The 72,089-nt window shown below is 40.5% G+C and overlaps 1 protein-coding gene across 2 annotated transcripts; it reads right to left on the bottom strand.

The window, feature by feature from the left end:
* Positions 1 to 16,582: 16,582 nt before the first annotated feature.
* Positions 16,583 to 57,967, bottom strand: lats2.S (large tumor suppressor kinase 2 S homeolog). Of its 2 annotated transcripts, none has more exons than XM_041584520.1 (9): positions 57,580 to 57,967; positions 54,427 to 54,646; positions 51,940 to 52,461; positions 31,189 to 31,321; positions 27,911 to 29,409; positions 24,032 to 24,614; positions 21,804 to 21,986; positions 20,089 to 20,195; positions 16,583 to 18,099 (listed from the first exon to the last, which is right to left on the bottom strand). In XM_041584520.1, exons 3-9 carry the CDS (start codon positions 52,285 to 52,287, stop codon positions 17,614 to 17,616), a joined length of 3,339 nt encoding a protein of 1,112 aa, XP_041440454.1. In that variant the 5' UTR covers positions 52,288 to 52,461; positions 54,427 to 54,646; positions 57,580 to 57,967; the 3' UTR covers positions 16,583 to 17,613. The 2 variants fall into 2 exon arrangements, with proteins under 2 accessions (XP_041440454.1, XP_018105776.1); XM_018250287.2 differs by having other exon boundaries at positions 54,427 to 54,615.
* Positions 57,968 to 72,089: the final 14,122 nt, after the last annotated feature.

Genomic DNA, 72,089 nt, shown 5'->3' with positions numbered 1-72,089 from the left:
TGCAGGTCCTTTGCAGTTATATGAGGCTTTGCTTTTTGGCCACCATGCAAGCAGTTCTGAAAGTTTTCTTGGTCTTCCAGATCTTGCCTATCTTTCCTTTCAGTTTCTTTCGGTTCATTTTTCTATCTATAACATTACAGACAGTATATCTAGTATAGTTAAATCTAAAAACAGTTGAACTGAAGAAGCTGCTCGGATGAGTAGTAAAACGTCTTCAATGATTACTCAGCAAATCCAGTTGTTTTAGATTTACCTATACTAGAAATACCATGACCTGGATGAATGAAAATCTTCATAGTCGTTACAGACAGTAGAACATTTTTGCAATCTTTTTGTAGCCATCTCCTGCTTTGTAGACATTAGTTAGCTTAATTTTTAGATCATCAGTCAGTTGCTTTAAGGAGCCTTTGGTTGCTGAGTGACAGCCCAAAGTTTAGGGTGTCAGAGATTTTATTTATCTCTGCAGTTGTCCTAATAGCTGTTAAGGCCTAATGAGACAAGTAGGTCAGGGACCTTGCGGTCCAGTGTTTATCACTGGACAAGTGGTAGGTCCAAAATTTTGCACATGCCACAACTACTATTTTCTTTGTTCCTATGTTTGATAAATTTGTGAAATCAAATGTAACTGTGCATTGACATTTGCAAATATGTAGTAGTCACATATTTATATATTGCAGTAGATGTTTCCTAAGTTTCACTTAGAATGTTTGCTAAATATGTAATTTGGGCTGCCCAGACTTTTGCTTTTAATATGTTCAGAACTTGTATCATTGTTCACTCATAGCAGAAAAGAAATAAGGCCCGTAATTAAACCTAACCAATGTCCAAACATAGCATTAATGTAGTTGTTGCGAACTGTTATATAGATAAAGATGTAAAAGGTCTTAAGCTGCTAAAATTTTAATTTTAAATAACCTTGGCAATCGTAACTAAAGAATAAAATACTGTTCTAAGTAAGTTTCCAATATACATTAATGACAAATTGCCAATGATCTTAAAGTTTGGTAAAGTTAATTGCTATTGAAAACAGAATCTGTGTTTCCTTTGATATCCCCTGCACTGTTGGTCCTGACTACATCCAGTAGTTGGCTCTCCTTTAACCAAGACTCTATTTCTCATATTGCTTTGAACATGTTCTGTAATTCCCCTTATAGTTATTATTCGCTGAATACCAAGACATTATGGGAATTTGAGGGAAGATGGCAACTGCAGTACAATAGGGTATAGTAAAGGACATACAGATATTTCAGATGTTTATTTAGAATTAAACATGGCCATAGATTGTTACCCTTTGATGACCCCCCCAAATGTTAATTTTTCAGGGTTATCACCCTGCTGAGGCTATGTAAGATTACAATGTAAATGGTCAAAGAACTTTCACACATTATCTATGTAACAGTACAGAACACGTTCTTCTACATTTTATGACAGTACACGTTAAGACTTTATGAGTCCATGAGCCTTCTTGCTGCATATAAAAAGTATGCACATGTATAGCTTTCTGTGAATTTATATACAAGAAGGATCAGCGCACCAATATAGTGCTAATTTATTTGACCGTGCATTCCAAACTTTCGGTCCATGTTGTTACTATGGTTGCCACCTTTTTAAAATAAAATTACCGGCCAGTGGTGGGGGCAGGTACTAAAGGGGCAGACCGTGATGCAAAAAGGGGCGGAGCCGGCAGTGACAACCCTAAACACAGCCCGCAATCCAGAATCGCACCTTCCATGTCACGTAAGCGCCGTGGCAAGTGCTGCATAGCATGTAATTGCAGGTATTTTTTTAATACCGGCACCGGCCTTGAGACCCTTTTTTCCGGCTGGGCGGTTAAATACCGGCTGGGTGGTAAACCTAGTTGTTACCAACCACTGTGCATTCCAAATGTTGAAAATAAATTGGATAAACTAGGGCTACACATATACGTTTCTGTGCTTATCCTTAATGTGAATATCTTCATTATTTGATCAAGCGCCCATATTTTTGGATTGGATTAGAGTGCGTACAGACATCTGAAATATATATATATATATATATATCCTGTATATATATTGTGGTGAGGTCACCACTAGGATACCTGGGAAAGTCCAGGACAGAGCTTATTTATGCGCCAGGTTACTAACAGAGTGGTTCCGGGACTGCTAGTCCAGCCCGATGTTTTGATTGTCCGACCTAAGGCATCTCAGGTAGATTATTAAAAAGGCAGTTTTGTGCTCCAGTCTGAGGAAAGGACACAGAAAAGCTGCCTGTGTGAGCTCAATGGGGGATTGAAATCACCATAGGGTTTGGGATTTTGTATTTTTCTAAATGTTCTATGTTTTGGGAAGACAGGCGGTAGGCCTCCTCCTGATTATTTAGGAAACTGACCTGTGTTAGTTAGAAGCCCATTAAGTGTCAAGGATTTTTATTTTGAACAGTTTTTTTTGTCTCATTTGCTACAAGTGAAAATATACAGCTGAAAAGGGTCTACACTCTCATGAGTTGAGATTGTGCCATGGGATGTTTAACCCCATGATTTAGCTACCTAAACCCTTACAATATATATATATATATATATGCAATTTGAAAAAAACGCACCACCCAGGGCTTTATGAAGTGAAAAAAACAAATTTATTCTCAACGTTTCGGCTCTAGAACTGGAGCCGAAACTGAGGTCTCCTGAGGACGGCTAGAGTTCTAGAGCCGAAACGTTGAGAATAAATTTGTTTTTTTCACTTCATAAAGCCCTGGGTGGTGTGTTTTTTTCAAATTGCCTAATATTATGTTCATCTGAACCTGCACACAGGCATTGATTTGTTTTTTGCTGAGTGCACCAACACGAGGTTGCTGTATATGTGTGTGTGTGTGTGTGTATATATATATATATATATATATATATATATATATATATATATATATATATATATATATATATATATATATATATATATTGTATATACAGATAGGGTATGTAGGTTTGTTCTTATTAAATGCAACAAGACTTAAGATAGTATTTCTTTTTACCTTTCTGTCATCTGCAGTAGACAACACATGCCAGAGGGGATTGGCGGCCGTTGTTGTATTAAAGCTAAATACTAATAAGGACTCCCTGTATGTGTGTGTGTGTATATATATATATATATATATATATATATATATATATATATATATATACCTATACGGTTGCTAAGGGCCAGCATTCTCTTTTATTCAATTTAAAAAAAAACAACTTTATATCAGTATTGTCAAACTTATTACATGTAGTGGGACAATTATTACTCATGCTGGATGTTTGGAGCCTGGTTCACACTCCATTTAATTTATAAATTTGGGGCCCAATGCAGGAAATATCCGTTGCGAGCCCAGTTCTTAAAATGAGCAGAAAAGGTTAAATAGGATCAAGATGAATAAAATGTCTGACCAGAAGCAGTCCAGCCACATGACCTGAGAGAGTTAGATTCCAGATAACACTAGTTGTAATAACAATCAGGATTGGTGGGACTAGTTTAGATAGCAAAGATTACAGAATGATTGCAAGATCACAGCTAAGAATCATGGAACCGTGAATGGTTGTGTGAAATGATTTTGAAGGGCTTTTGAAGGATGCTGTGTTATTTTATTTTAACTTCACCCAACCACAAAATCGAATCTATATTAAAAAATATCACGTGCGGGAAAAGACAATCATTCAGGATACTAGGCCTAGTTATTAGAGAGTGCATAGCAAAAATACTGTCAGTTTTGCATGTTGTCATATTAACGCAAGCTCAGAGGACAACGCGGTGGTAGTCGATTCTGGTCTTTTCTCTGTATCGGACCCAAGTAAATCTGGCTATTATGGCAAAATGTAATCAAAGTATCACTTGTTGCAATGGGAAAGATGGCTTTAAGTAATCCAAATAAATGTCATGTCTGCCAGGAACATTAGAGAAGACTGTACAGGTTGCAGACTAAATTCTGCAGGCACCTAGTAGTCACAGAAGAGCATATGGAAGCAAATTTATGCACACAACTGCTGTCAAATCCAAAAAAATTTTGATAGATAGTTGGTGGGTAAATTGCTACTTTAAGCAACGTGTAAGGAAAGTAATGGGTTGCTTCAATGTAAAGGGGAACGTTCAATAGTAAGGACTTTATTTGGGTTTTATTTATATTATCTGAATGATATCTCTCTTGTTTTAAAAATAAAGAATATTTAAAAATATTCCTGCCTAACTAGTACAAACCCTATATGATATGGATGAACCAAAGATTAAAAGGAAAGACTTTAGCTGTTTCCCTAAAAATTTGGCCTGTAGTAGAACAATACATTTACATCCCTTCAATCTCAAAAGCATATACATTTCTCATTTAAATCTGTTTGGTCTCAAAATAGTACATTCTTATGATACTTTTGCATTGAATTTTGTTGGACTTGGCTTTGGTCTACTTGTACTATTTGTCTGGCCAATTATTACTAGACAGTGACTTTTCCTGCAACCACCTGCCTCTAAACTCCTGGAGTGTGTTGTGCTTAGAAATGCGCTAAAGCCTGCATTTACGGGTTTGGCTGAATCCAGGCTTATGAACCAAATCTGAACCCTTCTGCAGCGGCGGAAATGCAGAGGAACCAGTGGAAAAGCCTGACGATCATGAGAAGTACAAGCCTAAACTTGTATGTGCATGCACCAACAAGTTTAGGCACCAGAATTTGGTGCAAGTATATAATAAATATATCTCATTTTAACAGTGGCCAACAACCTGGTTTATCGAGATTCATTTGTTAATCCCATTTTAATAAGACAGCGTGGTGATCAGATATCAATTCATGGTGTGCATGCTGGTACTGGGGTTGTTCATAGCATGAAATACTCCCAGATCCATGCCCAGGGCTGGATTTACATAGTGGGCGCCCCTAGGCACACTGCCATTCATCGCCCCTGTCCCCTCCCCTTTATTCCTGCAAATTTTCATCATCTGGACCAGAACAATGGGGATTGGTGCATGGGAAATTTAAAAAAATTATTGGATCTCCTGAGCGTCACCAGTGTTTTTGAACCAATGTGGGTGTGGTTGGGCAGCATGCCCAGGCCTAGGTGGCCTTTCCACAAATCCGGGCCTGTCTATGCCCTGCACAAAATTGTTTTGCTGTAAAGGCTTGTTGAGTGCAGTGCTGATTATTCTGGATTTGTGTAGGTCAGCTGCTCTGTATTCCTGTACCTAAATTAAATATGTACAAATGAATAGGGTAGTGACTTACTGTGGCCAGTAGATGTCAACATTTGCATGCAGTTCCTGTGAAATTTATGGCTACCATGCAGTTTATATATTTACATTATACCATATTTTTGGATCTAAGTGTAACCAACTTTCTATTAAAGATTACACTCAAGCACATAGCAATGACAGTAAACTTTATACTGCGATTGACATCTAATATGTAATATGCATTCTAGGCTTTGCTCACTAGAAAAACACACACTAGTTGACTGTTGCAGTGTGTTTTGAACAACAGCAGTACCCTTCCAACCATGAGACAAGGTAAGAAACTTGTTTAATGTGACACTGGTTTCTTTTAGAGACAAATGTGTGTATGTTTATTATACTGTATATCTATATCTATCTATCTATATATTAGGGATGCACCGAATCCACTATTTTGGATTCGGCCGAAACCACGGAATCCTTCATAAAAGATTCGGCCGAATACTGAACGAAATCCTAATTTGCATATGGAAATTAGGGTGGAAAGGGAAAAAAAATTTTTTTACTTCCTTGTTTTGTGACAAAAAGTCCCGCGACATCCCTCCCTGCCCCTAATTTGCATATGCAAATTAGCATTTGGATTTGGTTCACCTGCCAGAAGGATTATATATATATATATATATATATATATATATATATATATATATATATATATATATATATATATATATATATATATATAGCAAAGAAATCCACACTCATAGGTCTTTTGTGAAGAAAAAAATGGGTTTATTCAACGTTTCAGCTCTTAGACTCGACCCGTCATCAGGAAGTTTGGGAGTTTTACTTTGAAAGCAGCTATTAAGTTGCAGGTAAAATGTATAATGAAGCAATAGAATTCTTAAAGGGATACTGTCATGGAAAAAATTTTTTTTTTTCAAAATGAATCAGTTAATAATTCTGCTCCAGCAGAATTCTGCACTGAAATCCATTTCTCAATAGAGCAAACAGATTTTTTTATATTCAATTTTGAAATCTGACACGGGGCTAGACAGATTGGAGTGATATCACCCCCCTCCCTTTTCCCCTCAGCAGCCAAACAAAAGAACAATGGGAAGGTAACCAGATAACAGCTCCCTAACACAAGATAACAGCTGCCTGGTAGATCTAAGAACAACACTCAATAGTAAAAACCCATGTCCCACTGAGACACATTCAGTTACATTGAGAAGGGAAAACAGCAGCCTGCCAGAAAGCATTTCTCTCCTAAAGTGCAGGCACAAGTCACATGACCAGGGGCAGCTGGGAAATTGACAAAATGTCTAGCCCCATGTCAGATTTCAAAATTGAATATAAAAAAATCTGTTTGCTCTTTTGAGAAATGGATTTCAGTGCAGAAGTCTGCTGGAGTAGCACTATTAACTGATGCGTTTTGAAAAAAAAACATGTTTTCTGATGACAGGATCCCTTTAATGAATCAGATGCAATTTGAGTGTAGGACTGGCCAGATATGGGATGACTTTGACGTAGTTGGCAGCTTAAATATATAATAGTCTCTGGGAAGGGAGTGTGGCTGTGGGATAGCAGGTATAGTAGGGAGAGATGGTGCCTATAGTAACAGTGGAGAATAGTCTCTGGGAAGGGAGTGTGACTGCGGGATAGCAGGTATAGTAGGGAGAGATGGTTTCTATAGTAACAGTGGGATAATAGTCTCTGGGAAGGGAGTGTGACTGTGGGATAGCAGGTATAATAGGGAGAGATGGTGCCTATAGTAACAGTGGAGAATAGTCTCTGGGAAGGGAGTGTGACTGCCGGATAGCAGGTATAGTAGGGAGAGATGGTGCCTATAGTAACAGTGGATAATAGTCTCTGGGAAGGGAGTGTGACTGTGGGATAGCAGGTATAGTAGAGAGAGATGGTGCCTATAGTAACAGAGGGATAATAGTCTCTGGGAAGGGAGTGTGACTGTGGGATAGCAGGTATAGTAGGGAGAGATGGTGCCTATAGTAACAGTGGGATAATAGACTCTGGGAAGGGAGTGTGACTGTGGGATAGCAGGTATAGTAAGGAGAGACGGTGCCTATAGTAACAGTGGATAATAGTCTCTGGGAAGGGAGTGTGACTGTGGGATAGCAGGTATAGTAGGGAGAGATGGTGCCTATAGTAACAGTGGATAATAGTCTCTGGGAAGGGAGTGTGACTGTGGGATAGCAGGTATAGTAGGGAGAGATGGTGTCTATAGTAACAGTGGATAATATTCTCTGGGAAGGGAGTGTGACTGTGGGATAGCAGGTATAGTAGGGAGAGATGGTGCCTATAGTAACAATGGGATAATAGTCTCGGGGAAAGGAGTGGGACTGCGGGATAGCAGGTATAGTAGGGAGATACAGAGCATTTGTTTTTTAGATGGGGTCAATGACCCCAATTTGAAAGTTGGAAAGAGTCAGAAGGCGGCAAATAATTCAAAAACTTGATGAATAATGAAGACCAGTTTGTCAGGAGCGCCCGATGGCACTCCGCTCTTCTTCGGCGCAGCATCCAAGATGGTGGTGCCCATAGCCACCACGTGGAGAGTGGTGCCAGCACAGTGACGCCGGCAAGCAGATGCATGACACCATCACGCCGCTTCTGGCGCCAAAATTCTAAATAAAAGGACGCCAAGGTCATGGGTTCAATGTCCGATTATAGGATTTGTTTGCCAAATTCCTGGGTGTTCTATAATTCATGCTGTATTGATTCCTGGACTTTGACCTTGCCTGAACTTTGACTTTGCTACTTATCTGCCTGCCTATTGAACTATTGCCTGAATATAGACTACTCCTGATCCCTAATTGTACTGCGAACTTGGACTTTTGCCTGAAGCTTCCTCCTTGGTCCGCACTCCTCCCACTGGGAGCCGATAGGCCCCCTGACACCATTGAAAAGTTGCTTGGAACTGGCCATTGTGTGACATAATTAAAGTTAACTTAAAAGGTGAACCACCCCTTTAAAAGACCAAACCTGAGCAGTGATCTGTGTCGAATGAGACCAGTGCCGGGCCAAGTCAGCCGGGCGCCCTAGGCAACCCGGCTGACTACATAGTCCTCTTCTCAAGCGCGTGTGCGCACTTGCGCGCATGTGAGGACGCTTGCGCACAATTGTGCGCTTGACGTTAATGCCAGAGCTGCTGCCGGCGATGGGGGACACGAGTCTGAGGTGTGCGTGCATTTGTGCGGAAGAGCGCAGGCACACGCTGCAGAGATGTGAGACACAAGGGTCTGAGCTAGGGGAAGGCGGCAGAAGAGGTACCTGCCTGGCGCCCCTCCACCTTTGCACCCTAGGCACGTGCCTCTTCTGCCTACCCCTAGTTCCGGCCCTGAATGAGACTGAAGCACATATACTAGGGCTAGAATGAAAGGTAACATGGGTGGGTTGGTCCGTGACACATTAGAAGATACAAGTACATGTTCAAAATACTGGGAACAAAACAAGGACATACACCACAGAATGAGGCAAGTAAGAGCCACATGAACTGAGAAAATCCTGTGTGGTCTCCGCGTATACCAGCCATTTTCCTCTTCGGTAAGCCTCCAGATACTCTACAGCGGCCAGGATTTAAGAGCAGGTACTGAGGACAAAAAGCAACAGAAATAATTGGTAACACACCAAACCCGTGGTAATGTTAGGAGCTGGCTAGGCGTTGTCTGCAAGGCAGGTATGGGTTAAATTACCTTCAGCTCAGACATCCAATCCTCTGTGAGGGGAGGCTTTTTATAGCCCTTGGTCACCTGATTTCCCTGCTTGAGCTACAGATTGTGTTAATTGGGAATATGGTTGGTTTGGTTGGTGGTTAAGAGGTTGGGGAAAAATCTGTTAAGTGGGCTAAAACTTATTCGGTGTAATTCCGTGATGGACTTTGCTTTCAGCAGGTGCTGTTATTTTCAGTTAAACTTTGTTGGCAGTCAGTGACTGATTTGAAACATTGTTGCTACGAAGGGGGAAGCAGACAGAATACTTTGTTTCACGTCCGCAGCTGAAGGACTCACTGCTCTGCATTCAGCCCCCGCAGCCACGCTGCTGCTGATAATACAAGCAGCAGGAATTCCCCATAAATCTTTATACGGAGTCCTTAACTCCCTTATCGGCAGTTAGTTAATTAGACCCGCTCCCTGCAACCGGATCCAACAGAGTTCAGGGTCGGAGCCTTCCGGTCCTAACAGGTAAACAAACAAGTAAAGGACAAAACCAGAGCCTCAAGTCAGTACTGCAGAAAGCTGAAAGGCACAGAACAAATAACTGTGAACAAAAGGAAAATATCATATCAATAGGCAAAGCCCGGGACTGTAACTTGGGACAGTCAGGGCAGACTATATAAAGAAGCAAAAATGTTGGAGCAAGGCACTCAAAAGGTCACACAGGGATCAGACGAATGTAGAGTAAAAATAGAAATCTTTATTGGTATAAACTACTCATGCCTGACGCGTTTTGTGTCAAAAAGGCTTAGTCAATGGCTCAGACTATACAAAGTCAGGTACACATGGAAAATATACTGCTGTAGGGGCTCATTTTGGGTCAAAGTTAAATTGGCATCCAATGTCTTTCCATATGTAGACATCCTAAGGGCTGGAGAGAACGCCATAGATAAGTATATGTCATAAAAAGGATTTATCTACACAGCTCCGTAAAACCAGCACAGTTTCGCTAGAAGCGAGGCTCTGCAACAGCACAGTAAGGGCTAGTCCACACGAGGAGATTTTGACGCCTGGCGACTAATCGCCACGTCTTCTGCGCGACTATCTCCCCGAACTGCCTCAGGCAGTTCAGGGAGATAGTCGCGCAAAAGACGATGCGATTAGTCGCCTGGCGACAAAATCTCCCTGAATCTCCTTGTGTGGCCTTACCCTTAAGCTTATATACCAACACAAGCGCTAAATTGGTGGTGGTTTTGTGTGTATATCTAAATGCTTTTAATTGGACTCCTTGTAGAAAATAATTATTATTACAGAGCATCAAAAAAAAAAAAAAAAAAAGGAGGGACAACCTTGGTTTTTATTTAGATTTTTTTTTTTAATAAATTGTGCCAGTAAAAGCTTTCCAAAGGCGATGATATATCAATAAATAACTGTTAAAACGGAGTTCCTGAGAAAGAAACTACCAAAAATAAAGGCTGTCGGATAGGTGAAAATGACAATAAAATGGCATTATCCTTATCATAAGACAAAACAAAAAATAAAAGGATTAATACTGAATCTTACAATGTCACAGCACAAGCAGAGAATAGGGCAAGGCACAGCTTTCATACCAATGTAAACAAGAACACAAGGATTATGGATTCAGCTTTAAATCAAAATAACGTGTATAGCTGCTTCGGTAGGTAGACGGTGACTAATGTATGTTAGACGTATTAAAGCATTTTATACATAAAAATAGAAAAATACCTCTGTTTATAGAATGCAGGTCATTGAAATCAGCCCCCCTAACATGGAATCAGAAGAATTTTCACAGAATAAAAGTAAATCCCCTGCCCTGGTCCTTTAATAAATTAGAATTAGCCATGAAGGAGCTTGGGCCTATCTGCAAACAGTCTCATCCATGGTTACAGGTGCCAAAGAAACTAGGGATGCACCAAATCCAGGATTCGGTTCGGGATTCGGCCAGGATTCGACCATTTTCAGCAGGATTCAGCCGAATCCTTCTGGCCTGCCGAACCAAATCCGGATTTGCATATGCAAATTAGGGACGGGAAGGAAATTGCATGACTTTTTGTCACAAAACAAGGAAGTAAAAAATGTTTTCCCCTTCCCACCCCAAATTTGCATATGCAAATTAGAATTTGGATTGGTATTCGGCCGAATGTTTCGCAAAGGATTCGGGGGTTCGGCCGAATCCAAAATAGCGGATTTGGTGCATCCCTAAAAGAAACACACTGAAAGCCAAACACTTCCTGCACCAGTCAATAAAACATCTCAGCACAATTGGAGGGGTTTAAGTCATTCCTGACTGATGATTTTATTCGATTTTTAATGTAGTACCCTGATCTGACCAGCCCCCCCCCCCAAGACACACACTCACCTACTTACATAAAATCCAACCCACTTTACCCATATCTGTACCCCCAAGGGTATCTGCCCAAAATTGGGACATTATGATGTACAAGTCCAGCGCCAATATGTTGGTGGTTAAACATCTCAGGCACTCAAGGTGTTAAAACACAAGCAACATGCACAGACTTCAGTCTGAAGTTAAAGGAGAGCTCACAAAAATGAAAATTTAATATAAGCTTCATCATGCTAAAATAAGAAAGTTTATAAATAAAATCAATTAAAAATTCTGTACTGTTTCTGAAATAATCAAGTTTATCTTCACTATTCCTCTCTCAGCCTCTGTTTCTCTTCATTCTGTCTTCATGCAGCAGTTGGGTGTCAGATATTCATTGACAGTTAGATCCAATATATCTTATAGGGGGGCTCCTTTTGCCTAGAAGATGTATTAGAGCTCACTATTAAAATCACCAGACACCATGTCTCTCTACATGCAGGATTTGTGCAAAAGGCAGTTATTTTGTTTGTACTGGAATCAGTTATCTGAGTGAGCTCTAATACATCTGCTAGGAAGGGAGCCCCCCTATAAGATATATTGGATCTAACTGTCAATGAATATCTGACACCCAACTGCTGCATGAAGACAGAATGAAGAGAAACAGATGCTGAGAGAGGGAAAGTGAAGATAAACGTGACTATTTTAGAAACAATTAAGAATATATTAAATTATCATTAACACAATAGTTCCCCTTTAATTTCACCTATTTACAGACAGTTTGTCCTGTGACTTCTATTTAACTCCTGCCTGTTCCTAATTATGTTTTATAAGACCGTTACTTTACATCCAGATTACTTTCCACATATTAAATGGCTAATTAGTAATGAAATAACACTGCAGACTAAAGGGCAGATTTACTAAAGTTCGAATGGTAAATTGGAATTTGTTTTTTTTTTTTGAGTCAAAACTTAAAATTTTAAATTTAAAAGCACCAACTCGAATGTGAGATTTATCATACCTCCATCCTGGAAACAGTTTTAATTAGAATATTTTCCACCTAAAACCTGCCGAATTCATGTACATGTTAATGGCAGAGGTCTGTTGACTCATTTGAATAGGTTAACTGCCTTCCTGACATTCAAAATTTTTTTTGGAGGAAAACTCAATATGAATTAGATCAGAATTTTTGGGGTTCTTCGTATTCGATCGAATATTAGATGTTCGAGTTTTTTCATAAATAACCACCCATTCGAGATTTTAAAAAAACTCCCCATTACTTCGAAATTCGACCTTTGATAAATCAGGTTTATCAAGGGTCGAATTTCGAAGTAATGGGGAGTTTTTTTGAACTCCTATAACTTCGAAATTCGAATAAAAAAAGACCAATCGAAATGTATTAAAAAAATCGATGTTTTTAACTTCATGTGAAAAGGGTGTATTCGAATCGTTCGAATTGAAGTTTTAGCACATTCGATTGAATTCGAAACAAAGTATTTGCCCCAAAAAACTTAGATTTTATAAAGTCTTTGCCAAAAAACTTAGATTTTTCAAAGTCTCTTAAATGACTCCAAATAGGTTCACAATAGTACACAAAAATAGCTTGAAATTCGAATTTTTTTACATAGAATTTTCACTTCAACACTTGGGGGCTGATTCACTAAGGGTCGAATATCGAGGGTTAATTAACCCTCGATATTCGACTAGGAATTAAAATCCTTCGACTTCGAATATCAAAGTCGAAGGATGTAGCGCAAATACTGCGATCGTATTTAACCCTCGATATCCAACCCTTAGTAAATGTGCACCTTAGTGTTTGTAACACGAAACGCCTAAGGCAGAGGACACAATAAATCTTTTTTACTTGATTTCAACTATTTGATGGAAGATTGCCTTTATTTGAGTGCTTGCTCCAGATTCATTTACGGTTGTTCACCTTTGAGTTAACTTTAACATGCGTAGAGAGTGATATTCTGAGACAATTTTCAATTTCATTTTTTTTAATCATCTGTGGTTTTTGAGTTATTTAGATTTATATTCAGCAGCTCTCCAGTTTGCAGTTTCGGCAACTTACTTTCTACGGTCCAAATTACCCTAGCAACCATGCATTGATTTAATTAAGAGACTAGAATATGTATAGGAGATTGTCCGAATGGGACCTATTATCCAGAATGCTCGGGACCTGGGGTTTCAGGATAACAGATATTCCGTAAGTTTTATTTTCATACCTTACGTCTACTATAAAATAATGTAAACATGAAATAAACCCAATAGGCTGGTTTTGCTTCCAATAAGGGTTAACTATATCTTAGTTTGGATCAAGTAGAATTATTACAGTGAAAAATGAAATCATTTGTAAAAATTTGAATTATTTAATTATGATGGAGTCTTTGGAAGATGGTCTTTCCGTAATTTCTGGATAACGGGGTTCTGGATAATCTAATCCCACTCCTGTCATAACAATAAATTTGTAGCATTACAGATGCTACAAATTTGTTTTCAGATGGGGTCAGTGATTCCTCATTTGAAAGCTGGAAAGAGTCAAATAATTAAAAAAATAAATAATGAAGACCAATTTAAATATTGTTTAGAAGTAGCCTTTCTATAACATACTAAAAGTGAACTTAAAGGTGAACCCACCCCTTTAAAGTTACCTTTAAGCAGCACAAAACAGAATTTTATGAAGAACATACAGTAATGAAGTATATATTTAATAATGTATATTTAGGGGGAGCGTGTTACACAGAGATACAGCAAAGAACAGAAAGAAAGAAAACAAAAATATCAGTTTATTTAAAGATCGCATTTTTCAATAACATATACTCTATGCAACGCCACCTTCTGCAAACTCGCCAAACGCACAGCACTCTATTAAATATATCTGATCGTCTCCTCTCTAACAGAAATGAGAATGTTCCACAGGGCCGGCCTGTGAATCAGAAAAGAATTACATGTAGACCCTCATGCAGTATTCTACTCACACCAAACACTCGCACTCACTTTCAAGTTCAACTGCCGGGCTGTCTGGCAGTTGTAACTTCACAACAACTGGAGCACTTTTATCATTACCCCTGTTTTATAACATCCCAACATTCTAAGCAGCAAGTCTCCTCTGCAGCGCTAGAGATTAACCCCTTGCGTGCCAGAGAGGACCCCAACGTATAGCTTATCAACAAAAGCACTGTTGCGGATTTCGGTCACTTAGAGGTTCAAAACTGGTCACACTACTGCAAATGCAAAAAATAAAAAAGCAAAGGCAAACTCTTTCAAAGCAATATTGCACAGAATATAATACATATGTATATATATATAATCACATGTTCTGGGGTTAAATGTTTCTGTTTCTGTTGTGGTTTTTATGTGCAATTCAAAGTTGGCAATATATATATATATATATAATATAAAGATTTCTGATATATTTTACAATAAGTTGTTTTTGTTGTAATATTATTCCTACTTAGCCAAGCCCTAAAAAACAGCCAAATATTTTCTCCAGGGACTTTTTCCTTCATCTTCCTTTTTATTTACAGGTTTTGACCCGGACAACCCGGTAATTTGAAGGGCTGCCCAGGATAAAACTTCCCGCTTGGTTTTCCAATTACAGGTTTTGACCCAATCAGCCCGGTAATTTGAAGGGCTGCCCAGGATAAAACTTCCCGCCCCGGTTTTCCAAATTCCGGAACTCCGCTTGTAGAATCTGCGCCGAGGGGTAAGTATGGAGTATGGGGCATTTCCCGGGGGGGGAGTTAGCCTGGGGGGAGTTAGCCTGGGGGGAGGCGGAAGAGAGATCTACCTGGGGTGGGGGGTACTCTGTTTTTTTTTACAAATGGGTTGAATTCTCCTTTAAAAGTTGTATTTTATTAAAGAAAACGGCCATTACAATCCATTAAACTTTTATGTATGTTTTAAAAAAAATCAGTATCACATTATTTCTTACCTTTTATTTCTTACTGCAAATAGGTCACAGCCTGATAATCATGGCTTAACAAGCTTGCCCAGCATGATTGGTTTGCAATAGTGAATTGCGGACCGGGTGGGTTCGGGCCAACCTCACACCCCCCTTTCCGGTTTGTGACCGTACAAATGCTGGCTTCCGACTTCCGGGTTGAACTTTTATCGACACACGTCTGCTTGCCCCGCCCCTTTTGTGACGTCATTGGCGGCGCGGGTCTATAAAAGGAACCCGGAAGTTGGACTGTGGTGGAGTGGGAATGCCAATGTCAGTGTGAGTTAGATGCAATAAAAAACATAAGGGGTTATATAATTAAAGGCACTAAGTTTGCCCAGGAGCAGTAACCCATAGCAACCAATAAGATGTTTGCTTTTAAGCAGGTGACCAGTATATGCTGCGTGCTGATTGGTTGCTATGGGTTACTGCTCCTGGGCAAACTTAGTGTCTTTTATTACATATAGGGGATAGTCTTGCCATATACTGTGAGATCCACTCATTTGCTGAGTGTGCAAAACAAGTAGCTCTCTTCCAGATTTGTCTCATACAGTGGAACTATATAGACTTGTTGGGCTAGGACTGTATCAGTATGCTGATGTAGTCCTCTTTCAAAACTACCTGAAAGATACCCAACCAATTTTTGGCTAGATATCGATCATGCATGCCAACAGGGCCAATAAGATGCTTGTTCTGGAGGGCCTAAATTGGCAGTTTATGTTGGCCTGTTGTATGCCTACATGCAGTTGGATAGAGCTAATAACCATTAATACCTCATAAAAAAATATTTGTCATCTATTAAGTCTTCACTAAAGTTTGTGTGTATTTGTATAACTGGGCCAGTTATAATATAAGCTAACATAAGCTTCATCATACTGAAATATGAAACTTTCTAAATACAATCAATTAAAAATTCGGCACCGTTTCTGAGATAATCAAGTTTATCTTCACCATCCCTCTCTCAGCATCTGTTTCTCTTCATTCTGTCTTCATGCAGCAGTTGGGTGTCAGATATTCACTGACAGTTAGATCCAATATATCTTATAGGGGGGTTCCTTTTACCTAGAAGATGTATTAAAGCTCACTCTATTAAAATCACCAGACATCATGTCTCTCTACATGCAGGATTTGTGCAAAAGGCAGTTATTTTGTTAGATTTGTACTGAATCAGTTATTTGAGTGAGCTCTAATACATCTGCTAGGAAAGGAAGCCCCCCCTATAAGATATATTGGATCATTCATCTGACACCCAACTGCTGCATGAAGACAGAATGAAGAGAAACAGATGCTGAGAGAGGAATAGTGAACATAAACTTGATTATTTCATTACTTCAGTATGAGGAAGCTTATATTACATTTTTATTTTTGCGATAGTTCCCCTTTAATACAAATGACCTGCTTGCTCATTCTACAGTACAACAGGGAAGAGCCATGAATTTTTCAGGAATCCACTTCATACTTCGTGACGTCCTGTTTTATATAATAATGCTTAAACCAAAAAGCCCCAAAGGCCTCGTATTTTCATCTTCTGCTGTATCATTAAGTGCTGCTGTTTATATCGAACATTCAGTTGACAAGGATGTTACATGTTACGTTTCCATATAGATGGTAGAAAAAGGATTATTAGAAAACATAAGTGCTTTCTATTATTATTAGATTATTGCTGAGAAAAAAAAACACTATTAGGGCAACAGTTATCCCAACACCGACATGGAACAAAGTCTTAATTCACCGGCCGCCAGGAAAAGCACCGGTCCAATTCATGTCGAAAGCTTTTCATTCTGCTCCACTCCATAGCCTGTAGGTAATGTAGAAAATCTCTATTGATATTAAACTCCCAGGACAGATAATAAGGATCTGGCTGGAGATGATGGATTCCAAATACAGGATGATCTTTATGGTGGAAGGAGTGAAGTCCATTGAGGCTGAGGAACCTCCTTTCGAAACCTGAAGAAGCGACGTGCAGAAGATACAGCACTGGAAGAGGACAGTATTCCCATGCTCCTGCACCTATCTGTTAAACAGTATTTCAGTGCTTCTGTGCAACCAGCTAAAAATTCCCAGAATTCCACTCCACCCAGTGAGTCCATCTTCATCACCCAAAAGCAGACTGCTTTACTTTGGTTGATCAGTGAGGAATTCAGAAGTCCTATCTTTGTGCATATTTGACAATGAGGTTACATTTCTTTGATAAGGGTGGTGTCTATCTGTATACACACACCAGCAACAATACCCCACTGGAACACTTTATTCTTTAATACTTCTGAAGTAATCGTGATATTGCACCACTAAAACCGCAACATATTTTAACCCCATCTATGAAAGGCCTTCAAAGCCTTGTTATAAAGGTCATCTTCAAATGAGCCCCAGAAAACACACAGGCAAGGCATGAATTTAAGGCATCGGTAACGATCGTGGCTAAAATATAAAATTCCACTGGAAGAGCCAAGCGCCTTCAACAACTTGAGAGTAATATCCATTCTGGGAATTCACACATACACAGGCTGGCAGCCCTCTCTGACGGAATTTTTATCTTCCTCCTCAGCTTCCTCACATGAAGAAGTCTCTAATTTGGAAGGCTTGGGATAACGGAACGGGTGGCCATTATCGTCGAAGAACCGTCGGAAAGTGAACTCATAAAAGGCATGCTCGGTGTGTTTGTTTCCTGGATTTAAAAAAGTGTCCCACGTCATGGTGCTGTCTCCACTGTCAGTGCATGGACTTTCCTCCTCCACCGGATCAAAATTAGAGGTATCCATTGGGTGGCTGATTTTCGGAACATAAGGTGCTGGTTGATGACGAATGTCAGAGGAAAAGTCAATTGAGCTGAAGAAGGAATGGGCCTTAATTTCATCCGCCCCATTTCTCCCAAGTCTGTTTTCAGCCCCACAGCACAACTCTGTGATCAGATTGGTTGCCTCGGGGCTCAGCTTTATTTGGGAAGGAATGTGAAGGGTATTCTCCCAATGTATTACCTGGAAAAGCAAACAGATCGCTATTAGGGATTTCAAGGCACAAACAAAAAAAAAAAAATCAGAAGCATCTAAGACAGTACAAACAAACAAACCTATTTCTGAATCATAAACACTTTTTTAGAGAATGAATTTACAGCTATGGAAAACAAAACTACAGGAAATCAGCTGTTCAACTGGAGGCACATGAACCAACATTTAGAAGTTCACATCATTTTTAGGGTCCCAGCCTGCCAAAACGTAAAAATTAAAAGTAAAATTGTCGTCTGTGAATAACATTGTTATATATGGATCCAGAAATGGTGTTGAAGTGGAAAATGAATACACTTTATGGATGAATTTGGATTCCACTGCACCAAGGCTCTGATAGGAGGTGGCATTTACCAGTAATAATTAGGCACTTAAAAAGAAACTTATCCCATGATGTAAGCCAGGGGTGTCTAAACTTTTTGCAACGAGGGCCAGATTTGGTGAGGTGAAACCGTTTGGGGGCCGACCATTCAGCCTGACATCCATTCGAGATAGCTAGCTTGCGATCAGTATCATTCACTCCTGGAGATGGACGCATACACGGCGTTTAGGAAGTGGAGTCTGTTTGGACTTATTCTCCGTGCCTCATTTAAACAAGGAATTGTGTAACCATAGCAGTAATATTTGGGCACATTAATGAAATGATCTGCCACTTAGTCTATACTGCTGCCTGTGTGCTGAAGGTGTTAGCAAAAGACACATACTGGCACACAGAAGTGCTGGGGGCCACATTATTATTAATTTCATGATGGAGGCTGCGGGTCGGTGTAAATTTGAAAACAGGCCGCAATTGGCCCGCGGGCTGGACTTTGGACATGCCCGATGTAAGCAAAAAGGCCCTGCACACATCCCTCTCCTAGACTACACTCTAAAAAACAGCCTTGCTCCCTGTACCTGTCAAGAAAAGACAGAAATATATATCTGTATTGGCAGCTGCCATGTCTAGCAACATTGTTTCTTGTCCCCAATCTGTTACTGGCTTCTGAAGTGAATGCTCCTGGCCCATGATCACGATCAGGAAGCCATGGACAGAAAGCGACAGCCATTTCTGGTCAAGTACAGGGAAGTTTGCACAATCCTGGCCATTTTTTCTGCTCGGATACATCTGATTGTGATCTGATTTCAGAAAGATCTCATAATGCTTTCTGTTTTAATAATGGCAAAATATTTGCTATTTTCTGCCTTACAGGAATTGTTCAGTATAAAAATAAAAACTGGGTAAATAGATAGGCTGTTTCCAATATAGTTATTTAGCCAAAAATGTTATATATAAAGGCTGGAGTGACTGGATGTGTAACACAATAGCCAAAACACTACTTCCTGCTTTGCAGCTCTCTTGGTTTCCACTGATTGGTTACCAGGCAGTAACCAATCAGTGACTTGAGCATGGGGGGGCACATGGATAATAACGGTTGCTTTTGAATCTGAGTTGAATGCTGAGGGTCAATTGCAAATTCACTGAACAGTTATGTCCCATGAGAACCCTCTTAAAGTCACTGACTAACTCAGAGTTAGAGAGCTGAAAAGCAGGAAGTAGTGTTCTGGCTATTATGTTAGACATCCAGTCACTCCAGTCTTTATACATTACATTTTTGTCTAACTAACTATATTAGTAACATTTTTTATTTTGCACGCCTATTTATTTACCCAGTTTTTATATTCACACTGAACTGTTCATTCAAGAATGGATAATGTTTATTTATTATTATGTTATTTATACATAGCCAACATTTACACTTTTTTAGAGATCATACTAAATTCCCCATCACATTGACACATACTATGATCAATTTTATCCAGAGCCAATTAACCTATCTGTATATTTTCAGACTGTGGGAGAAACCCACACAGTTACAGGGAGAACATACAAATAAGCAGATTCAAGAAGTCCCTTTTCAATTATGTAACTATAAAGCTATGCTCAAGAGCTTGAACGAGTCACATGATTGAATTAGTACTTACTTTTAGCTGGGTTTCAGTTGGATTTGATGCAAGGAAGGGTGGCTGCCCAACGAGCATCTCAAACAGGATAACACCTACACTCCACCAATCACAGAGCTGAGTGTAACCTAAACAAGGACAACAGAGACCAATTAAAGTCAGTCACAGATAGAGGAGTGAAATTTTCCTGTTCCTTCTAATTAATAATCATAAAAACTTTAAACCTTAATGTGCCATTGATCCTAAACTCTATAGCACTAGTGCTTACAGAATGAAACTACAAACTGCCCCCAAACTGATTTTACTTTGACCCCTTTCTTGTGGTATTCCTTCTGTGAATTCACAGCGAGTCTCTTCTGGGATCTGTTATTCTGTTATGGCCTTACCAGTTACACTACTACAAACAAAGAATGCCTGGCGTTAAAGGAAAAATCTACTCTATTTAAGCTGTGTTTACCTTATTCTTCCTAATGGGGATCTTTTGTTGCCTACTGAAAGCAAATGTAATTCTAATCAATATTCTCGCGCAGTCGTTAAATATTTTCAGTGATTTTTAAGTTGTTTGTAAATGTAATTGTTATTGAAAGCAGCATGGGCTGTTTATAGTGATGTGTGGGTCTGGTTTTTTACTGGTTTCCAGGTTCCTTTTATAGACCCGCCCCACCGACGATGTCACAAAAGGGGTGAGCAGGCGCGCGGCTATAAAACCTGAAGTCGGCAGTGTAAGGTGGTGCAAATGGGGGTGCGAGGTTGGCCCGATCCCAACCCACCCGCGGGTATCAGGCCGGCCTGCACATCGCTAGCTGTTTATATGCTGTGCGTTCCTGTTTCTGATTCACGAAACAATGAAACAACAGCCAGCTGATAAAAAGACGGAACTTTTGCAAAACTGTTTCAAGAGTCAGCCAGAGAACAGAAAGGATAAACTAACACTGCTATCTGGTCAACAAGATGAGGTTTTTAGAAGTCTTGGACTTGTGCAAGGGATCTCATACTAACGTGACTAAAGGCGGCCATAGACGTAACAATTACAATCTTTCTTGGAAAAGATGTTTCCAAGAAAGAGCGTTAGTTTCAATACACACGTGTAGAGCTGAATTGTCAGATATAAAGGTAGAAACAATATAATTCTATCTGTATCTGATTCAGCACTAACAATGGCTGATGTTTGGCTGCCTTCAAAGATACCCAATAAAAATTTTCCTTCCAGCCTGATAGACGAGCCGACCGATATCCAAGTCTTCTGCCGACATTGGTTGGCTCTTTTCCTACCATACATGCACCGAATATCGTACGAAAATTAATTTCCTACATTATCTGTGCGTCTCCGACCACCTTAAGTTGTGCAGTAGACCAGTGTGAAAAGGTAGTGATTTCATGCACTAGAACAGTGATCCCCAACCAGTGGCTTGTGAATAACATGTTGCTCACCATCCCTTTGGATGTTGCTCTCAGTGGCCTCAAAGCAGGTGCTTATTGTTGAGGCAAGTTTTTGTTGCATAAAAACCAGTTGTACTGCCAAACAGAGCATCCTGTAGGCTGCCAGTCCACATAGGGGCTACCAAATGGCCAATCAAAGCCCTTATTTGGTACAGTCAGGAATGTTTTGGATGCTTATGTTGCTTCTCAACTCTTTTTCATTTGAATATGGCTCACAGGTAAAAAAAAAAAAGGTTGGCACTAGAGGGTTTACAAGTGTTTAGGCTTTACTTGTACTTTAACCAAGATCATCATACCTTTGCTCAACAGAACCTCTGGGGCTATATAATTAGGCGTGCCCACTAAAGAATGAGCCAGACATCTCTGATGCTGCCTTTTAGCTCGCTGTTCCAAAGTCTTTAGCCGGTCTCCACATCTGCAGTTGGATACATCATCCCACAGCTCACTAGGCTCCATACTGTCTTGTCGGGCGTGGTTCCCTAGAGAGGAAGCAACAAGAATTGTTCTTTATTATATGGAAACGGAAACTGCAATTTAAAAGCCTGGAAAGGAATCCACACAAAGTCTAAAGGTTGCCTTCAGGGTTTATAATACAACGCTGCATGAAGTCTACTACAGTATATGAATAAAATGAATAATAGCAATTAACAGCCCACTCGTTCTTTTAACAGATCCGCTCAATTTACCCAAAAAGATAATGATTTGCACGGCAGACTGGTATCTTGTAAGGTAAAGCAGACACTTCCTTATTTAGGCATATTTTTGACATCTAAAAGCAATATTGAAACATTCTTATAAAAATCATAGGAACGTGTCAATATCAAGGAGGTGCTGCAGGCTGAATATTTTCCAGTAAAAGCCCACCTCAAAGCCGCCTCCAGCCAGCGAACCTTTGTGGAACCCACCCTCTGACACTGTTACGGATCGTCTGCTTTGTTTCAGTGACACTGGGCTGGGGGCGGATCGATCCTCCCATAGGCTGAAGTCCTGTTTTCATTTGTAATTAGCCTATGGAAGGGTCCAGCCGTCCCAGCCCAGCATCACTGAAACAACGCAGACGATCCGTTAGCAGTGTCAGAGGGTGGTCTTCACAATGGTTCAAGGCTGGGGCGGCTTTAGAGGAAAATATTTGGAGTGCAGCACCATATTCATCTGAGCCAATGCTATACAACTTATTCCATGCAGTGGGGCAATAATCTGGCCTATCATATTACTATAAAGCACGATATTACAATGATAATGTGAAAATGGAAACAAACTCTACTCGGTCCTCATGTAGGCTAAGGGTGGTGGCACATGGGGAGATTAGTCGGCAATTGATAAATCTTCTCTACTGCGGGTGACTAATCTCCCCAAAATGCCTTCCCGCCAGCAAGAATGCAAATGAGTTGGAAAACGTATCGCTTCAGTTTTCCGTTGTCACCAGAAGTTGCCTCATGGGGAAACTTCGGAAAACGAAGTGACACATATGCCATCCCCGAAATGCCTTCCTGCAAGAATGCGAATCACGGGTGGGATGGCATACGTGTCAGTTCATTTTCCGAAGTTTCCCCATGAGGTAACTTCTGGCGACTTCGGAAAACTAAAGCGACATGTATTGCATCCCATTCTTGCCGGTGGGAAGGCATTTCGGGGAGATTAGTCGCCGGCAGTAGAGAAGATTTGACGCTTGGCGACAAATCTCCCCATGTGCCACCGCCCTAAGGCCAGAAAAGTAAAAACTGAAGGCTAAATCCAGGACCCAAGATACCATTTGACAGTACTAACTACGCCATCTTTGTATTTGGGCAAAAAGAAACCACTGTATTAAAGGGATCCTGTCATCGGAAAACATGTTTTTTTCAAAACGCATCAGTTAATAGTGCTACTCCAGCAGAATTCTGCACTGAAATCCATTTCTCAAAAGAGCAAACAGATTTTTTTATATTCAATTTTAAAATCTGACATGGGGCTAGACATATTGTCAATTTCCCAGCTGCCCCTGGTCATGTGACTTGTGCCTGCACTTAAGAAGAGAAATGCTTTCTGGCAGGCTGCTGTTTTTCCTTCTCAATGTAACTGAATGTGTCTCAGTGGGACATGGGTTTTTACTATTGAGTGTTGTTCTTAGATCTACCAGGCAGCTGTTATCTTGTGTTAGGGAGCTGTTATCTGGTTACCTTCCCATTGTTCTTTTGTTTGGCTGCTGGGGGGGGGGGGGAAAGGGAGGGGGGTGATATCACTCCAACTTGCAGTACAGCAGTAAAGAGTGATTGAGGTTTATCAGAGCACAGGTCACATGACTTGGGGCTGCTGGGAAATTGACAATATGTCTAGCCCCATGTCAGATTTCAAAATTGAATATAAAAAAAATCAGTTTGCTCTTTTGAGAAATGGATTTTAGTGAAGAATTCTGCTGGAGCAGCACTATTAACTGATTCATTTTGAAAAATATTTTTTCCCATGACAGTATCCCTTTAAGGCAGAAATAGCTGGGTTTGGCCACAGCTTGTTCTACAAAGTAGCAATATACTTCACTACTTACCTTTCTGGTAATATTTTGAATTATGAGTCCACCTGAACCCAGTGCACAGTCCAAAGTCAGTCAGCTTAATATGCCCATCTAGGTCTATAAGGATGTTGTCAGGTTTGATATCCCTATGGATAAATCCCATTTTGTGGACGCTCTCAATGGCCAGGGTTAGCTCCGCAATGTAGAACTTGGCGAGGTGCTCTGGAAACACCTCCATGCGTATGAGAAGGCTCATCATGTCCCCCCCTGGAATGTAGTCCATCACAAAATACAAGTTATCTTTGTCTTGGAAAGAGTAGTAAAGTTTCACAACCCACTCATTATCAGCCTCGGCCAGAATGTCCCGCTCTGCCTTTACATGGGCTACTTGGTTCCGGTTCAGCACATCCTTTTTCCGTAGGGTTTTCATAGCATATAGCGCTTTGGTGTCCACTTTGCTTGCCAGACACACTTCCCCGAAAGCTCCTATCCCCAGTGTCTTAATCTTTACAAATAAAGACTGGTCCATTTTGGCCCTTTTCAGTCTGTTATAATTGGATTCCTTTTGATAAAGGATTTTCCTCATTTGCTCTTGAACGGCTTCACAGAGGCCAGCCTGACAAACCAAAATGATAATAATCACTACAATTGAACATGAAACAACATAGTTTTACATTTCATAGGTGGGCTTCATCAGGTAACCACTATATGGGGGCATAAACTGCCAACTCTGTAGGGGACAAATCAAGAAGCTTTTAATGGCCAGTGTATAACCACCATAACTGCTCAATGATTGTTGCCGATTGTTTGCTCTAGGTTACTGTCCCAAGGCAAAAATAAAGAGAACAAGGTGCTCCAGAACATAACATAAATAGCTCACCGAGTAGTGATGTGGTCCAGGTGCACCAGCCCCAGACCCCATAGCTTTAGTGAGCGGAAAACCAGGATACAAGAAGAAAAGGGCTGTCCTGCACTCCACAAGGCCATGAAATATCAGTTACAAAAAGTCTTTATTGAACAAAATTAAAAGTATACTTGCATCTCCATGGACCCTATGTGTTTCGTACCCACAGGTGTACTTAATCATGGGCCACAGATTTAATTAGGAGGCCAGTTTTGCTATATTTAGGTGCTATTTATGGCATCATTTATATTTGGATTGTCTTCACCAAAAGACAGGACAGTTGTAGAGAAGGAATAAACCATTAAGAATGTAAGATCTTCCTGTTTGTGGCTATGACATCAGACCACAAAATTATACATTCCATGTCCCATACCTTTAGCACCAAAGATAAGCTCAGTATTTATAGCCACATGATTGAGTGTGGGCACTTTAGGAACTTTCTCCATTACCGTTTCAGCTAATGAATCTCATTATAGACAAACCTAGGCTTATGTAAAAACCTGGTGCAAATTTGCCTTGGATACATGAAGAACAGGGCTGGAGGAATCCACAATGCCAAGAAATTAGTTATAAAAATGACTTTATTGAACAAAATTAAAAGTATACTTGCATCTCCATGGGGCCTATGCATTTCGTACCCACAGGGGTAATTAATCATGAGCTATGATCTCACCCAACACGAAATGAGCATTTATACAAAAAGCAACCAATCAAAAAGGACTAAGAAAAAATAAAGAACTGTTTTTTCTTTTTTTTTTTTTCTTCGTCCTTTTTGATTGGTTGCTTTTTGTATAAATGCTCATTTCCTGTTGGGTGAGATCATAGCTCATGATTAATTACCCCTATGGGTACGAAACGCACACGGCCCATGGAGATGCAAGTATACTTTTAAATTTGTTCAATAAAGTCATTTTTTAACTACTATTTCTTGGCCTTGTGGATTCCTCTGAGTGCAGGACAGCCCTGTTCTTCTTGAATACAAGGCACATTTGCACCAGGTTTTTACATAAGCCTAGGTTTTTCTATAATGAGATTTATTAGCTGAAACAGTAATGGAGAAAGTTCCTAAAGTGCCCACACTCAATCATGTGGCTATAAATACTGAGCTTATCTTTGGTGCTAAAGGTATGGGACATGGAATGTAGTAGTTTGTGATCTAATGTCAGCCACAAACAGGAAGATCTTACATTCTTAATGGGTTATTCCTTCTCTACAACTGTAATGTCTTTTGGTGAAGACAATCCAAATATAAATTATGCCATAAATAGCACCTAAATATAGAAAAACTGGCCTCCTAATTAAATCTGTGGCTATTTCTGTCAAACGCCCACAGCATTGCTAAACTCAACAATGACACCAAACGCTGGCTGCTGCCTAGCTAATCTGCCAATAAGGGGAATTTTATGTGTTTCTGTGTCATCTTATATGAAATCTCACATGTTTAGGGCAGACAAATAGGAGAGATTTTTACATTTCGATCACAAATGTGATATATATCCTGTAAATTATAAATGGGTTTCAGTGATGTTTTCAGCTACAATTGGCACTTAGTCATGAAACTTGCATATTACAGGTATGGGATCCATTATCCGGAAACCTGTTATCCAAAAGGCCCCGAATTACAGAATGGTTGTCTCCCATAGACTCAGTTTTATCCAAATAATCCACCTTTTCAAAAATGATTTAATTTTTCTCTGTAATAATAGAACAGTAGCTTTTGTACTTGATCCCAACTAAGATATAATTAATCCAAATAGAGTGACAATATAAAACTAGATATCTGCAGTTCCCAGTATATCTCTTCCAAAATTGCAATTAGCTTTAAAAAATATATACAGGTATGGGATCCGTTATCTGGAAACCCATTATCCAGAATCAGTTCAGAATTATGGAAAGGCTGTCTCGGATAAACACCATTATAATCAAATAATCTAAATTTTTTTAAAAATTTTTTCTTTTTCTCTCTGTAATAATAAAACAGACCTTGTACTTGATCCCAAGTAAGATATACCGGTAATTAATCCTTATTGGAAGCAGAACCAGCCTATTGGGTTTATTTAATGTTTACATGATTTTCTAATAGACTGAAGGTATGAAGATCCAAATTATGGAAAGATCCGTTATCTGGTAAACCCTAGGTCCCAAGCTTTCTGGATAACAGGTCTCATACCTGTATATAATGTGCTCCTTATATTGCTTGCTCTTAACAGAGGGCTTCTCTGTAGACTAAACATTATTATTTATTAGCTTGTCCTCCGCTCGCCAGAACCTGGAAGTGCTAAAGTGAAACTTAAAGGTATGGTTCACCTTAAAGTTAATATTTAGTATAATAGAATGCCTAATTCTAAGCAACTTTTCAATTGGCCTTCATTTTTTCTTTTAGTTTTTGAATTATTTGCCTACTTCTAATTATTCATTCAAGCTTTCAAATGGGAATCACGGACCCCCTCTAAAAAAAAAGTTCTGTAAAGCTACAGATTAATTGTTATTGCTACTTTTTATTTCTCATCTTTCTATTCGGGTTCTCTTATTTAAATCAATGCATGATTGCTAGGGTAATTTGGACCCTAGCAACAAAATTGTTGAAATTGCAAACTGGAGAGCTGCTGAATAAAAAGCTAAATAACTCAAAAACCACAAATAATAAAAACGTAAAACCAATTGCATATGTCTTCATCGGTGATCCCCAAGTAGTGGCTTGTGAGCAACATGTTGCTCTCCAACCCCTTGGATGTTCATCCCAGTGGCCTCAAAGCAGGTGCTTATTTTTGAATTCCAGGCTTGGAGGCAAGTTTTGTTGCATAATAGGCTGCCAATCCACTTAGGGACTACAAAATAGCCAGTCACAGCCATTTAGCACCCCCAGGAACTTTTTCGTGCTTGTGTTGCTCCCCAACTCTTTCTACAGTTTAATGTAAAAACGGTCTATATTATACAAAAAGTTAATTCAAAGGTCAACAACAAAGAAGCAAAACCTGATATCATAAAAATAAAAAAAAGACACCTACTTCAGCCATTTCTTGTTCCAGTTGTAGTCTCCTGTTGATTTTCTGCTGGTAGGTCTTTAGAACATTCTCCACATGTTGTTCCATGTAGAACTTATAGGCAAAAGGTGAATAGCTTTTTATTCTGGACTCTCTCTTTTCTTCATCTCTGCTGTTTTTACGCACGGGAACAGGTGATGTTTGAATCTGTTTTTTATCCTTTCCTGATTTTGCAGCTTTAGGGGTCTTGCTCACTTTGCTACGTTTTGGCTCCCCATTGGCTTCATCAACTGGAGCGCATGGTACTTTCTCAGTAACACGAAGGTTCTGGTCCACTCCCTTGCATAATGCATTCAGTTCAAGCTGTTCTGAGTTGTTTTGAAACCAGAGATGTGTTGGATAAGGGGGTGGTGGAAATCTCATATCTTGATTGCCATAATCCACATCAATACCATAAGCGTTAGCTGATCCAATTGATGAAGTGTGTGGCTCGACCATCTCTACCTTCGGCGTTTCTAACTTCTGTGCCTGTGCAGCTAACCAGCCCGGATGTGAGGGGCCTACAGCAGTTTGTGGCTCAGGTCTAGTCACCCTCATGCTCTTTACCGGCTGCAGTATATGGGTGGATGTAACAGCGGTGACAGTATTGGGTGAAGGCATGGAAGCATCGGGTTTGTTAGGCGGGGTCTGTCGCATCACCACTTGTTTTTGTTGTTGTTGATTATTAAAAGAATTAGTACGACTTGGCACTTGAGATTCCGGTCTGAAGGACACATGCTGCCTTGGAGAAGGGTCTAAACCTGGGCCCTGCATAGAATCCCGGCAAGGTTGTGAGTTTTGCCACACATTGCCAATATCATAGAGATCCATGTTCAAACTGTTTCTTGATGGCGACAACAGGTTTGGTGGACTGTCTGAAAACTCATTAGCGTATGGTGAACCTCTGGATATCACATGCATCTGATGAGAGGGAGGACTTGTTTGCTTGTGGTGTGTATGTGGCATGTACAGTCCAGAAGTTGCCTGTGTATAGGCATGTCCTGGACTGGTCTGGGGTATATTTACATAACCTCCATCTTGCTGCATTTTATTTTGAAATGATGGTGTTCTCTGCACGCTATAGGCCATAGGATCCCCTTGCAGTATCATGTGCTGCCGGCTATAGTGTGGACTACTTGAAGCATGAGAAGTTTGTATTGGAAGACCTGGGCTGTTATGACTCCCAATAACGTAATTCATTACAGCAGACTCTGCATTTGTAACATATCCCTTCTGCTGATGGCTGACAGGAGAGTTGTGAGCACCTACTCCAGGAAGAGGTCTTTGAGACGGGCCATTCAGCGTGGCAGGCTGAGGCGAAGAAAGCAAGTAGTCCATGTACTGCCGTGGTACCTCACTGAGGACATTGGCCCCTTCTGCTGAAAAGCCAGACCCTTCATAAGTCGCATTGCTCATTGGATGATAAGGAGAAGATCCTTCAAAGTTCGACCGATGAGATACACTATTAGGAGTGGTGACTTTTCCTAAAAGTAAAAGAAAAAACAGTCAGTATAAACCTTAAAGGAGAAGGAAAGGCAAGTTAAACTTGGAGGTGCCAAAAGTTAGGCACCCACAAGTGATTGTATTTACCTGAAACCCCGGGCTGGTGCTCCTGTCGGCAGAAAACTGCACCAGCCAGGGATTATTCCAGTGAGCACCACAACGCGATTGTCTTCCTGCTTCTTCTTTCTTCTCGCGGCTGCGCATGGGCAGTAGAGCAAAATGCAGAACTTTAACAAAAAAGACGGCTATTGCGTTCTACTGCGCATGTGTCTGCCCCGGGAAATTTAAAGAAAGAAGCTGGAAGACGATCGCTCCCTGTTGCTCGCTGTAATAGCCCAGGGCCGGTGCAGTTTTCTGCCGATAGGAGCAATGGCCCGGGGTGTCAGATAAGTATATATAATCACTTGGGGTGCCTAACTTTTGTCACCCCCAAGTAAAAATTACTTTCCTTCTCTTTTAAGTTCAGACATCAGTGCTGTAGTTTTTCACAGCAGTTCTGTTTTTACAACTTACGTCCCTTTTAGATGGACTTATTGTCCCAACTAGGGCGATTCAACTGTGTACACCTGTCATTCCAGGAGAGAAATATTTTGTTGTCGATGTTAAGGCAAATGCCCTGTTGAGAGCTTCAGAAGCCCAGGTGGCCAACTGATTTTCAGATGACAGCTCTATGTCTTTATTCATATTACACTATACAGTGTTTTAGAATGAGTTAGAACTTACAATAACATAATCTAATCTCTTAATGTTTTCTGCCCTCAGGCCTTACAAACAGTACGAGTTTGCTGGATATGCTCATGGAAGCAGCAGTAAATAAAGGGGAGATTGTGACAGATCTACCTGGGCTACTGATTGATCTACCTGGTTTACTGTGTGAGTTTCAGAAAACATGCACTGTTGGTCAGGGCAAGAGATAGGTTGGGACTTATCAAAAAAATGAAAAAGCGATCCGTATTCTGTCAGGGTTCAAAGATGATATGACCTAAAAATTTTATTTTTTATCATAGTCTCTAAACTTGTATAGTGTAATAGAATACAACTCCGGAATATGAGGCATATACATAAATGAAGTCAGGCAATGTCATTCTAGCAAAAATTAAATCATAGTGAATTTTGTTTGAATTTCAGCTACATGAGCATATTCCAGCAGCAAAATGTATTTTTATGCTACTTTATACAATATAACATTATTTGCAGGTAACTGTAAAAACTTTTTTTATTATAATTAATGAAGTATGACGTAACAAGTAACATCCATCAAGCTTGACTGCGCCATGTAGTATTACATTTCCTCCAAAGATAACATGGCCCATGTCAGCCAAAAGCTTAAAGAACTCTTGAAGATTATCCAAGTGCACAACGAAAGAGCTTAAAGATAGCTAGAGTTATATTAGGCAGGTCTAAAGGAAAGCAGAATAACCCAAGGTGGGACATTGTAAAACACATGCACACCAGTGTATCCCAACAGCAATCATGTTAAAAGAGCTAAGTAAGACCACATTGTTGTTGGTTGGCGAAAAATTGAAACTCTAGTTGGCAATGATCCCTGTGGGTGTATGTACAGTTTTAGTGGTGGAAGTAGAGGCAAATATGGTTGCACTTTGGTAGTGTTGTGACGAGTGTTCTGTTGATCAAGTTAAGTAAAGCAGTACATGGGACAACCAAATGGATGGACTGGGTGGCCTCTTACATTTTGGAGATTCTTGCAAAACACAAAAGGTCAAGGTGTTTTCTGACCCACATGTCCTCTGTATACATACCTGGTGACGTCTGCTTGATCACCCGAACGATCTGCTCATTCCTCGGGTCCAGATAACCCATCTTACTAATATACTCCAAAGCAGCTTCAATGCCCCTGCTCCCAGTCTGCTTCAGAGCACGTACGGCCATCTCCTAAAGACAAAGGAAAGCTCGCATTTTAACCGTGCAACACCAATGTTCTCCGAGGATTTTGCCTCAAGAAATGTGCAATCAAATCATATTAAAAACTTTAAGCTAAAGAACTTTTTTTTATTGATCAGCATAAGCTCAATAATAAGAGTAAAACAGTGTTTCCCTAAAACCTCAATCACAATGAAAAAGCCTATTTGCCCCCCTCTTGACTGAATTGGTAGTGATGCCTATGACTACGCGTGCGATCACACAAAACGCATCAGGATAAGATACGAGTCTGTGAAATAAAGCTGGTTGAACTTTACCGCTATCTAGAATTCCATGAAGTGCATGCTGTGTTCATTGAACTGGTAATTGACCAAATCCATCACCTTCTGGTTGGAGTTTGTTTCACCATATTGGGCCATGGATGAAGTCTGGAGCTGACAACTCTATGCAGGCCCCTAAATATGACCCAACTGTTGGCCAAGGACAGAGATCCTCTTATTTGGTGATTAGGTCTTCATTTGTATGGACAGGTTTTTGGAATCTGACCCTTGCTCAAAGGCTGAAGGCCTCGACCAATCCAGATACAGAACTGCTGGACCTCTTGGCTGGCAGTAAACTGATGAAAAATGCCTTAGCCTTTAAACAAAACAGGGATTGTTTGTCCATATATTGCAATATATATTGCAGTATATATTGATACTTTATTTAATCTGAATGGTAAGTGGCAGGTTAGAAGATTGGGAGGTTGGAAGATGGGAAGTCGAAAGATTGCCGAACTTTAACAAAGAAGTCGGTTATTTCATTCTATTTTGCATGTATCTGCCCCGGGAAATTTGAAGAAAGAAGAAGAAGGAAGCTGATCGCTCCATGGTGCTCGCTGGAAGAATTCCGGGACCTGTACAGTTCTCTGCTGATAGGAGCACCGGCCCAGGGTCTCAGGTAAGTAAATACAATCACTTGGGGTGCCTAATTTTGGCACCCCCAAGTAAATATGCCTTTCCTTCTCTTTAAAGAACAATTAGGGGCACATTTACAAAGCTCGAGTGAAGGATTCGAATAAAAAAAACTTTGAATTTCGAAGTGTTTTTTTGGCTACTTCGACCATCGAATGGGCTAGTTCGACCTTCGACTTCGACTTCAAATCGAACGATTCGAACTAAAAATCGTTCGACTATTCGATCGTTCGATAATCGAAGTACTGTCTCTTTAAGAAAAACTTCGACCCCCTAGTTCGGCAGCTAAAAGCTACCGAACTCAATGTTAGCCTATGGGGAAGGTCCCCATAGGCTTGCCTATGTTTTTTGGATCGAAGGATATTCGTTCGATCGATGAATTAAAATCCTTCGAATCGTTCGATTCAAAGGATTTAATCGTTCGATTGAACGAATAATCGTTCGATCGAAGTATTAGCGCTAAATCGTTCGACTTCGATATTCGAAGTCGAACGATTTTAGTTCCTGGTCGAATATTGAGGGTTAATTAACCCTCGATATTCGACCCTTAGTAAATGTGCCCCTTAAAGTGACAATCATGGCTTATTTGGGAGGAGGAGCTGCAACATTTTGTTTATGGTACTGTACCACTGAAATAACTGAATATTATATATGATCTGAATTATGGAGAGCAGGAAGCAAAAAGAAGTAAAAGCTTTTAGCATTTTACTGATTTAAGGGGTTCTTCTCGCATGTTGTGGTATTCTAAGAATTTACGGTTGGTGTGCGTGTGTACTTTGTTATTCTGCTGTCTGAAATGACTTCTCGTCACTCTCATACACCCCAGTAACCAGGCAGATGGTTGAATGGCCAACATGAAGATCTTTAGACTGTGCTATAATGGACACGGATCTTGCACTTATTTAAATCAACCATTAAAGGTACTTTCTTCTTAATAGGCTCCTTGCACTTTCATATAGATGTGCTAAGTGCCATTGTGTCTGTCCAATCTGCTCTGATAAATCATGCGCAACAGTTCAAAGCTTCAAAAAAGGGTCGCGGTGCACCAAGGAGGGAGGAACACAAACTTAAACACTCATTAAAAATCCATATTTATTTGTTCAATTAAAACAGGCACTCCTTATCACAAAGGAACCATTGCTTAATGCGTTTCGTGGCTATCCAGCCACTTTAACAACAGAATTTAAAGCTGCACAGTCCTATAATGAAGTGTTTAATAAATATATATTCATCGGATGAGTGACAAAACCTCTCTCACCCTGTAACAAACTTGACCTGGGTGTAAAAACCCCAGGTCCGACACTTGAACGTAGAATACAAATTGAAGTCACTGGTGGAAAATGGAAAAAACACTCACCCGACGTCTCGAGTGGTCCGGGTGCGTCGCCCCGAACCCGTAGCAAGGGGTGTGTGTACTTTCAAGTATAAAGAGATCGGCAAGCACTCCAGACGCCACTTTAGATAGGTAAAATTCAACTTTTATTTCAAAGCATTAAAACCATAATATCCTGACGCGTTTCGTATCTAGGCGATACGTAATCATAGGCATGTCCAGCCACTTTCTCAAAAGCAAACTTCTCAAGAGTTTCGGGAGTGTATCCCTTAATCATAGGCTCACGTCAGCCTATGATTAAGGGATACACTCCCGAAATGCGTTAGGCATTTCACAGCCACCTGCTAATAAAGCCTTGCCCAGAAGTGCTGTCCGTTCGTCTAGTTTGTTATATGCTACAGTAAGGGGCCGGAGGACTGAGCACCTGGCTTGGGGGAGTAGTGGAGTGGTCTCTTTTTGTTTCTCATTGATCGTACGAAAATTAGTTTTGTATGATATTATCTGTGCGTCTATGGCCACCTTTAGCCTAATAGAAAATCATGTAAACATTAAATAAACCCAATAAGCTGGATTTGCTTCCAATAAGGATTCATTATATCTTAGGGATCGAGTACAAGGTACTGTTTTATTATTACAGAGAAAAAGGAAATCATTTTTAAAAAATTTGGATTACTTTAATAATATGGAATCTACGGGCATTCCGTAATTTGAAACTTTCTGGATAATGGGTTATCAGATAATGGATCCCATACCTGTACTATTAAAGCCAAGGCATGAAATGGTGGGCTTCAAGGAATGGAGGGACAACAGCTTTCTCCAATCTGCTACAAGCAAAACAGGATTACTATATTTGCAATGAACATTTATGACTGCTGTAATACAGTCACTCAGCTCGGAGTATCATGTATTTAAAACATGGCAGAGCCTGTTTTGGGGTAGAAAAATTTAATACTAGTACTGCATTAACCAATATAGGGCTTATTTGTGACCAGAAAGAATAGGGCACACACCTCACTCTCACAGCAAACACCAGAAATGGCTCCATATGGAATTAGAAAAGCACAATTGCACATGGGAAAGCAAGCACAAGTGCATTTTTGGAACCTCAATTCTTTAGCCGAATAAGTTGTAAATGTTGCAAGTTAGACACATACTGCACATTGCTGGGAGTGCGACTTGGCTAAAATTGCAAAGCCTGACATTGGGAGACAGATGCCTGCCACAATGGGTGGGATTTCTAAAAACAGAGCTAGCAGCCTGGGGGTTGTCACTTTAGCCAAGAGAACCTGTCCTGATCCATGTTTATACACTGGAAAGCCATTCTCTGAATTTATCAGTAAAACAAAGTGGTCCTTATTTACCACTGCACCCTGCTTTTTGTACTTTGCAACCCTCAGGTTGCATACTTTTTGTGCTCTGGCCCCTTCCATGGGATTGGCAAATGATCCCTATTGCCCTCCTGTTTTATTCTTTTCTTTCAAATATTTATTATGTTAAGGTTACAGAAGAAATAGTGGTTTGTTAAATATAACAATATACATTTTCTCATAAATCAATATTTAAGTAGTATTTTCCATGGAACAGAATTGCAACAATGCTTTTATGGTTGAGATCATAATAACAACACTAAAAGCAGACCCCACATTAGTAAAGTATGGGCACTTCTGTATTAATTAAGGATGCACTGAATCCTTTTGGATTCGGCCGAAACCCCCTAATCCTTTGCGAAAGATTCGGCTATATACCAAATCCTAATTTGCATATGCAAATTAGGGGTGGGAAGGGGCAAACATTTTTTACTTCCTTGTCACGCAATTTCCCTTCCTGTCCCTAATTTGCATATGCAAATTAGGATTTGGTTCAGCAGGGCAGAAGGATTCGGCTGACTCCTGCTGAAAAAGGCCGAATCCTGGATTTGGTGCATCCCTAGTATTAATGTTCAAAATGCAGTGTATTGTAATTGTTACTTAAACCATTGGCCAATATTTAACTTTTTTAACCCGATTCTGTCTTCGAAATTGTGCCTATAACAGGGTTCCATTGATTAATCATGCACCTAAATCATATAGGTGGATAGACTTGGTGGCAAAGGGGTGTGCTTAAAGGGATACTGTCATGGGAAAAAACTTTTTTTTCAAAATTAATCAGTTAATAGTGCTGCTCCAGCAGAATTCTGCACTGAAATCCATTTCTCAAAAGAGCAAACAGATTTTTTTATATTCAATTTTGAAATCTGACATGGGGCTAGACATTTTGTCAATTACCCAGCTGCCCCATGTCATGTGACTTGTGCCTGCACTTCAGGAGAGAAATGCTTTCTGGCAGGCTGTTGTTTTTCCTTCTCAATGTAACTGAATGTGTCTCAGTGGGACATGGGTTTTTACTATTGAGTGTTGTTCTTAGATCTACCAGGCAGCTGTTATCTTGTGTTAGGGAGCTGCTATCTGGTTACCTTCCCATTGTTCTTTTGTTTGGCTGCTGGGGGGGGGAAGGGAGGGGGTGATATCACTCCAACTTGCAGTACAGCAGTAAAGAGTGATTGAAGTTTATCAGAGCACAAGTCACATGACTTGGGGCAGCTGGGAAATTGACAATATGTCTAGCCCCATGTCAGATTTCAAAATTGAATATAAAAAAATCGTTTTGCTCTTTTGAGAAATGGATTTCAGTGCAGAATTCTGCTGGAGCAGCACTATTAACTGATTCATTTTGAAAAGAAATTTTTTTCCCATGACAGTATCCCTTTAAAGGGATAGTTTACTTAACATTAGCAAAACTATGAATTAAATGTACAATAACAACTTTTGTGAGTTTCCAGGTTTCTGATTGCTAAAATGCAAATTGATAAGTCTCGAAAAAAAATTTCAGCAACAAAAAAAAAAAGAAAACTGTTTTACTCGCCACAATATTTTGAAAGAAAAAGCTTGAACGTTGTATTTTACAGAGATTTTCTTGAATCACAGCATAAAAACCAACCTGGATTTTGAAAAAAAATAAGCCCCTAAAAGGTAGAAGAAATTATCACGTGTGTGCGCAAGTATATAATGTTGTCCACTCTGAATTATTTGAGAACACTAGATTAATGGAGAAAAAAATATTGCAAGGCCAAGGTATTTGCACACAGAGCTGCAGCTGAAAAATGACTGAAATTCTTTATACATAGCTGACCAGATGAAGATTCCACAGGGAGGCCAAACACGATCCTTTAGGGAACAGCTGTAAGCTCCTGAAGACACCAAAGTTGGAACAAAATAAACTTTTATGAAAAGCAACTGCTACTGAGGAGGCTTAAAGGTAAAAGTTTGGAGTGTTAGCAAGGTCCTTTAGGTGCACCAGGTAGCAGTTACCCAAGATACCATTTTTCTCTTAGCTTTCCTGTTAGATCTAAAAGCTTGTGTATTTTTATTGACTTGTTTGTGGAGGAATATAATTTGTGTAAATTGTTAAAGGGAAAACTTGCGAAAGTTTTGTAGCCAGTCAATCTCCAGTGGTAAAAATGTTACAAAAATTACAATTTGCACCGGAGAACAGTGTACTAAAGCTCCTTACCCAAAATGTTAATTTTACCCACAGAAAAACAAGCCACTTTCAAGCATGTCTTAAAAAAAAAGTTTAATACATGCAATTCAAACACACCGCGCTAAACCCATCTAACTGAGAAATGCTGATTTGTTTTTCTGTTTACTACTTTCAAATCAAGTAGAAAGCTTAAATTCAAGCATGAGTTGGGGAGGAATGATTATGAGCTTCAGAAACACTCTGCAGGTACCATTTATCAATTTGATTTTTGAAAGCCAACGTTTGATTGGTTGCCTTAAAATTCTGTAGAGCATTGTGATGTTTTGCTATTGTCTAGAGTTGCATGGCAGCAAAGAGAGTTTCCACCTTTTCTGGAAAATTGTAACGGACAGTGTCCCAAACCCAGAACTAACACCAAGGTCATGGTCTTGGCTCACTCTTCTGCCTATAGCAGCCGCCTTTGGCTTCGGGAGGAGCCCTCCACTACTCAGATGCCGCCAGAACTTAACATGAGAAAACCAGAAAGAGAGTTCTGGACAAGCAAGGAAACCGAAAGGAAGGAACGGGGAAGTAGGAGCATGGTCAAGGAATGGCAGAGCCGATACCAATAAGGGTGAGCAGTACTATTTAGGAGACGAGAGAGTAATCAAGGTCACAGGCCCGGGTCAATAAGACCAATATTTCAGTACAGAAACGGGATCAAAGAGAGTAGTCCGTAAACGGCAAAGGTCAGCACAGACAGCAAACTAACCAAGGTCAGGGACAGGCAAGTCAAGAACAGATAATCAGACTTGAAAGCATACCCAGCAACTACTGAAAATAGACCTAAGTTGGGCAGTGTGTTACAGACCGAGGGTCCTTTTAATATTTGAATTTCTCACCAATGCAAAATGACATCAGAGGCAGCGCTGCGTCAAATCCGGGAAGCGGCGAAGCGCGTGCACCATTACGATTCAGCGCACAGAGGAAAAAGACGCTTTGGGCGTCCCCGCCGGAACACCACTAGACCACCAAGTATTCTCGCAAATATTATACCAGCCATCCGACATTTTGTAGCTTTCTTCTCTATTAAGAACACCGGCTTAAATTTAAGCCCCATTTATATCATAAAACTTGCCTGATGGCAACCATAGCAGCCAATGAAGTTCACCCCTTGAAATTACTGAGTATATAAGAAATATTCTGCAAATAGATATGATCCCTTCAGTGAAATGGTGGACTCCACAAGTATTATTATTCTAATAAAAACCAGAAAACAAAAATGAACCAAGTTCTACTGGAACAGGAACTGATGTGAATGAGGAATATGACACAAAATCATTTTTATGTAATTTCAAATAAAAGTCTTTATTTCTGGTGATCTATCTGAAACCAACTGAACTGAAAAAAAGTGTTAGATGGTGAACAATCCCTTTAAAGCAACTGGTGGTTAGCGTTGTGGACAAAGGTGTCCACGAAAAAGAAAAATCACAGGACTCAACCTCACGGTTTGTGTTGATCTAACTCTTGGGAAGGACTCGGGAGAAGGAATTTCCTTAGTCTGAGATCTTAATAATAATTTCTTACCTTTTCATTCTATATCATTGTCATTGTCCTGATCTACATTGGTCGATTTCCTGTGATGTCACTACATTATTGTAAATGTTTTCCCATCACCGTGCCCAAGATCTAACAGGTGCCAATCACGAGTATCTGGCTTATCATTTTTACATTCAACATTCTGTATCTTTTTAGGTTTTTTTTCCCCCTGAAGTTGACAGACATTAGAAGCCATTGCTGTTAAGCTGAGGACTTCCAGCCAAATGTCACAACCTGTAAAAAACACATGCTCATAAATTAGTGCTTAATGAGGCCATCAGTTAAAAAAGGTGATTTTCTTGCAGATAGGGTTTCCACCTTTTCTGGGGGACAAATACCAGCTTTCCTAAATCTTTATCTTACTTCCCTATTAATAAGACTGGCATTAAACATCGTTTTTATCAGCCAGACAGTAAAATACTGGCCAGGTGGCAACCCTACTTCAAGGGTAATCATCATCATGCATTTATATAGTGCCAACAAGTTACAAGCAGTGTTTCCATTATCGCAACAAACAAGAATGTAATACACAAGGTAGCATAAACATGGGATCAGTAATAATATAGCGTTAATACCAACACTTAGAAACGCTTTCTTCAAACATTATTAGGAAATCCAACAAAGCAATTTTACTCAACATCATTATAATTTGCGACTGTGGAACGATTCTATCCACAATAATTCAGATTTAATTCCCACGATAACCAAAATTTACACTTTTTTAATGAAATACAGAAACATTCCTAGATAAACTAGGGGGATTATCAGAATCTGGATTTATCTCATTATTTTCTAAAATATACTCTATACACTAATCCGCACGGTTTATACTATACACTCTATGGGCAAATCCGCAGAGTTATTTCCCCTTATTTATTAATCCATCTTCCTGAAAAAATGCAGTTTGGGGAAAAAAAACAAAAAAAAAATCATCCAAAAATTCTAATCGTACGAATTTTTAAAATTTTTCCACCCGAAAATTTTTCTGAAATTTTGCCAGAAAAACCATAAAATCAGGATATCTTCGGGACTTCTCTCATTGAGTTATATACTACCTCGGCAGGTATGAGAATTTTTGGATTCTAACTTTTTCCATTCTCGAATCCCGAATAATGAGGTTTTTTTTTTTTACCCAAAAAATACAGATTTTAATAAATGACCCCCTAGGAGTTCAGCTGCGGTGCCAACAATCATATCACATAGGGGCCCTTGCAGATTGGTAGGCTATGGATTGCATATCTGGTTCTCAGCCAAATGGACTTGTGGTCAAACTTGATCAGAAAATTTTGGGTATAGGGAATGTTTTTGTACCTTACATGGGCTGAGAGGTTTCTGGTTTGTTCAGATGAGGTTGATTCAGCAACGGACACCTGCTTGTGAATGTCTCTGTTGTATAAAACAACGGTGTTTTTATATGGTCACATAATTCCTCATTGACGAATAAATATCCTTATCATTTATAGCACAGGTTCCATAGTTTATTAACCTTTATTCATGTAACGTCAATATTCCACAGCGCATTACAGAGGAAATACAGGATTGCCATCAGTCCCTGTCCCAGTGAAGCTTACAATCTAAGGTCCCTATCACATGCACAAACACTATAGGCAATTTTATCAGGGACCACTTAGCCTGCCTGTGTGTTATGGGGTCCCGAAGGAAAGCCACCCAAAAACGGCCCCATATACAGTATTTTACCAGAATAAGAGAGGTGACTATCAGGAGGCCTCCCACTATGCTTTGCAGCCTGAGAGGTTAATAACAAGTATTTTGCATTCCAACTATGAAGATTCCAGGACACGTAGAACAGTGTGGTCCTGAATGTGTGCGCTTGAGGGAGGGGGACACGATTTCCTTATAGCTACACCAGCATACCGTACTGTCAGGGGAAATGCGTCAGGATAATTACCAGCATTCCTGTGTTTTTATACAAGGAGGCGTTGTCTGTTCCTTAAGACTGAATTAGTTAATCAGAACAAAGTCCTTTATAGCAGACCCTAAAAGTGCCAACTCCTGTTTAAGATCCCTCAGGGAGATAAATATGAAGTCCACACGCCTAACTGGCAGCCAAGCCCTGCCCTCATCTAATCAGGATTTATAATGTCTCCAGTTATGTTTTTATTAGGGAACGATGGTCGATTTGCTGCTAGAGGTATCAAAATATATCATTAGGGCCCAGACAGCACATGGAAACAATAGGGTATATTTATCAAAAAGTGACAACACAACTTAACACACGGTTCATCTTGGGGACATGACAAAGATCTCCATTCACTTTTATAGGTTTTGACACTGATATTCATCAAAGGGTGAAAACGGAGTTTGTTCTAACATCACCCTTTGATAAATATCCCCTAAAAAATCCAATATAAGAGAGCTGTGGATTTTCCAAATGTTGGTCACATGATTTGGTCATTATATATATATATATATATATATATATATATATATATATATATATAATCCAGTAAATGGACCCGCACTTGTTCATATTAGTGAAATAAATGTGTTTTTATTCACAGGTTCATTTCCAAAATTTCCAGGAAATGAACCTGTGAATAAAAACACATTTATTTCACTAATATGAACGAGTGCGGGTCCATTTACTGGATTGTAACATTAAGCTTTGACCGACGCACCACCATTGACAGAATTGTACCCGGGAGGAGTGCGTTCACTGTACCGACACACACACACACACATTATATATATATATATATATATATATATATATATATATATATATATATATATATATATATATATATATATATATATATATATATATATATATATTATTTCATGTTTGGCTATCTGAAATGTTGATATTGTATTGCTGTGGATTTTTGACCCGAAATCCTCCATGTTTAATACTGGCATGCTCACGAGACACGAGAGCTAAATCAAATGCATTTTCGCAGTTACACTCTGCCATAGTCGATGTGCAAATATATACGCCATTCACTGAAGGTATTTACATGTAAAGGTGCTCCTTGCACTTCCACATAGTCCAACCTGCCCCTCCTATGAATCAAGAACAGTCTGTCTATTGACGCAGGGATACACTCCACCATCTTGAAGTTGGAGTTAGCTGCAGGGTTTCCACAGTGACCAGCTTCATTGTGAAAGTGAATTTTCAAATAAAACATCAGATGCCATTTTGATGGCAAGCATTGGAAATGACGACAACGGAAAGATTTTCAGTGTAACATTCCCAAGTCTCATTAAAGCACATACACAACTAACAAGTGTTGCCAAATCAGATGCAATTGCATGAGAAACAATGTCTCATCGTGAAGACGATTACATGCTGCATTGTGGGTAAGAAAACCTGGCAATTTGCTCCGAAATGGCACTTTGCACAGTGCACCACTTGGAGACAGAGATACAGAAAATGAGAACCTCAAGATACTAATGAGTTACACATTTCATCGGAGAGCACGGATTTGAGGCCTTCCTTGTCTAAGTGCAATAAAGCCAAACCTAAATCGTGAAGATGATTACATGCTGCATTGTGGGTAAGAAAACCTGGCAATTTGCTCCAAAATGGCACTTTGCACAGTGCACCACTGGGAGCCAGAGAGACAGAAAACATTTCATCGGAGAGCGCGGATTTGAGGCCTTCCTTGTCTAAGTGCAATAAAGCCCAAATCTTTAAACATGGGAACTGAATAAATTTCGATATCTAAAGTGAGTCATAGGTGAATATGGCTCTGCTGAGAGAAAACGGTTAGGGTATGTCATTACGTGACAATATTCAAACAGGAACAAATGTAGCCAAACTGTCAAGAGACGGGGAGGTTAAGATGCATAAAGGAACTGTTCCACCCTGCTGCCATTGTGCAGGAGTTTCCTGCGACACTTCAAGCATTTCAGAAATTCTCATCGCATGCACTTTGTTTTACTCTTGGATCATACAACACATCACAGTCTCTCATTTCCAAATCCAAAAGTCCCTGTTATGACAGAGTCACTTTTCTTCCTGAATATTCTGCTGATCTTGACTCACCCAGTTGGGTCAAATATTGGTTCATGACTACACCAATTACAGACACATGGTGAAAGTTTAATTAAAAAGTAGGGATGCACTGTTTCCAGGATTCGGTTTAGGATTCGGCCAGGATTTGGACTTTTTAAGGATTTGGCCAAATCCTTCTGCCTGGCCGAACCGAATCCGAATTTGCATATGCAAATGAAGGCAAATGTCATGGCTTTTTGTCACAAAACAAGGAAGTAAAAACGGTTTCCCCTTCCCATCCCTATCGGATCGGATTCGGTTCAGTATTTAGCTGAATCTTTTGCGAAGGATTCAGATACACCGAGGGATCACACATTGTTTGGTTGTCCCATCATAGTAGTCTTCCATGTGTTCCAATAGTTCAGGTGTAGATAAGCACAGGAGGCTACACACATCTCTGTTATCCAAAGAAGAAAAGATATAATTTGCAAGACTGAACAATGTCAGACTCACAACATGAAGAGACACGTGCCACTTATTTTTTGGATTATTAGTATGAGAAGTAAGTACAGTTATGGGACCCGTTACCAGAATGCTCAGGAACTGGGGTTTTCCAGATAATGGATCTTTCCATAATTTGGATCGTCATACCTTAAGTCTACTGAAAAACATTGAAACATGAAATAAACCCAATAGGCTGGTTTTGTTTCCAATAAGGATTAATTATATCTTAGTTTGGATTAAAGGGGTTGTTCACCTGAGATAACTTTTAGTATGATGTAGAGAATGATATTCTGAGACAATTTGTCATTGGTTTTCATTTATTATTAAAGGTTTCTGAGTTACTTAGCTTTTTATTCAGTAGCTCTTCAATTTGCATTTTAAGCAATCTGGTTGCTAGAGGCCAAATTACCCTAGCAACCATGAAGTGATGTGAATAAGAGACTGGAATATGAATAGGAGAGGCCTGAATAGAAACATGAGGAATATAAAGTAGCAATAACAATAAATTTGTATCCTTACTGAGCATTTGTTTTTTAGATGGGGTCAGCGATGTCCATTTGGAACAGGGTAGCACATGTGAGGCACAAGCATTTGGAAGTATTATAACCAAGCCTTGTCATAGGATTCCTTATCCAGAAACCCACTATCGAGAAAGCTTTCTCTGAAATACAGGAAGGCATCTCCAATAAAGCCCATTTAACAAGTAATGCTAATTTTTAAAAATGATATTCTTTTTGATGTAATAATAAAATTATAATTAGGTTCGGGATTCGCCCTTTTTCAGCAGGATTCGGATTTGGCTGAATCCTTCTGCCCAGCCAAACCGAATCCAAAGCCTAATTTGAATATGCAAATAAGGGGCGGGGAGGGAAATCGCTTGACTTTTTGCCACAAAACAAGGAAGTAAAAAATGTTTTCCCCTTCCCACCTCTAATTTGCATATGCAAATTAGGGTTTGGTTCGGTATTCGGAATCCATATTTGTGGCAAAACAATCCTATTCAGTTTATTTAATGTTTAAATGATTTTTAGCACACTTAAGGTACGGCAAAGCATTCCAACCAAATCCTGTAATTGTACAAAGAAATAAGGGTAAGATCCCAGAAAGAGAGACCCAGTGATGCATCTTCCCATCTTTTAATCCACCGAACTGGATAATAACAACTCTGCATAATACACATTTATTTTGTATAGGTAAAGAAACCAAAAAGAAAAAATGTTAAAGAGTTAAAGAAGCATTCACAGTAACAAAGTAGGATACAGTTGGTTACCAAGTAGACGAAATTGGTAACAATATCAGTATTTGCCTAATCAAGGCAAATACTGAGCAGAACAAGCTTCTAATACCATCGCGAGTCAAGAAGTGGTCATGCCTCAATAAAGATGTTGCTAAGGGTGCCAACGTAATATTAAGTGGTCATCTGTGGGGTTTTATAGGACCATCTGTGGTTTAAGTGCAAAAAAACTAGAGCAATTGGGTGCTGAAAAAAAAGTGATATCAGGAACTTGCTCATTTTACATCAAACGGTTCCTGATAATAGAGTCCTGCAGCGGGTCGCCTCAAAAACCTGCGGTAGCCTGCGGGTTGAAGTTCCGGGTGCGGGTATAGACGCGGGTCGGCGGTTCGGGCTGCGGGTCTTCTCAATAGTGATTTTTACTCCTTTTTTTTCTGACCATGCCTACTTCCGATGATGTGACTTCCGGTTTACAATGACAGCACTTCCTGATTCTTGATGGTCGGTGGGTTGCGGATAAGGTACTTGCGGGTCGGGGGTAAGATTGCGGGTTGCGGATTGCAGGTCCGGGTTCCAAAAAATGGACCAGCGCAGGACTCTACCTGATAACAGTTGGTCGAAGCAGTGGCGTTACTAGGGTGTGCCGGCCCCCCTGCAAACAAATCTTCAGAGGGGCCGGCACACCCAGAACCCCATCCGCCTGCCCACGCCCGCGTAAATGTTTACGCTCGCATCAATTTTGACGGCGGCGTTAAAGTCAATGGGTATCTGAATAGAGTGACTTATCCGACGCGCGCCCAAATTTTTTTTCAGGAGTTTTGTGAATTTATTCGGTGGTGGCGAAACACGGAAATTCGCTGTGAATTCGCATCTGGCGAATTTATTTGCCCATCACTATTCATAACCCCAATTACAGAAAACCACATTGCCTTACTAATAGGCCATCCACCCCCAATGTGGTGATCATAATAGTGGTAATGTCCTTATCATCCTGGCCAAAATGTATCAACACATGTTTTTTGCTGTAAGATTCACTTTCCTGGCTGCATTTAGCTGGTCATACACAAGCCAATTTGTTAAGCATTAACCGCGCTGCAATAACAAAGCCAAAGCATCGATACTTGAGGAGCAAATATCCAGGAAAAAGCACTTCATTGTGAATGAGAGACCTGTTGATTACTATGATCATATAAATGTACAAGGCCACTGTTTATGAAGAAGATTAAATATACAGTTGTGGTCAGAATAATAGCAGTTTGTTTAAAAAAGTGAATAAAGCTCAATATCCTTAGAACAGCTTTTATTTCCATACACGCAAATGCATTCGGAACACTGCACATTCTATTCCAAATCAAAACATGAAGAAACATTTGTAAAATTTGTGTTATTCCTTTACAGAAAGTGAAGAGAAATAAAAATAACAGTGTCTGCATTCTTCTTTACAAACAAACATTCACGGTATAAATTGAAAAATATTTCAAGATTTTACTTTCCTTTGAATGACTGAACTAATATTGAGTTGTATAATCAGTGTTTTTGAGAACTGCTGCACATCTGTGTTACATGGAGTCCACCAACTTCCAACAACCTGTTACATTCCACAATTCTTCTGTATTTCTTGCTTTTGCCTCAGAAACTGCATTTTTGACGTTACCCACAAGTTTTCTATTGGATTAAGGTGCGGGGATTGGGCTGGTCACTCCATAATGTCAATCTTGTTGGTCTGGAGCCAAGATGTTGCTCATTTATTGGTGTGTTTGGGGTCGTTGTCTTGTTGAAACTCCCATTTCCTCTTGGGTATAAGGCAACATGACCTCTTCAAGTATTTTGATGTATTGAAACTGATCCATGATCCCTGGTATGTGATAAATAGGCCCAACACCATAGTATGAGAAACATCCCCATATCATGATGCTTGTGCCCCCGGCTTCACTCTGTACTGTGACTTGAATTCAGTGTTTGGGGGTCGTCTGACAAACTGTCTGTGGCCCCTACACCCAAAAAGAACAATCTTGCTTTCACCAGTCCACAAAATGTTGCACTATTTCTCTTTAGGCCAGACAAACAGCTACCTAAACTCAGAACTGGAGTCAAGTTCCCGGACTCGGCTCACTCTTCTGCCTATAGCAGCCGCCTTTGGCTTTGGGAGGAGCCCTCAGCTACTCAGATGTGCCAGGACTTAGTGTGAGAGGCAGTGGTGTAATTAGATATTATTGGGCCCCACAGAAAATTATTTTTCAGGCCCCCAAAAAGTTTATTAGTTGACTTGTTTTAAAAATATTTATTGAAACTATATATGAATTAGGGCCTCATGGGCCTATACCTCCTGGGCCCCCCTACAGCCTCAGGGTCTGCTTGCTCTGTATTTACACCCCTGGTGAGAGGAACAGGACAAGAATTCTGGGCAAGGAGAGGGGCCTATTCATAGTAAATTCAGTGTAAACACAGAGGAAGCACAGTCAGTATACAGGCAAAGGTCAGTTTAGGCAGAATTCAAGGTCAAGGTCAGGATAACAGGCAAAGGTTGGTAACAAAAGACACATCCGAAGCGCACCCAGGAACTATGGAACATACATCTAAAACGGGCACTGACAGAAATTTTCGATCCACTTAGTGTGCTACGAGATGATGTCACATGCGTACAATGAATAGAAGAAACAAACGTTCGTGTGCGCGTCTGGCTTGAATGAACCGACTGAGGGCATCCCCGCGATGGGAGTCCCCACCGCAGCCCCATTAAACCACCAAGTAACCTTACAGTCCTTTGGCAAATTGTAAGCTCTTCAGCACGCCTTTTTTTTACAACAATGGGACTTTGCGGGGGCTTCTTGCCGATAGTTTGGCTTCACATAGGTGTCTTCTAATTGTAACAGTATCACAGGAAACTTTATTCCTTCTTTCATCTTCCTGGAGTTGATCATTGGCTGAGTCTTTGCCATTTTGGCTATTCTTCTATCCATTCCAATATTCGTTTTCCGTTTTTTCCTAGTCTTTCAGGTTTTTGTTGTCATTTTAAAGCATTTGAGATAATTTTAGCTGAGCAGACTATCATTTTCTAACTTCTTTAAGTTTCCCCTCTCCAATCAACTTTTTAATCAAAGTACTCTGTTCTTCTGAACAATGTCTGGAACGAGCCATTTTCAGAGAGATATACACTATAACCAGCAGCACAACTCTTTCCTTCCATAAATAAGGGACGTAATTGACTCCTGTTTTTTCACAGAATGAAGAGCTCACTAATTGTACTCCACACTGCTATTATCTGGAACAAGCTATTATTTTGAACAATTAATGATTCAATTACACAGAATCAGCAGCATGTCATGACTGTTGGTTTCTATTACTCTATATATGAAAAAGTTTGGGAACCCCTCTGAGCCTGCATAATAATTTACTCCACTTTCAACAAAAAAGATAACAGTGGTATGTCTTACTGGGGGTGTTTTCTGAACAAAGATTTTTAGTGAAGTAGTATTCAGTTGTATGAAATTAAATCAAACGTGAAAAACTGGCTGTGCAAACATTTGGGTAATTTTGCTAATTTGAATGCATGTTACTGCTCAATACTGATTACTGGTAGGGATGCACCGAATCCAGCATTCGGTTCAGGATTCTGCCTTTTTCAGCAGGATTCGGCGAATCCTTCTGCCCGGCCGAACCCATATGCAAATTAGGGGTGGGGAGGCGTGACTTTGTCCTAAAACAAGGAAGTAAAATCTTTTTCCCCTTCCCATCCCTAATTTGCATATGGTTCGGTATTCGGCTGAATCTTTCACAAAGGATTCGGGGGTTCGGCTGAATCCAAAATAGTGGATTCGGTGCATCCCTAATTACTGGCAACACCAAATTGGTTGGATTAGCTTGGTAAGCCTTGAAGTCATAGTGATGAGAAAGAAGCCCTTTCTGCACTCACGCCACAAACAGAGTCGCTTGTTGTATGGAAAAGCTCATTTAGACAAGCCACAGTCATTTTGGAACAAAGTGCTTTGGACTGATAAGACAAATATTTCGTTATTTGGTCATAACACAAAGCGCTTTGCATGGTGGAAGAAGAACACCGCATTCCAAGAAAAACACCTGTTACCTACTGTCAAATTTGCTGGAGGTTCCATCATGCTGTGGGGCTGTGTGACTAGTTCAGGGACTGGGGCCCTTGTTGAAGTCGAGGGTCGGATGAATTCAACCCAATATCAACAAATTCTTCAGGATAATGTTCAAGCATCAGTCACAAAGTTGAAGTTACACAGGGGTTTGATATTCCAACAAGACAATGACCCAAAACACACTTGGAAATCTACAAAGACATTTATGCAGAGGGAGAAGTACAATGTTCTGGAATGGCCGTCACAGTCCCGCGACTTGAATATCATGATGGGATGATTTGAAGCAGACTGTCCATGCTCGGCAGCCATCAAATTTAACTGAACTGGAGAGATTTTGTATGGACGAATGGTCAAAAATACCGCCATCCAGACACTCATCAAAGGCTATAGAAGGCTCAACTAAGAATTGACGTAATATCTCTGTTGGGGTGCCCAAATTTATGCACCTGTCTAATTTTATTATGATGCATATTTTCCGTTACTCCAATAAACTTTATGTCACTGCTGAAATACTACTGTTTCCATAAGGCAAGTAATATATTAAAAGGAAGTTGCTTTGAATTATAAACAAAACTCCAAAGAATTTAGAGGGTTCCCAAACTTTTTCGTATGACTATAAATAGAGCTATGGTGCATAAAGATGATCTTTCCAGGAAAATATGTTTAAAAGAAAGATTGTTTGTTTCAATACACACGTGTAGAGCTGACGATTCAGCACTAACAATGGGTCAGAGGCGCCTTTTCAGGCCAGCCTCATCACGAGCAGAACGATATCCAAGTCTTCTGCAGATATCGGTCTGCTCATCTCCCACCATATACGCACTGAATAACATACGAAAATTCATTTTGTAAGATATTATCAGTGCATCTATGGCCACCTATAGTATCATAAGACAAGACCAACTTTAACATGCCCATCAATTTAGCCCTCAGTGGCTGGAACCATTTAATATGCCTGGGTGCTATGTCATGTGACCACACCACTATTTTCAGAGGAGTTTGGCATTTCCAAACTTAGAATTGCCAGTGAGACAAAGCAAAGGATGCTAGATAGCCATCTATAAAAATAGCTAAGCCTTGAATTCCGAGACCAAAATTAATGGAGATGACAAGATAAAATAGGCTCTGGCTAGCTTAGCGTGAAAGCCTCCGTCTATTATGTGGCCCCCTGAAACAGTGCAGAGAACTGGAGCTTATATAGCCTACTGTGCACAGGAATGCAGATGGATTAGCAGAGTTAGGCTGCAGACTTTCCCCTCTGCCCCCCGAGGAAGGAACTGATACACTGTATATACGTATACTGTACATTATACATGCGTGTGTGTGTGCCAATGACAATTTTTATTTTAAATGATGCAAGAGACAATCAAAGAGGGAAGAAGAAACAAAACTGTAATTTACATTATGAGCATAATTCCACACTCAGAGCACCAAGGTTACAGATCTTGGCTCTTAACATAAGGAATGTTCTCTAGTGCCCATATAGCATTATTCTTTTATTTCTGATATCTACAGTATCTGGTCTGATTCATTTACCCCAACATACACATACCAGAAACGGTATGACATTTTATTGGTAACGGCCAGCTTTACGACAAAGGCTTTTACAACCTGAGCTGCCCTAGCACTCGTGATTTACAACAAGCCTCCGGGGAAAGTGGACAAGAACATCTCCAGGCCTGCAACATGCCAGTGACCTGCTCTAGTGAAACAAGGGAGTCAGATTTTCTATCACAATCCAAATACTTAACAGGTAGCAAATTCCCATTTTTCACTGCCAGCAATAAATTTGCGAAACTGCAGAGAAAATTCACTGGGGAAAAAAAAATTAGGCGCATCATGCGCATAAAAATTGTAGCTCGTCAAAATTATTCGGACGCCCATTGTCTAATACATTTGGACAAAATAGGCGCGTGTATAAAACTTGTCGCAGGCACCAACATTTTGACGCCCATTGAGTTCAATGCGTTTCACAAATTTTTCGGACAGATTCGCCCATCACTAGTAACAGGTTAGAGGTGGCCCCCACACAAGTGGCTTTTCATCACTAAACACAAAACGTCTGCCAACCTCTGGGGTAGGGACTGGTACTGGATAAATTCCTCTTTACTGTTCCTATCATCCTACTGTTGATTTAGGGAGTATCCAAGACAATAAAGATTCAATGCAAATGGCCATAGACAATTACGATCTTTCTTGGAAAAGATCTTTCCAAGAAAGATCGTTTGTTCCAATACACACGTGTAGAGCTGAATGGTCAGATATACAGATAGAAACAATAAAATTCTACCTCTATCTAACAATGGCTGATGTTTGGGTGCCTTCAAAGGCACCCAATCAAAATTTTCCATCCAGCCCGATCGACAAGCCGACCGATATCCAAGTCTTCTGCCGATATATGTCGGCTCTTTTCCCACCATACACGCACCGAATATCGGACGAAATTTTTTTTGTATGACATTATCTGTGCGTCTATGGCCACCTTTAGGCTGAGCTCCATCAAGGCCCCACAGTTTGGGAACGGTCACTGGTCAATGAAACAAACCAGCTTTATTCCTGTTTCTACGTTTTCACATTTCCGACCAAGTTTTTAGAATGTTTAGCATTTAAAGGGTCAGTATACCTCCTTGTTCAACATGAGTGCAATGTATAGGATTGTGCTGAAGATAATTTTTGCCTATTGTTTTCATTTGGAATAATTTATGGTTTATGATATTTCTTGAGCTAAACCAGGCAAACGATGAAACTGAAACTGCTACATTTTTGGTCAATGAAAGGTAGTAAGAGTAGAGCACTTAAAGGGGTTGTTCACCTTCCAAACACTTTTTTCAGTCCAATTGTTTTCAGATTGTTCTCCAGAAATAAAGACTTTTTTCAATTAATTTGCATTTTTATTTTTTTACAGTTTAAAGTTGAATGTTCCTGTATCTAGTCTGGCAGCTCAGTAATTCAGGTGCAGACTCCAAACTTTAACAATTTTGCAAAATTTAGTTGATACATTTCTCAGCAGCATCTCTGGAGTATTAGCAACTATTGTATCAATTCTAACAGCTGCCTGTAATGAAACACAGAGATTCTGCTCAACAGGGACAAAGATAGGAAATGTATCAACTAAATGTATCAATTTAGAACAGTTAAAGAGTCGGCGACCCCCCCACTTCCCAGAGCTGTTTTAGAAGATGAAAAATTAAACTTTAGACTTCAGTATTAGAAAAACGGTCACTCATAGAAAATAGAAAGTAATTGGTCTAAAAAGTCTTTATTTCTGGTAAACTATCTGAAAAACAACTAGGAGTTCGACCGTGAACAAGCCCTTTAATAAAGTGCAACACTTTCAAAAATATTCTTTAGTTTTTTACCCCACCAGTAGTGTGGGCTCTGTTGGCCTTTAATGTAATACTATTCAAGTCAAGGACTTACAGATTCATTTTAAAGATGAACAGCCTACCTGATCACATCCCACATTCACCAGCTCTTGTAGCATTTGCCGGTTCACTTCCACGGTCACAGGGTTCCCCGATTCGTTGGCGAAGGGCAGCAGAGAATACCGGATTTCTCGTAGAGCCTTTTGATAGGGTGCAAACTTTGCCGGCTGGCGGAGCTGCTGTTGCTGCTGCTGTCTGGCACCATCTTTGCTCTGCAGAACTTTAGGATCCAGCAGGGTTTCGCTGGCAGGTCCAACAGGCAATCCCTGGGTCGGATGTTTGGAGGGTTGTTTTAACCCCTCACGGATTTCCTGCAGTCTCTGCCTGCTGTTGCCAGAATATGTAGTAGCAGGAAAAGTCTTTGGCCTCATGGCTAATCCAGTTTAGTCTCTACATACAATTTATTGCTGCTCTATGGTAAATGACCCACGTTAATACATCCACAGTAATCAGGCATGATGCCTACAGCATAGTCGCTCTTCTTACTGCTGAATTACTAAATTCCCAGCCATGGTTCCTTTATGTCACAGATCAGCTTTTTCAGCCTGGAATAAAATAAAATACAGTGTGATAAGTGTGATCAGTTATAAGAGAATGAGCTTTCTACAGCCTCTCAACAAGTCTCCTCCCTAGGACAGTGAGCCAAACATAGTCATATAGGGCCTAGAAGCATAATGTGCATCGCCGAGTCCCATGTCAGTTACATTTTTGAACCCCAGACGCTTCCCAGACTCGGAACCCACATTTTTTATGGTGTAGTTTTTATTTCTAAATTACACTGTTTACACTGCACATCATTCACTCAACAATATAAAAATTCATTCCTGAACCAGCAAGTGTATCTTTTTTAGTTGTAATATTGGTGTATAGGCGCCATCTCAGGTCATTTTGCCTGGTAATCTGCTTTCAGAAAGAGCCAGCACTTTAGGATGGAACTGCTTTCAAGCAGGCTGTTGTTTCTCCGATTCAATGAAACTACCTGGATTTTACTATTGAGTGCTGTGCTTAGATCAACCAGGCAGCTGTTATCTTGTATCAGTTGTTATCTGGTTACCTTCCCATTGTTCTGTTGTCAGGCTGCTGGGGGAGAAAGGAAGGGGGGTGTTATCACTCCAACTTGCAGTACAGCAGTAAAGAGTGACTGAAGTTTATCAGAGCACAAGTCACATGACCGAGGGCAGCTGGGAAACTGACAATATGTCTAGCCCCATGGCAGATTTCAAAATTAAATATAAAAAAAAATCTGTTTGCTCTTTTGAGAAAAGGATTTCAATGCAGCACTATTAACTGATGCATTTTCAATGACAGTATCCCTTTAATCACAGCCCGCTGACCACCATTAAAAAACAATTGTGCTATTGCTTTAAACTGGAAGTAACAATCAGAAGTGGGCAGAGTGGAAAAAAAACTCATTGGGTCCTCTTTGTGCCAGCTTACAACTGAGCATTTATAGCTTCTCAGCACTAATTTTGTTTTATGCCATAAACCACAGCAGTGAGTTCCACTATTTTTAATGTTATCAGTTCAAACTTGCCTTATTGTAAAAAAAGATACCATCTGGCAGCCAGGCAGTGCTACCATACTGACAGTCAGAACTATCAGCTGCCAGTCAGAGAGTTACCACTTCATAGAGGTTGTAGCAACGGACATAATACAGTGCAGTGGAAGGCTGCTTTACAACAGTAAAGGAGCATGGTGGATCCTAGGCACTGCTAATGCCCCCGGCACAAGTTAAGGTGGCCATACATGGGCCGATAAAAGCTGCCGACAGACCAAGTCGACAGCTTATTGGCCCGTGTATGGGGCCCTCTGATGGGCTTCCCCGATCGATATCTGGCCGAAAGTCGGCCAGATGCCGATCGGAGGGGACTAAAAATCCCGTCGGATCAAGGCCGCATCTGTTCGTTAATTAAAACAATAGGTAAAATATATGTTGAGCAAACGATTACCCCCCCCCATGAATCACACAAAGTTAGATGAAAGCAGTATCTGTCTGGCTGTTTATATGTTCTGCATTCCTGGTTCTGACTCCTGAAACAATGTAGCAGAAGCCAGCTCATTAACTGGATTTGAAAAACTGACTTCTGCTACAGCATTTCAAGAGTCAGAGAACAGAAATGAACAGGCAAACAATGTAAATAAATCTATATTGGACTGTTGCTTACAATGACATTGCTTTTCATTTTGATTAAAAAAAAAACTAGTGTTTGGGCTCCAACTCCTGCAGATGCCCAATAGGGGAAAGGGGCACTGCTGGTAGTTACAGTTCAGCTAAAGTGAAACGATTTACTTGCCTATCCAGGGTTCCATATTGTTTCTTCTATATAAATCCAGAGTGTGGCTCTGCTGTGGGTTTTCTCCTTGCTTATTCCTCATGTACATTTACCCAGGGCCCCAGCTACACCTGGGTGCTAAGAAGGCCTGAGCAGTAAGAGGATGTGTACAGAGTGTCGGCATTAATCACCAGGCCAAACAAAAGTCCATGAAGAGTCAGAAGCTTTGAACATTACCTTGGCTCATCTCCCGAGCTCCTCATGCTGCCGCCTTCTTGTTCCCCTCCAGATTGTAGGGAACACAGAAATAGGATGGCTCCCTTTTTCTTTGGGATAGTGCTGGAAGTTCTGCTTTTCCTCCTCCTCCTCCGCCGCCTCCTTTTTCCTCTTGGCGTCAACTCCTCAGTCACAGAGGCACATTCCAGGCTGGGGAGAATTTACAGTCTGATCAGAGATCCTAAGCACAGGCAAAAACTCTCCTTACATTCATAGGAAATAATCTGGGACTGAACAGCCAAGCACAGGGCTTTATTTATATTGTTGTTTCCTACTGAAGGAGGGCAGCCACCCTCTCACATGGAGCAAACACATCCCACATGGAAAACACATGGATATAAATGCAAAGACAAATCCCTCAAGATTAGCACTAGGAGCAGGGACCCTCCAGATGCTTTGAGATAGAAACCACAGAAGTACCACAACTGCAACTGTGGGATAGTGGGTATAGTAGGGACAAATGGTGCCTATAGTAACAGTGGGATAATAGTCTCTGGGAAGGGAGTGTGACTGTGGGATAGCAGGTATAGTAGGGAGAGATGGTGTCTATAGTAACAGTGGCATAATAGTCTCTGGGAAGGGAGTGTGACTGTGGGATAGCAGGTATAGTAGGGAGAGATGGTGCCTATAGTAACAGTGGGATAATAGTCTCTAGGAAGGGACTGTGGCTGTGGGATAGCAGGTATAGTAGGGAGAGATGGTGCCTATAGTAACAGTGGATAATAGTCTCTGGGAAGGGAGTTTGACTGTGGGATAGCAGGTATAGTAACGAGAGATGGTGCCTATAGTAACAGTGGGATAATAGTCTCTGGGAAGGGAATGTGACTATGGGATAGCAGGTATAGTAGGGAGAGATGGTGCCTATAGTAACAGTGGATAATAGTCTCTGGGAAGGGAGTGTGACTGTGGGATAGCAGGTATAGTAGGGAGAGATGGTGTCTATAGTAACAGTGGGATAATAGTCTCTGGGAAGGGAGTGTGACTGTGGGATAGCAGGTATAGTAGGGAGAGATGGTGCCTATAGTAACAGTGGGATAATAGTCTCTGGGAAGGGAGTGTGACAGTGGGATAGAAGGTATAGTAGGGAGAGATGGTGCCTATAGTAACAGTGGGATAATAGTCTCTGGGAAGGGAATGGGACTGTGGGATAGCAGGTATAGTACGGAGAGATGGTGCCTATAGTAACAGTGGGATAATAGTCTCTGGGAAGGGAGTGTGACTGTGGGATAGCAGGTATAGTAGGGAGAGATGGTGCCTATAGTAACAGTGGGATAATAGTCTCTGGGAAGGGACTGTGGCTGTGGGATAGCAGGTATAGTAGGGAGAGATGGTGCCTATAGTAACAGTGGGATAATAGTCTCTGGGAAGGGAGTGTAAATGTGAGATAGCAGGTATATTAGGGGGAGATGGTGCCTATAGTAACAGTGGGATAATAGTCTCTGGGAAGGGAGTGTGACTGTGGGATAGCAGGTATAGTAACGAGAGATGGTGCCTATAGTAACAGTGCGATAATAGTCTCTGGGAAGGGAGTGTGAAAGTGGGATAGAAGGTATAGTAGGGAGAGATGGTGCCTATAGTAACAGTGGGATAATAGTCTCTGGGAAGGGAGTGTAAATGTGAGATAGGAGGTATATTAGGGGGAGATGGTGCCTATAGTAACAGTGGGATAATAGTCTCTGGGAAGGGAGTGTGACTGTGGGATAGCAGGTATAGTAGGGAGAGATGGTGCCTATAGTAACAGTGCGATAATAGTCTCTGGGAAGGGAGTGTGAAAGTGGGATAGAAGGTATAGTAGGGAGAGATGGTGCCTATAGTAACAGTGGGATAATAGTCTCTGGGAAGGGAGTGTGACTGTGGGATAGCAGGTATAGTAGGGAGAGATGGTGTCTATAGTAGCAGTGGGATAATAGTCTCTGGGAAGGGAGTGTGACTGTGGGATAGCAGGTATAGTAGGGAGAGATGGTGTCTATAGTAACAGTGGATAATAGTCTCTGGGAAGGGAGTGTGACTGTGGGATAGCAGGTATAGTAGGGAGAGATGGTGCCTATAGTAACAGTGGGATAATAGTCTCTGGGAAGGGAGTGTGACTGTGGGATAACAGGTATAGTAGGGAGAGATGGTGCCTACAGTAACAGTGGGATAATAGTCTCTGGGAAGGGACTGTGGGATAGCAGGTATAGTATTGTATTTTTTAATAAGGTCCTATGCTCTACCATACTTTAAAATGGTATAACTAAAGCTCTTCTGTATCCACTGCTAAGGTCTGTAGTCCAATCATAGTTGTGAGTAACTCTGCTCCATATAAAGCAAATACTTCCCCCATTACATATTGGAGAAACTCTTACAAACAAGCTGTTCCATTGTGCAAAACATTTGCCAAGCACCAAAGAATGGGGGGGTATATACTTTAGAATGAAAAGGCTGTAGGAATGTATTTCCTGATACTCATGGGATGGTCTCTTTCCCTTTTCCTGGAAGAAAAACAGCAGCCCCGCCATGTGGATATCCTTCTCAATATATGATGGACCTTGGCCTTTAATTAAGATTGCGCAAATAATTAAAAAACTTTATAAATATCTGTACAGCTTGTGTGTCCCAATACTGAGCTGCACCAGATATACTATAATGTATATAGATGGCAGTATGGAATTGCACGTTGGATTTTTGGTCCTATTTACAGGGGACAGTTCACCTTTAAATAACTGTTTGTGAGATGATAAGTTGAGACAATTTGCAATTGGCCCTTTTTTCTATTTTTATGGAGGGTTTAGGGAGTATTTCGTTTCTTGTTTAGCAGCTACTTGGTTTCTAGGGTCCAACCTGCCCTAGCCATGAAGCAGTGGTGTGAAAGATGGAGTAGAACAGCAGAGGGCCTGAAGGGAAAGATTAGTACGACTATTAACTGCCAGGGTCGGTGACCCCCCCCAACGGAAGTATAAGAAATCAGACCAGTGGAGGATATTGCGCAGTAAAAGTCAAGGGAAAGGAGAGCAGAGTCGCTAGCGCTAAGGCCATGTTGTCAGTGTCCCGCTGGGAACATTACGTGTCATTAGCGAGTTCCCCGGGTCACGCACCCCTGTGTCACCCCAACACGGGACTCTCTAGTCAGTTTACCGGAGATCGGCTCGCTGAAGCACAACAGGCGGTTCCCCCCGCGGGTCCGGTTCTCTCGAGGTGGCCTCACTGCTCGTCACTGCCGATACAACCAAACGGGATGGACTTGGGCGCCCGCCGCATTGTTTGCATTCCATTGCGGTCACGTGGAAGGTCCCGCCTGCGTCATCGCTGTGGCGAACTGGGGATTGGAAGGCGTGAAAGGGGGCGTGGACTGTGGGAATCCTTCTGTTTTCCCTCTCTTCGGCCTGTGGCGCGGTTAACTTGTTCAGTGCTGAATTCTCAGAGTTTCCAGAAGCCGCTTGATGGCTTCTCTCATTCACCGCAACACCCTTCTACCTCCTGCTGTGACCCTTCCAGCCCCAGTGGCCCTAATTAGTCATGTTAATTAGCCTTTTAGTTAATCAACCTCAGCCCTCCCTCCAGACTGAATGCCATCGTAATAGGTCCCAGTGGCTAAACTTGCTGTGGTAATGAACCCATACCTCCCAACATTTTGGAAGTAAAAAGAGGGACAAATTTTTTTTTCCGCACGTAGCGCAGCAATTTTTTTGGCCACACCCTTTCTGTGGCCACACCCCCTAATTACCATGTTTGTTTTACAAAATTTGGCAGGTTATGAAAGTTTCTCCTTATCTAAACTGTGTTTTTGTGTCTCAAAATTGTTACAAAGTATCTTACTTGAATCAAGTTAGTTGTTCTGTGCTCTCTGCTAAAAGCCAATTTAGTGAGAAACTTTGTTTCTTTTTCTGGCTGTTCCGTGCAGAGAAAATCGGGACTTTCCAGTACAAATGAGGGACTGCGGGTTGAGCTGTCAAAAGAGGGACTGTCCCTCCGAAAAAGGGACAGTTGGGAGGTATGAATCTTGGTGACATTTTAACAAGCGGTTGCTACATGCCTGTGCTTAGTAACCCCTCAGCAGCTATAACACCACTTTTTATAGTGTCTGGGGCTCATTACAACTAGGCTTCAGTCCTGCAGGTACGACTGCTCTCCCCTGCTGCTGCACCACGTGACCTTGCCAAGCTGTGAAGTTGCCAGGGGAACCACAGGCGGCCAGGGCTGAGGGAGGTGACACGTGACAGACTCAGATGAAATAAGAGCTTTGTTGTGTCTACTACAGCCCTCTTGTATCATAAACATTCACAGCAGAGGCAGAAATGAGAAAAATCTCGGTTTCAATGACAGAAAAATGATGTACACATCAGTTATATCTTTATACCCCACTACCCCTCCCCCATCTTTCACTACCGATCCCCCCATCTCTCTTCCCCACTACCCCTCCCCCCACCATCTTTCTACCCCACTACCCATCTCTCTTCCTTATTACCCCTTCCCCATCTTTCTACTCCACCACCCCTTCCCCATCTCTCTTTCTTACTACTCCTCCCCCATCTTTCTACCCCACTACCACTCCCCCAACTTTCTACCCCACTGCCCCTCCCCATCTCTCTTCCCCACTACCCCTCCCCCATCTTTCTACCCCACTACCCCTCCCCCAACTTTCTACCCCACTGCCCCTCCCCATCTCTCTTCCCCACTACCCCTCCCCCATCTTTCTACCCCACTACCCCTCCCCCATCTTTCTACCCCACTGCCCCTCCCCCATCTCTCTTCCCCACTACCCCTCCCCCATCTTTCTACCCCACTACCCTTCCCCATCTCTCTTCCTTACTACCTCTCCCCCAACTTTCTACCATACTGCCCTGAAAGTGCTCCCAGATATTCACATTCAGGGCCTTTCCTCTAAGTCTTGTAGTCAATTTCAATGGCAAAAAAACAATATGTTTCATCTGCCTTTGAAAATGCTAGAAGACATTGCTTCCCAAGCCGATTACTTGGTACTCAGTGTCGACAGACTGGGCCGACAGGACACCGGGAAAAAGCCAGTGGACCCAGCCTTCATGGGCCCCTTCTACCCTGAAGGGACTGATTGGTCAGGGACTTTGATATAAGTGGGGTCATTGGTCATTTATGACTAAGCGCCCTGAATGGGTGTGAAACGCGTAGGGTGGTGGAGATGCAGATTTATATACCTTTAACTTTGTATAAATAAAATATTCTTCAATCTAAATCGATTCGAGTTTACAGGTTGATCCCATTCACCCGAATTGAAAAATTCGAATTTCTTTTTTACTTAGATACTAACTAACTAGATACTGTAATTCATTGCACAGTAACACTGTTTGTGACACCCTTAGCATGTACAATGATACCAGAAAACTCTGAGTATAACTTGTAACGTATTTGTGCCAACTCTTGCACTGGCATTTTAGGGTAAAAAAAAATATTGTGGAAGAAGAAAAATGTTTTTTGTGCTTAGCACATGCTGCACTTGCACTTGTAATGAGTCCCGATCCCCATGTATATATAAATACTGCGATGTAGTGATGTCTGAAAGTTTGTGACCCCTTTTGATTATTCAAAATGTGTGCATAAATATAACTTAAAATGTGATCTGTTTTTCATATGTACAAACAATATCATGCTTGTACTGAGCATTCTGAGTTGTGTTTTACTCCATTTGCGCTTGAGTGCGTTTGTTAGGGTAGCACTAGGCAAAAACATGCTTACATTAAAAAAAGCAGTTAAATGCAATATATGGGTTTTTGCATTCAGCATGCGCTTGAAAAACGCAGAAACAAATGTCGGTGTGTAAGAGTGCTTAGGGCAAGGCCAGACGTGGCGTTTTTGCAGCGTTTTTACGTTGCGTTTTTAAAAAAGAACAGCCAGGCGTAAATACGCATAATCTGCACTACCACTGAAACTAATGGAATACGCACACAAGTCACTGAAAGCAAAGGTTTACATGTTTTTCCCCAAACAAATACAGTTTGTAACTTTAAAAGAGAATTATGTTTATTACTCATTCGTTCAATGGAATTCTTATATCTAGTTTTAGGGCTTATTTATGCAGAAATATGTCACAATGGTTCACACAATTTCAAGCACCACTGTATGTTTCATTATAGTTCTTACACTGTCCTTGTACAATTAAAGGAGAAGTAAAGCTTAACCAAAGAAGTACCCAGAAATGTTTGACATTATGTTTTAGGCTTCTGTACCAGTCCAAGGCACTTAAAGCCCTTTAGCAGTAAAGATCTGTGTCTCCAAAGATGCCCCAGTAGCTACTCATCTTCTTTTCTGCTGATTCACTGCACATGCTCTGTGCTGCTGTCACTGAGCTTAGGGACCCACTCACAATATACAGTACACATAGAATATAAATGTGACAATATAAGGCTGATTAGTAATTAATACAGATAATTACTACATCGCAACACCGAAACTAGTGCAACTAACACGAGAATTTAATAATCAGCCCTGTAGCATCAGCTTATATTACAGACAAACTTCATTTTCTGCTGGATAATTAGTGACGAGCCCTAAGCTTAGCTTCTCAACAGCTGCTCAGAGCCCACTGAGCATGTGAGTGTCACAGACACTTTCCAAGATGGTGACCCCCTGTGACAAGTTTGAAGTCCTGGATCATTGCTGCTATTGACAAGCTGAAACTTTAGGCTGGTACAAGAAGTTTAGTATATAAAATACAGGAAAACAGGAAAAAATTATGTAAAATCCGGGAAAATGTAAAATCAGGGAATTAAAAAAAAGTTAAAGTAACTTTTTATTTATGTACTGAAAGGATATAAGAACAGGAATCAGTTTTACTACGAGATACAATATTTACTGTGTTAATAATAAGGGTTGAGTGTTAATGTTACACTATGGGGGACATATGCAAGTCTCTCTGTCAGTCACATACACAACCTAAAGCAATAAGTGATTGGTGCCAGACTGTATAAGGGGCAGACTCATTGGAATTGATCATTTACAGGCAGAACCATGGCAAAATTTACATCTGGTTAGTATTTTAAACTAACTTATTTCACAAATAATAACATTCATAGAGGTAAAAAAGCAGTTTTTGGAAACATCTGGACAAAATTTTGATGTAAAATCTGGGAAAACATTACTTAAAATCAGGGAAATGCACCCATTGAAATGCTTTATAAATTGGTGGGACCGCAAATTAAAAATGTAAAATGCGGGGAAACTTAAAATCAGGGCACTTAAAATCGACGTTTCACTCTATGGCTTTTTTTCACTTTTAGGTTTTAGTTCTCCTTTAACCAGGTTAGTCAGACAAGCTGCTATTGTATTCCTGTTTGCTTCATGACAGGCACAGTCCTCAGCATTTATTCCAGCCCTGCTAGAAGTGAATTGTTAACCTTGAGACTGTGTGTGTACACTGCCTCTGAAATGCCTGTAATAAGACATTGTTGGCTTTTCATTTTACTGCTTTTTGTAGACAGAAGGCTAACCCATTTGGGCCAGTCGTTCACTTTTGGGCCAGCATGGTATTTGTCTAGAAGTATCCAGGGCTGGATGTAGGGTATAGGCACACAGGCTGTTGTAAGATTGGGTATTTTTGCAGGCTGAGAAAAGCACATCTGCTCAGTGCCCCTGCTCCATTGGTTTGAATCTGATCAGCCCTTATGCGGTCACACACAGGCTGAGGTCAGCCCAATTACGCAGGCTGAAAACAGCCGCTGACAACAGCCTTAAGGGTAAGTCCACACTGGGCGTTTTGGGGAGATTCGGTCGCCTTTGGAAAACGAATCACCACGTGTGATTAGCGCCGGCATTTTTCATTTTAGCCCGCGCAGAGTGAGGGAACGCGTTTGGGGAGATTGGAGGAAAACGAGGCGATTAGTCGCCAGGCGACCAAATCTCCCCAAAACGCCCAGTGTGGCCTTACCCTAAAGATGCTGTGCCCCTAGGCATCCCCACTACTCGCACCCAGTACAATTATTCCCCAGCAGCCATACTGGCTGACCAAAGTGCACTGTGTCTGGTTAGCCTAGAGGAGATGCATCACTATTAAAAAAAAATATTAAACTGTTTTGGATATTAAATAAATCTACAAAAAGCTTGTATGTGTGAATCCCTCAGCCTAACATTGTTCTGTAGTTGGCGAGTTGCAGATCAGGTTGTGGATAAAGTATATGCAGGTCAATCAGCACGTCCAAGTGGGTTAAAATGTGGGTTGTGGGTCCAGGTTAAAATAATTGGTATCTCCCAGTGCAAAGTACAAAAACATACCTCCCAACTGTTCCGTTTTTAGAGGGACAGTCCCTCTTTTGACAGCTCAACCTGCAGTCCCTCGTTTGTACTGGAAAGTCCAGTTTTTCTATGCACTGAACAGCCTGCAAAAGAAACAATGTTTCTAACTTAATTGGCTTTTGGCAGAGAGCCCAGAACAGTCACCAGGTGCACTTGGAACCTTTTGTAACAATTTCAGATAAGCAAATAAGTAATTGCAACAATATAAGATAACAGGAAAAGTTAGACTCACAGCTTAAAGGGCAATTCACCTTCATTAGCAAAACTGTAATAACTGGAAGGAAAAAAACACAGAAATGTGTTTAAACTTTCATAACCTGCCAAATTTTGTAAAATGAACATGGTAATTAGGGGTTGTGGCCACAAAAATGGGCGTAGTCAAAAAAAATTGGACGTGCTACGCACGCCAACTTTTTTGTCCCTCTTTTTATTTCCAAAATGTTGGGAGGTATGCAAAAAGGATACTACTGGCCATTTTCACAAAACCTCCTCCTGCATTTTGTAAGTAGCCACAGGCCCCTGAACTCTGTTTTGGAGTGCAGAGACCTGTGTGTAACCTTAATACACAAGGTATGGAAGACTTTCTCTTAAACAGTTGTAGTTTATTGCTGTGACTCCTTCATAACAGGTAAACAGTGGCACAACCTTTTCTCCTAACCTCTCCCTAACAAACACTGCTGTCCCTTCCTCTATCACTGCCATAATGGCCACTGTATTTCCTGTTCCTGTTTGCTTTATTCACTCTTCAGTACCAACAAATTTCACAGTTCAACTTATGACTCACTGCCATCTAGTGGACAAACTAATTATACATTAACCATTACTTAACAATTCAAATTTCACCCCTTTACATGTGGCTTGCCTCATAGATGGATCACTCACTGTGTGCATTAGGCCGCACTCAATCTAAGCAGGGTGGGAAGGCACATAGGGACCCTTTTGTGCATTGCACCTACACACACAAATGACATGCACCTAATTAATCACTTGGTAATGCTGTTTTAGACGCCATGCACAGGCATCCTCTGATGCAAACAAAATGTGAACTGACGACTGAGGACATAAGTTGTGTGAAAGTTGAGGGGTCTGAAACGGGGAGGCCAATTTATCAAAGTCTGAATTTATCTAATTTTCTGAAAAATACTCCGCACGGGTTTTTTCATTCTTCCGAAAATTTTCCGGTGCGGGAAAAAACCCGAAAAAAACAAATCGTACAAAGTTTTTCGGTTTTTCCACTCGAAAACTCAGATTTTTTTCTGATTTTTGCCCAAAAACCACAAAATGTTGAATCTTAAATGATTGCATGAAACCCTGCGCATATCAAGATATCTTAAATTATATGCAACCTCTGCAGTTCTGAGATGCCGGATTTTCAGATTCTGACTTTTTCCATCCTCAGGGTATAATAAATCCTGAAAAAATAAAATTTCCCACTAAAATTTAGGATTTTATAGTAAAAAACACAAATTTTTCTGTTTTTTGGCATTCAGACTTTAATAAATAACCCCCTTAGTGGCCATCTGCAGGTATGCTGCAATCCTGAGGAATATAAAGGTTTGGGTATCCAGGTAACAGATCCCATACCTTTATATCAAGGCATATCTATAATGTTGGGGCCACTGGTGCATTTAAAATGTATAACTATAAAACATTTCTAAGTTTTAATCATAATCACAATTAGAATGTGGAAAAAGTTGTCCAATCAGGTTGCACGATGAATACAGTTTTGCAAAACTGTTAATGCTGGATGTGAGCTGAGCCAAGGTTGGAAGTTGTTTGAGTGTAATTCCTTGATAAGTCTTAAAGGGGATGGTACCCTGAAATTCACTATTAATTATTCTGCTGGCAGTGATGCCTTCTTCCAGCTTCAGCCCTGGAGGCTGCTCTATCTTTATAATGGTAGTTATCCACCCTGTACCTGGATAAAATTCTCTTGATGAAAATTTGTTCTTGTGCTCTTAGTAAATGGAAGAATATTCACTGAAGAAATTTACCTGGAATGTATGTCAATGCAAAGAGAATTTCACCAAATAATTCTCCAAAACTTGTTGTATTCTCCTTTTAGTCAGTTGGCAAAGTTGAGAAGAATCCAAAATGTCCTTTTATTTCTGAGCTATGGAGTTTGCTTGAAAAATTTCTAAATGAAAAATTGAATATTGACCTTAAACTGTCTCCTGAATCTGCATTACTAGATCTTTGGGCATTGTCTTCTGAAGGCGGAACTCCAAAGATTAAATCTTTGAATAATTTTAAACATCTTGGTCATTTGGTCATAGCCGCTACTCGTAAATCCATCTTTTTATATTGGATCCAAGACACTTCCCCAGACTTAAAGGAAAACTATACCCCCAAAATGAATACTTAAGCAACAGATAGTTTATATCAAATTGAATGACTTATTAAAGAATCTTACCAAACTGGAATATATATTTACATAAATATTGCCCTTTTACATCTCTTGCCTTGAACCACCATTTCGTGACTCTATCTGTGCTGCCTCAGAGATCACCTGACCAGAAATACTGCAGCTCTAACTGTAACAGGAAGAAGTGAGGAAGCAAAGGGCAGATAAGTCTGTTAATTGGCTCATGTGACCTTACATGTGGTTTGTATGTGTGCACAGTGAATCTTACGATCTCAGGGGGCGGCCCTTATTTTTTAAAATGGCAATTTTCTATTTATGATTACCCAATGGCACATACTACTAAAAAAGTGTATTATTATGATAATGGTTCATTTACATGAAGCAGGGTTTTACACATGAGCTGTTTTACTCAGTATCTTTTAATAGAGACCTACATTGTTTGAGGGGTATAGTTTTCCTTTAAAGGTCATCTTGTCCTACCTGAAATCTCTCTGCATTGATGAAGCAATAGGTTTTAGGTCTGGTAATTTAGGTCTTAGAGAAAATTTTCTCTAACACTCTGGTCTCCCCTTTTTAAAATTCTGAAGTCTGAAGATAAAATTTACATAGAAAAAGGTATGTATACTTCAGATGAAAACTCCTCTTCTTTGGCACATTGTAAGTCTAAGATTGATTGAATGAAGAAGTGATAATTTTGTTATTTATTTGGGTAATTATTTTGTTATGTTTGTTGATAGAGAGGAAGACTTTATCTTATTTTATTTAATTTTGTTTTTCTTTGATGAATTTTGTTGATGTCCTTACTGGATGTTTTGTTAACAATGAACTGCTACATAATATTTCTTATTATTATGTAATTGGCTAATGTTATGCTAAGCTATTGCTTTGCTGCTCTTTGTTCTTTCTGTTTTTTTAAAATGCTAATAAAAAACAATTGAAAATAAAGAGAAGAATCCAGATTTTCAGTTTTTCATTTTAGTAAATTTACTGAAAAAAACCTTATACAATAAATAAACCCAATAGGATTGTTTTGCCACCAATATGTTCATGCAGCTTAGTTACCATCAAGTTACTATTTTATTAGTACAGAGAAAAAGGAAATCATTTTTTAAAATGAGAATAATTTGATAAAAGTGGAGTCTATGGGAGATGGCCTTCATGTAATTCTGAGCTTTTCAGATTTAGTATAATATGGAGCTTTCTGCATTTCAAGATAACATACCTGTGTATTTCAGTGATGCTTAAGGTGGCCATAGGTGCACTTATAATATCGTACAAAACAAATTTTCATCCGATATTCGGTGCGTGTATGGTGGGAGATGAGCTGACTGATATCGGCAGAAGACTTGGATATCGTTTGGCTCCTCGATTGGGCTGGCCGAAAAATTTTGATCGAGTGCCTTTGAAGGCACCTGAACATCGGCCATTGTTAGTGCCGAATCGTCTGGTAGAATTCTATTGTTTCTACCTGTATATCTGACCATTCAGCTCTACACGTGTGTATTGAAACCAACAATCTTTCTTGGAGACATCTTTTCCAGGAAAGATCGTAATTGTTTCGTCTGTGGCCACCTTTATTTTATCCATTGCTCAAACATTTCTGCTGGGGACACCTGAGCTAAATGTAGAGCAGAAGCCTCTCCCTAAAATAACTGCGGAAGTACAAACTCAAAACTTTGGCTTATATTTATTTATATATAAATAAATGAATTAGTCTTATTCAGATCAGACTGAGCCTGTGCGACACTGGGAATAAACCCGGTGTGCCTGCCGACCTAGATCCAATCCCCTATTGCCCACCACCAGGCCCGGACTGGCAATCTGTGGGTTCTGGCAAATGCCAGAGGGGCTGCTATAAGGTGTCATAGAAAGTCAGTATTTTGTGGGCTGGCGGGCGCTGTTTGGGCCTCTGTGTGGGCTGATTGGGCCTCTATGTACCCGATCTTGTCCTTCATATGAAACTTAGTTGCCAAAGCACTTCCATGATGTATTTATAGGGCAGCCCTCCAGCTTTTCATAACTTCATCTGCCTCTAATGCTATGTACAATTGCCCCAATACACACACACACAGGGCTGGACTGAGAGTCAAAATAGGCCCTGGCATTTCAGGTACAAAGAGGCCCTACACAGAGGCCCAAACAGACCCCACCAGCCCACTAACTTTCTATGGCACTTTATAGCAGCCCCTCTGGCATTTGCCAGAACCCACAAATTGCCAGTCTGGGCCTGCACACACTCACAGCATAAACTCTTATGTGTTATATGGATTAAGGCACACCCTGCAGCAAAGATTCTGATATTAAACATCATGGGGTTCAATGTCATCATATGGTTCATTACTAGATCTATATTTGTAAATCTCTGGCATCATTATTCTGTTATGGTTTCCTTACTAATGGAGATGGTTTATGGAATGTCTATGAAGTGAATGAATGGATGTTTAGAATTTTTTTAGAGTGTAGCCAATAATTCTTTTACTGGGGGGCAGTAGCCATGACGTTCTTTTTTGGTTGATGTGCCAAGATAGTTCATTGACAAGTCATAGCCCAGTCTTTCCCCTGATTTGGGACCAGTCACAGGGGGAGATTTATGCCTCATTTTTCATGAATATGTTGCATTGTTGTGCAGCATAACTTCACCAGATTTTGCAGTCGGTTTCAGCAATTACATAACCATTTTGACTTCTTTCTATTCCCGGCCATGTTGAATCATTTGGCCAGCGAAGTCTGAAAACAGAGCCTCAAGCAAGAAGCATGTACACTATAGCCATTGTTTGACTCACATCATTTCCTGAATCTCCTTCCTCATACCCCCCCCCCACACACACACACACACCCCATGTGACAGGGGCCCCCTCTCCAATTCAGCCGTTGGTTTCTAAATAGATTAAAACAAATATTCTTGCCACTGTAACCCATTCAGGCCCAAAATAAAAGCACAATAGATATGAATGCCAGGAATGCGAGCCGGTGACATTCCAGGAGAGAATAGCAACTTTTGCAATTACAGTCACCCAATATCAACAATTGTGGGATTTGTTTGTTGGGCTCGAGGCATTCTTTTAAGGCTATTCAGCAAGGGATATTTACAGATTAAGCTGCTCTTCCTGGAAGAATAGGGCTTCCGGCTTTTCTTCATGCCACCCTTCCCTAGAGAAACGTTAACAGAGATAGTTTATTTAGTTATTACAAGCTGTACATATCTGCCATTTCTTTCCCGTGATTTAGAAGAAAGATTTTTTTAAAAAAAAAACAGGATTATACATGTTTATAGAAATCACTGTTTCTAGATATACATTTTGATGCCAGTCCAACCTATTTGGCCACCCAAACACTGGGATAATCATTAGACTCATCGGGAGAGGATAATACTCATGGCCTCACCTATTTGGATTGTCTAGCCTTGCCCATCAATATCTGAATTTCTGATCAGATATCATTTAAGTAGGCTTTTGTCCTAATACAGAGACCAATATCTGCCTACTTTCTCAGAACTGGTAGCCAATATTGTCCCATATTTTCCCGTACTAAAGTGCGAAATGACTAATGATTGGAGTAACTTCGCTAGTGATGGAGATAGCGGTACTTCGCTCCCTAACGCCAGGTGAATTTGTGCTCTGGAGAATGGACGTAACTACGCAAATTCACTAAGATGTGGATTTTACTGAATATGAGCTCTTGCACCAGACTTGCCTTCTCCACCTCAGACCAGACAAAGTGCAATAGCAATAGTACCGTCTTTTCCTTTTTCAGGGTGATAGGCTGAAAAAAGAGCGTAATTTTTTTTTGGGTTAATCAGCTTCCCCCCTACATTTCCTAATATATACACTGGGCTCATGTGTAGGGCAATATAACAACTAGTGTAATGTATTGGCTGCAACATATACGTCCATTGAACTTTAACTTCCCACCGTATGCAAATTAGACAATGCTAACTTTCTTGCTTGGCAAAGAAACGCAAGCGCAACTTCTGCTGAAAAAATAGAGGTTTGTAATCCAGATGTCAGGGTAGTAAAGTGTGGGGAAGCTTCAATGTCCAGCCCAATTGTCTAGGTCTAATCAGTAGAAAGGGAAAACGTCTATGCGCTTGGCTTATTTATTTGGTCCCATATATATTTATATATATTTTTTTAAGATATATACTGTATTTGTCTTATTATTCAATCTCTGGGGTGGGGGGGGGTATTGGAGGGACAGCCCAGAGTTGCTCTAATATGGTTTATAGTTTAGAAATAGTTTATAGTTCAGCAAGCTGAGTAGACATATCTCTTGCTTTTCAGTAGTTTTCCAAGCCTGGTTGTTTCATACTTGGCATACATACACTTGCCATTATCTGAGTCTGCCCCTCTGGCACTTTATTGGTCCTTGGAAAGACCTGACGAATGATTTGACTAATAACCAGCCAGATATCTGATGTGTAGGTTTGAAAATCCCATTTGACAAGGAGCACATGAGCAAGCTAATACAGTTCAAGGCTGGTACTGGGGGAGCAGAGGCATATGTCTAGGGCACAACTAGGGGGTCAGGCAATTAAAAGTACTGTTTATCTCTTATAAAGAAAGGGTTTAACAGAAGGCTTTGCTCCCTCTACAGGCAATCCCACATAATGTTTTCTGAAGAAGGTGAGTAGTACCAGTGTGAGGCTGGTGAGCTGGGAGCCAGAGGGACAAGGGGGGGGGGTGTAGTGTGGCTTGCTGGCCATAAAGCAGGTGGCTGTGGCTAGCAGGGAAGTGGGAGATGAAATGAAAGAGGGGGTGTTGAATCAGGTGAGTCAGGTGTGAAGGTTTCCTCTGTGCCCCACTCTTCTCTCCAGTGAGAACTAGGCTTAAAGGGAATCCAAAAGCTAGCTAAATAAATAAATGAGTTGGTGTTAACTTATTCACAGTGGTGATCTGAGCAGTTTTTAATTTACATACATTTTCTGTTTTCAGGTGTTTCTGAGATATTATCAGCTTTATGCTGCCAGGCAGACATAGGGCTCAACATTCTTTTTGAAAGCCCAGTGTTTCACTGACTCTAACTGTCTATGTGCCTCCTGGATTCATTAAACCATTTGGAATGTTGACCCACAGTTGAGAAATAAGGTTGGTACCAGTAGTCTGCTCAAATTAGCCGTTCATTTGGATAAGTGTTGTCCAACTTATTACATGTAGTGGGACGTTTTTTTCTCGCATAGCGCGTTCAACGGCCACATTATATTAAAATGATGATGTCATCATACAACAAAGTGTACAGTGCCCGTGATTAGACTCGGGTCATAAAAACCTTTGGAGGGCTGCATCCACCCATGGGCCTCCAGTTGGACAGCCATGATTTCGTTGAATGTCACGGAATGGATGGCTCTGGATTTAGCGAATCTAAATGCAGGATGTATTGGCAGTTGGTAAAGAAACACCAATACAGTCATAGGTCAAGTGGTTACCATTATCCAGTATTACCGAGTAAACAGAACCCCTTCTAATAAGCGATCGTTGTGCAAATAAAACAAAGCACACCGTATATGCTTATTGCTTAGGGAAGAATCTTATTCCGATTCTTGATTCTTTCTAGAGGCACATGGATTATAGATTCTGCCTTCAGACACGAGACCCTCTCAACACCATGAAAATTAATGAAACATCTGGGGGGGGCACTGAAGTTTGGGTCTCAGTTCTTTAATTCTAATGAAGCTTCTTTTATTTACTCAGTTATAAAACCTGACAATTCATGTGGCTTATTGCTTTGCGCTATTATTTGTTATATTGAAATTCTTCTTTGTACAATGATCGAAAATCTCACATAACTATACCCCCCCACACACACTATCGCATCTTCTTGGGGGGAGCCAAGTGCATAGTTTTGTAGACCTCCTGAAACTGTGGATTGTTGCCAGGCCACAGGAATTATCCTGAAAATGTTTTTTCTACTTAAATAATGTCAGAGGTCTAACTTTCACAGATGTTCAGTTATGTAGCACCAACATATGCCACAGCTTAGCACAAATGATGTGCAGAAATTGTAAAGGCAAAGAGTGCAAAAAAATGTGTGTGTGCCCTATTTACCTTTGCTATCTACTAATGTATTTCCTGCAGGTTGGCTGTCTTCTTCAGCAACATTTTGGCACATCCGTTTCTGCCACGCAGACTTGCAGTGGTAAATAACAAGGCAGATGCCTTTCTGTCAGGTTTGGAATACAGAGGAAGCTGGTTCCTAGGGGGCCAAGTGAAGTACAAGGGACCCAGTAGGGGGCTGACTTAAAGGAGAATTCAACCGTAACTAAAAAAAACCTACCACCCTACCCTACATAGATCCCCTCCCTCCTCCGACCCAGCCTAGCTGCCCCCCCCCATGGGAAATGCCCCTCGGTGCAGATTCAGGGATCGCAGTTCACCGCAGCCATCTTCCAGGTCTTCGGTAATCTGAGACGGGCAAATTGGCGCATTCGCTGTTGGAGCAATGTACCGGTTTGCGACAACTGCGCATACGCTGAAATAGATGGAAATTGCTGAAGCGCTGGAAGAAGACACGAACTGCGATTTGTTTATTTATTCCCACTTCCCTGAACTTGCAGCAATTTGGCTGTTTTTGTTTTTCCCACACTAATGCCATTAAATCTTTACTTACCTTAATAAGCCATTTCTGAATTTTAACCTCTATATAAATACATGTTAATAATAACTCAGGCTTTACATAGAGACAAACTCCTCCACCGTTTTTTAAAGAGATTCTGTCGTGATTTTTATGATGCAGTTTTAATTTCTAAATTACATTGTTTGCACTGCAAATAATTGACTCTACCAGGTCAGATTTAATTCCTAACCCAACCCAAGTGTTAGGAATGGGTTAGGAATTTTGATTCTTTCAGCCAGTAACAAAGGAGCGATCCTCTTCCGTCTTCTTCCCTTTTTAAATTTCCCAGGGCAGACGCATGAGCAGTAGCCGACTTTTTCGTTAAATTTTCGGCTTTTCACTCTACTGCGCAGCCGGCAGGAAGAGGATCGCTCCATGGTGCTCGCTGGAATAACCCCGTGCCAGTGCA

This window comes from Xenopus laevis, chromosome 2S, assembly GCF_017654675.1.
Source record: "Xenopus laevis strain J_2021 chromosome 2S, Xenopus_laevis_v10.1, whole genome shotgun sequence".
In the NCBI taxonomy this organism is placed as follows: Eukaryota; Metazoa; Chordata; class Amphibia; order Anura; family Pipidae; genus Xenopus; species Xenopus laevis.
This window is presented reverse-complemented; position numbering and strand designations above follow the sequence as displayed.

Bases quoted from the DNA above. Each gene is read 5' to 3' on its own strand.
- lats2.S (XM_041584520.1), bottom strand. From the start codon at position 52,287: ATGAGGCCAAAGACTTTTCCTGCTACTACATATTCTGGCAACAGCAGG. The intron at 21,987-24,031 runs GTAAGTAGTGAA...CTTCCTCTCTAG, and splicing joins TTCAAAATATTACCAGAAAG to GGAACCACGCCCGACAAGAC. The intron at 18,100-20,088 runs GTAAGTACTAAT...TTGCTTTTCCAG, and splicing joins CAACTGAAACCCAGCTAAAA to GTAATACATTGGGAGAATAC.